Source organism: Rhinoraja longicauda, unplaced genomic scaffold (assembly GCF_053455715.1).
Source record: "Rhinoraja longicauda isolate Sanriku21f unplaced genomic scaffold, sRhiLon1.1 Scf000183, whole genome shotgun sequence".
Lineage (NCBI taxonomy): Eukaryota > Metazoa > Chordata > Chondrichthyes > Rajiformes > Arhynchobatidae > Rhinoraja > Rhinoraja longicauda.
The window spans coordinates 133,020-194,286 of record NW_027601401.1 but is presented as its reverse complement, the minus strand read 5'-3'; the positions used below and the strand labels follow the sequence as shown (position 1 = coordinate 194,286).

At 46.2% G+C, this 61,267-nt stretch overlaps 1 protein-coding gene, 1 long non-coding RNA gene and 1 other non-coding gene across 3 annotated transcripts; 2 read left to right on the top strand and 1 right to left on the bottom strand.

The window, feature by feature from the left end:
- The first annotated feature begins 662 nt into the window (after window positions 1-662).
- On the top strand, window positions 663-21,158 carry LOC144590428 (uncharacterized). Its single transcript, XM_078395044.1, has 3 exons — window positions 663-762; window positions 17,444-17,914; window positions 20,751-21,158. The coding sequence occupies exons 1-3, from the start codon at window positions 663-665 to the stop codon at window positions 20,804-20,806; spliced, it is 627 nt and encodes a 208-aa protein (XP_078251170.1). The 3' UTR covers window positions 20,807-21,158.
- On the top strand, window positions 19,649-19,812 carry LOC144590429 (U1 spliceosomal RNA). Its single transcript, XR_013546370.1, has one exon. It is a non-coding gene; the product is annotated as a U1 spliceosomal RNA (small nuclear RNA).
- Window positions 21,159-27,417: 6,259 nt separating the features above from the next.
- On the bottom strand, window positions 27,418-40,219 carry LOC144590426 (uncharacterized). Its single transcript, XR_013546369.1, has 5 exons — window positions 40,132-40,219; window positions 38,094-38,127; window positions 34,561-34,605; window positions 29,250-29,282; window positions 27,418-27,911 (listed from the first exon to the last, which is right to left on the bottom strand). It is a non-coding gene; the product is annotated as an uncharacterized LOC144590426 (long non-coding RNA).
- Between the last annotated feature and the right edge of the window lie 21,048 nt (window positions 40,220-61,267).

The window sequence follows — 61,267 nt, the reverse complement described above, 5'->3', positions numbered from 1 at the left end:
TTGTGGGAGTATGGGGAATGGGAGATAGCCAGCTTGTGGGAGTATGGGGAATGGGAGATAGCCAGCTTGTGGGAGTATGGAGAATGGGAGATAGCCAGCTTGTGGGAGTATGGGGAATGGGAGGTAGCCAGCTTGTGGGAGTATGGGGAATGGGAGGTAGCCAGCTTGTGGGAGTATGGAGAATGGGAGATAGCCAGCTTGTGGGAGTATGGGGAATGGGAGGTAGCCAGCTTGTGGGAGTATGGAGAATGGGAGATAGCCAGCTTGTGGGAGTATGGAGAATGGGAGATAGCCAGCTTGTGGGAGTATGGGGAATGGGAGATAGCCAGCTTGTGGGAGTATGGAGAATGGGAGGTAGCATGCATGGGGGAGTATGGGGAATGGGAGGTAGCCAGCTTGTGGGAGTATGGAGAATGGGAGGTAGCATGCATGGGGGAGTATGGGGAATGGGAGGTAGCCAGCTTGTGGGAGTATGGAGAATGGGAGGTAGCATGCATGGGGGAGTAATGGTTAGGACTTAGCCAGCTTGGGAGAGCTTGGGATGGGAGGAAGCCAGCTGGGGAGAGTAAGGGGAATGGGATGTTGAGGGTTGAAGGTGAATGGGTGGAATCCGGCTTGGGGAAGTAAGGGATGGGGGGAAGCCAGCTTCGGGGAGTTCGCGGATGGGAGTCGCCAGGTTAGGAAACAAGGAAATGGGAGGTAGCCAGATTGGGGAGTACGGGAATGTGAGGATGCCAGCTGGAGGAAGTTTTGGGACTGGAAGTAAGGCAGCTTAGGCGAATTTGGCATTTGGAGACAGCTCAGACATGGTGCCCAAAATTGCTGAATATATTCTATCTGCCACCTTACCAGCGCCTTATAGATCCTGAACATTACTTCGCTGTTTTTGTATACAAGCCCTCGAAATAAATACGAGCATTGAGTTTGCTTTCTTTATCACCGATTCGACCTGCAGATTTACTTTTTGGGAGTCCTGCACCAGCACTCCCAAATCCCTTTGTATCTCTGATTCCTGGATTCTCACCCCATTTAGAAAATAGTCAATGCCTTCATTCCGTGACTCCACACTTTGCAAACTATATTCCTTCTGTCACTTCCCTGCCCTCACTCCATACTAGGATTGCCTTCCTGAAATTACACCAAAACTGCACACGAAACTCCGGCTGATTGCGGCAAAACGGTAAACCGTAGCGCCACAATTTTTGCACCGCCTTAATCACCACGCTGAACGCTGCTGGAAAATGATGTTTTTGTTTGATTCGGACGTGTATTTTTTAAGTTACAGAGGTTTTAGTAAAAAAATAAATAAATCAGCCGTTTTTTCCATTGCCTTCAGCGTGTGACGTCATAATGCCCATGTGACAAGAGTTCGTGCAACCCCCCTCCTACTGATTTATTGAAGGCTTTCAGCGTGACGCTGCTGTGCGTCTGTGCGTATGGGCTCCCCTCTCCTCTCTCCCCTTGCTTCTCTCCTCTCTCCCACACCCGGGAGACCATCACCCCGCTGTCCCCCCCCCCCCCCCCCCCCCCCCCGGACCATTCACTAATGCGCTCCCCGCCCCCCCCCCCCCCCCCCCCCCCCCCCCCCCCCCCCCCCCCCCCCCGGACCATTCACTAATGCGCTCCCCGCCCCCCCCCCCCCGGATTGAGGGGGGGGGGTGAGAGGATGCCAGCTTGGGCGAGTAAGGGTGATGGGATGTTGGGGGTGTATTGGGAATGAGAAGAAGACAGCTTGGGGGAGTAAGGGATGGGAAACAGCCAGCTTCGGGGTGTAAGCGGAATGGGAGGCAGCCAGGTTGGGAAAAAAAAGGAATGGGAGTTAGCCAGATTGGGCGAGTAAGGGATGGGAGGTAGCCAGCTAGGGGGAACTGTAACTGTAACATTCTCTCTCCAGAACGGAGACGTGACCTTTGTTCTGTGCCGTGTCTCCGTTCCCGTTGCAGCCTACCACCGGCCATGCACCTGGGACCACCTGGGTCTCTGGTTCGCAGAGCCCACGGCCCGGACTCACCACCTGCGGCGCTGGCTGCCTGCGGATGCTGCGGGAGCGGCTGCGACTCGTCTCCGGAGGCTCCGGCGCGGGCCGCGTGGACGTCGGTAGCCCGCAGGCCCCTGGGTGGGGGCCGACATCGGGAGCTCCGGCAGCGGCAGAGGCAACGTGTTCGCCCGCCCCGAATCGCGGGGCTTGGGTCGGCCCCCCGCGGACCTTTCACCGCCCGGCGGGGGCTTCAATATCGGGAGCCCCGACCGCCCCGACGTGGCAACTCCAACAGCCTGACCTCGGGAGAAGACGGCAGGGAAGAGAAAAGACATTCTGGCCTTCCATCACAGTGAGGAGGGACTGGAGGAGACTCACTGTGATGGATGTTTCTTTTTGTTTGGTGTTAGTTGTGATTGTATGTGTTATTGCATTTTTATTGATTAATCTTATTGGTCTTATTGTTCAACTGCGGGTAATGTTTCATTTTACTACACATTTATGTGTATGTAACAAATAAACCACTATTGACTATTGAGTTGGGGGAATGGAATGTAGCCAGGGTGGGTAAAAAGGGAATGGGAGGTAGCCAGTTTATGGGGGTAAGGGATGTCAGGATGTCAGCTTTGGGGACTATTGGGACTGGATGGAAGCCATCTTAGGGGAATTAGGGATTGGGACGCTGCCAGCTTGGAGTAAGGGAAATGTGAGGTACCATCTTGGGTGAGAAAGACTTGGGTGGTAGCCAGCTTGGGGACATAGCGGATGGGAGATTAATGTTGAGCTGTACTGTGGGAGGGGCAGTACTGATGGAGCGCCGCACTGTGGGAGGGGCAGTACTAAGGGAGCGCCACACTGTGGGAGGGGCAGTACTAAGGGAGTGCCACACTGTGGGAGGGGCAGTACTAGGAGCGCCACACTGTGGGAGGGGCAGTACTAAGGGAGCGCCGTACTGTGGGAGGGGCAGTACTAAGGGAGCGCCACACTGTGGGAGGGGCAGTACTAAGGGAGCGCCGTACTGTGGGAGGGGCAGTACTAGGAGCACCACACTGTGGGAGGGGCAGTACTAAGGGAGCGCCACACTGTGGGAGGGGCAGTACTAAGGGAGCGCCACACTGTGGGAGGGGCAGTACTAGGAGCACCACACTGTGGGAGGGGCAGTACTAGGAGCGCCACACTGTGGGAGGGGCAGTACTAGGAGCACCACACTGTGGGAGGGGCAGTACTAAGGGAGCAGTGTGGGCGACACATATCCTTCTGAACCGTTCTTATCCATGTACCTGCCCAAATGTTCTTTGCCAATGTCGTTATAGTCCCGACCTGAACTAACCACTCTGACAGTCGCCCAATATACCGACCACCCTCTGTGTACAAACATTGTCCGTACGGTTCGTAATCATTTGTCTTTTTGCACAATTACCAACTGCTCCCTTGTTCTAGATACCATTACTCAAAAAAATACACAAAAAAATACTCTGTCCATCTAACTTATCTATTTCTCTCCTGATTTTGTACACCAGCTGTCATCCTCCTGCGCTCTATGCAATACAACCCGCGCCGTCGAAAACGTTCCCTTTAAGTCCTACCTCTTGGCATGATATTAAAAAGAGATAGGTATTGATCAGGTGAGGGGAGGGCGGATAAAGTTGATGGAGGGGGGAAGGAGTGTGTGACTGGGTTCTTTAAAACAACCTTAACTCAATTTCAGTTAATGTAGGGGGGTTTTGGGGAGCTTTTAAGTGGGGGTTATCTTTAACAGCTCAGCAGCAAATAAAATCTTATACAAAAACTCTTGTTTGTTTGTTCCGGGACTACAGCCAAAACGGTAAACGTTAGCACGACAATTTTAAGCCCACCTTACCATCGTCCGGTGGTCTTATTGGAAGACGTTTCATCGAAATAGGTGTTATTTTTTTTAAGTTATTCACATTTTAAAGTTTAAATCTGTCTCCTTGGGAGGAGGGGGGAGGGAGGAAAGGAGAGGGGGGGAGAGAGGAGAGGGGGAAAGAGGAGAGGGGGCGAGGGAGGAGAGGGGGAGAGGGGGGAGGGAGGAAAGGAGAGGGGGGGAGAGAGGAGAGGGGGAAGAGAGGAGAGGGGGAGAGAGGAGAGGGGGGAGAGAGGAGAGGGGGAGGGAGGAGAGTGGTGTGAGGGAGGAGTGGGGGTCAAGGAGAGGAGGGGGAGAGCAGGGGGGGAGGAGAGAGAGAGGAGAGGGGGGAGAAGAGGGGGGAGAGGAGAGGGGGAGAGGAGAGAGGGTGGGAGAGAGAGGGGGAGAGGAGAGAGGGCGGGAGAGAGAGGGGGAGAGGAGAGGGGAGAGGAGAGGAGGAGAGGGGGAGAGGAGAGAGGGTGGGAGAGAGAGGGAGAGAGGGTGGGAGAGAGAGGGGGGAGAGGAGAGGGGGAGAGGAGAGGGGAGAGGAGAGAGGGCGGGAGAGAGAGGGGGGAGAGGAGAGGGGAGAGGAGAGGGTGGGAGAGGAGGGGGGAGTAGAGGGGGGCAGAGGAGAGGGGGGAAAGGAGAGGGGGAGAGGGGAGGTGGGGGGAAAGGAGGGGGGGGGGAAGAGGTGATCGGGCGCTGCACGAATGCGGGAGGAGTTTGGGCCCAGTTGGTCCGCTTGGTCTAATCAGTCTGATAGGTGGGCCTAAAAATGTTGTGCTATCTAGTACAGTTTTGGCTGAAGTTCAGTCACAAATAAACAAACAAACAAGAGTTTTTGTATATAGATAGATGACTGTATGGTAACTCAAATTTCACTGTACATGTGACAATAAATTGGATCTTGAATCTTGAATCCTGAATCTAGTACCTGCCTCAACTCCGGCAGCTCGTTCCATACACCCACCACCCTCTCTGTGAAAACGTTACTGCTCAGTTTCCTATTAAATCTTTTCCCCTCTCCTTAAACTTATGTTCTCTGGTTTGTGATTCCCCTACTCTGGGCAAGAGACTTTGTGCGACTACCCTATCGTTTCTTCTCATGATTTTGTACACGTCTATATGATCACCCCTCATCCTCCTGCGCTGCAAGGAATAGAGTCCCAGCCTGCTCAACTTCTCCCTGTAGCTCAGGCCCTCGAGTCCTGGCAAAATCCTCATAAATCTTCTGTGCACCCTTTCCATCTTGACATCTTTCCTATGTCATGGTGCCCAGAACTGGACACAACCCTCTCAATGCTGCCTCACCAACGTCTGATGCAACTAAATCATGACCTTCCAACTTTTATACTCAATACTCTGAATGATGAAAGCCAATGTGCCAAAAAGCCGTTTTGACCGCCCGATCTGCCTGTGATGTCACTTTCAACAAACTATGTATCTGCACTCCTAGATTGTCTGCTTTCCAACACTCCCCAGAGCCTTAACATTCACTGTGTAGGTCTTGCCCATGTTTGACTTTCCAAAATGCAACACCTCACATTTCTCAGTGTTAAATTCCATCAAGTATTTCTCAGCCCACATGGCCAACTGATCAAGATCCTGCTGCAATTTGAGTTGTGATGGTGGGTGGGTTTATTGGCTGTTTTGAATTGCCCTCAGGGTGTGCGTGTGCTGGGGGGGTGTTGGTGTGAATGTGGGGAGAGTGAAGTGGGTGAATGTGGGATCAGTGTAGATGGGTGTGTGGGTGGTCACTGCACGGCTGGAGGCACTGCCACTGTGCTGTATGACTGAGAGCATCTCTCCCTCCCACCACCAACATCACAGAATCCAGTCCATTCCCCACTCCGTATCAGTCAGCTACTGCCTTGCTGTGGTTCTCAGCTCTCCCTCAGTGGCAGGCACACCATGGAATCAGAGCCTCCACCTTACCATCCACGGTAATGATACAGCCCTGCAATCTCTTGAACCCCGCTCGACCACCCTCTGATACAGAGGTATCCACTTGGCATGCAGTCTGCTGCTCTTCCTTGGGTGCTTGCTGTTGGGATCAGCCAGCCACTGAGCCGCTATCATGGCTTTGCCCACGTTGATGGAGTCTCCACCCTTCATCCCCTCATTTATCGAATATTGTGCCGAACCTGATGCCAAATTAAACCAATCCCCCCTGCATGCACATAATCCATATCCCTCCATCCCCTGCATATCCATGAGCCTGTCTAAAGCCTTTTAAATCCCACTATCATATCTGCCTCTACCATCACTCCCAACAGCACATTCCAGGCACTCCCCACTTTATGTTGTAAAAACTAAATTTTCCCCTTATATTCAACCTCCCAAAATGCAATTCCGCATATTTGCCCGGGTAAACACTGCCTGCCATTTCTCCGCTCACATCTGTAACTAAGTTATATATACATTTGAGTCTTTTTTTCACTGTCCCTGAGCACCAATTTGTGCATCATCTGCACATTTACTGGCCAACTAATTTTCATCGCTATCATTAATATATATACTGTTAAAATAGGTGCCAGCACTAATCCCTGTGGAACTCCACTGGTTATGGGCCTCCAGTCAGAACAACATCCTTTCGCCACAGCCCTGTGTCTTCCCTGGGTGAGCCAGTCTGAATCAAACTATCACTGGTCATCTATTCTATATATTGTACGTGTTTATAGTATGATGTTCATAATGCATAGGAGCAGAATGAGGCTATTCAGCCCATAGAGTCTACTCTGCCATTCAATCCTGGCTGATCTATCTTTCCTCTCAACCCCATTCTCCTGCCTTCTCCCCATAACCTTTGTCGGAGCCATGTGTATTTGCTAGCTGTCTTAGCATATTATATTCTTTTGTATCCTATTTTTGGGGGTTGTCGTCAGATGAATACTAGGCTTACATACATGGGCATATGTGCATATATGGACTGGGAGGAGCCAGGGGAGGGGCCAGAATTATAATTGGGAAGACAGCGATGTTATGCGATAGACACGAGAGGAGCTGTGGTGGGATACAATTCTTACCAAGTCAATGACTAGAGATATACTAATCTGTTTGTATAACTACTTCAATAAACGACTAATTAAACTGAAACGTCATGAAGATTTCTGTCGTTGTTTGCGTCAAGAATGTTCACTCCACTCCTTTCGTAAAAGTGGTAAGCTTAAGGACTTTATTGGGAAGGACTAAGTTGCTGCTACAACCTTTGACGCCCGGACTAATCAAGAATCTTGATTAGGTTGAAGGAGCCGAGAGAGGGAAGAAGGTCCAGAAGAGGCTCATGAGAGTTATCCGGGGGGTGATTGGGTTAACCCGTGATGTGTGTTTGAAAGCTGTTTGTCAGAGGGTGGTGAACCTGTGGAATTCTTTGCTGGCTGTGGAGGCTAAGTTATTGGGTATTAGAGAAGAGAGTCTAAAACTAAAGGGCATACGTTGACGCAGAGAGGGAAAAGATTTAAAAGGGATACAAGGGGCAACTGCTTCCCCATACGGAGGGCTGTGTACATATGGAGCTGTCAGATGCGATGGTAGAAGCAGCTACAATTATGAAATTTGAAAGCCACTGACAGCTACATAGAAGGGGGTGTTTGAAGGGATAGACACAGAGTGCTGGAGTAACTCAGCATCTGCAGTTCCTTGATAGACACAAAAAGTTGGAGTAACTCAGCGGGACAGGCAGCATCTTTGGAGAGAAGGAATGGGTGACGTTTCAGGTCGAGTCCCTTCTTCAGACTGGTTAGGGATAATGGAAACGAGAGATATAGATAGCGATGTGGAGAGATACAGAAGAATGAATGAATGATTGAATGAAACAATGAATGCAAAAAAGATATGCAGTTCCTTGTTTCTATCAAGGGTTGAGGGGATATGGGCCTGGTACAGGCAAGCTGTGGCTGGATAGTATGCAAAATAAAATATTTCATTGCATCTCGGTACACGTGACAGCAATAACAGAACTAAACTAAACCAATTGTCTCGATCAGGCTGCCATGAGGAACTTTATCAGGATGCATCTCTGCTTGGCTTGGGAACAACTCCATCCAAGACCACGAATTGTGGACGCAACCCAGACCATCACACAAACCAACCTCCCTTGTATTGACTCTATTTATATCTCATGCTGCCTCGGCAAGGCCAGCAGCATAATCAAGGACATCACACCTTAGCCACTACCTCTTCTTTCCTCAGGCAAAAGGTATTAAATGTGAAAACGCACACCTGCCGATTCAGGGACAGTTTCTTCACAGCTGTTATCTGGAAAGTGAACTATCCTATTGTTAAATCAAATTCTTTACCTTCAGTCTGAATAATCACACGTGATACTGGATTAGCACATCAGATTTATTCCACCATGGGGTTCTTCCCGAGAAGATCTCCAGACACAACACTAGTGTCTGAAGAGACCTCAACTCAGGGGAGGGGAAGAACAACTTCTCCACCATTGTTTACTTTTTTATACAGAAAAAGAGAGGTGTGACAAAAAGAAATCAAGGACCAATTACACATCTAATACAATGACCAATTACACATCTAATACAATTCCCATGGTTACAGAGAAGACAAAATCATTGATACAGGTCACATGCTCAGAAACCAAACCATTAATATAAGTCACATGTTTTTAGAGAAACGCATCAATTTACCTAGAGTGGATTCAAAACTTTTCCTACTTTCACACGCACACAAATAAGGAGTTGTTACTAAGAAAGAAACTTTCTTATCTATATAGACGAGCAATCTCGTAGCTGCATGACCTTGCTTTACTGTTTCAATACACAGCACTCGCAGTCAGACAGAGTAGTGGGAGAGGACAATAGCCCATCTCTTCTGTACACTCCTTATCACTCGTAAAGGGACAAACACATTCTGTTCCCAAGGATAACATTTCTGCCACAAGCATCCATCTTACTGCTTTCCACTAAAATAAGCATCCATTTTATATTAGCTAAAACAACAAAAGAAACCATCTTTACTACAACAAAATATAATATCTCTAATTGACTATACCAGCTAATAGCATAGATTCTCATTCCCTCCTTTTATCATTCTATGATAACTATCAAAGCTTAAAACAATAAATCACCTTAAACACTTCAAGAGTAAAACAACGCCTTCATATTACCTCAGGTGGATAGAAAACAAACTAAGTACAACCAACCCTCTAAATATAATCAAATCAAACTTCTAATCAAATCAAACTTCTAAATATAATCAAATCAAACTTCTAATCAAATCAAACTTCTAAATATAATCAAATCAAACTTCAAAATATAATCAAATCAAACTTCAAACTTCAACTTCTAATCAAATCGAACTTCAACTTCTAATCAAATCAAACTTCAAACTTCAAACTTCTAATCAAATCAACTTCAAACTTCAACTTCTAATCAAATCAAACTTCAAACTTCAACTTCTAATCAAATCAAACTTCAACTTCTAATCAAATCAAACTTCAAACTTCAACTTCTAATCAAATCAAACTTCAACTTCTAATCAAATCGAACTTCAACTTCTAATCAAATCAAACTTCAAACTTCAACTTCTAATCAAATCAAACTTCAACTTCTAATCAAATCGAACTTCAACTTCTAATCAAATCAAACTTCAAACTTCAAACTTCTAATCAAATCAACTTCAAACTTCAACTTCTAATCAAATCAAACTTCAAACTTCAACTTCTAATCAAATCAAACTTCAAACTTCAACTTCTAATCAAATCAAACTTCAAACTTCAACTTCTAATCAAATCAAACTTCAAACTTCAACTTCTAATCAAATCAAACTTCAAACTTCAACTTCTAATCAAATCGAACTTCAACTTCTAATCAAATCAAACTTCAAACTTCTAATCAAATCAACTTCAAACTTCAACTTCTAATCAAATCAAACTTCAAACTTCAACTTCTAATCAAATCGAACTTCAACTTCTAATCAAATCAAACTTCAAACTTCAACTTCTAATCAAATCAAACTTTAACTTCTAATCAAATCAAACTTCAAACTTCAACTTCTAATCAAATCAAACTTCAAACTTCAACTTCTAATCAAATCAAACTTCAACTTCTAATCAAATCAAACTTCAAACTTCTAATCAAATCAAACTTCAACTTCTAATCAAATCGAACTTCAACTTCTAATCAAATCAAACTTCAAATTCTAATCAAATCAAACTTCAACTTCTAATCAAATCAAACTTCAAACTTCTAATCAAATCAACTTCAACATCTAATCAAATCGAACTTCAACTTCTAATCAAATCAAACTTCAAACTTCAACTTCTAATCAAATCAAACTTCAACTTCTAATCAAATCAAACTTCAAACTTCAAACTTCTAATCAAATCAACTTCAAACTTCAACTTCTAATCAAATCAAACTTCAAACTTCAACTTCTAATCAAATCAAACTTCAAACTTCAACTTCTAATCAAATCAAACTTCAAACTTCAACTTCTAATCAAATCAAACTTCAAACTTCAACTTCTAATCAAATCAAACTTCAAACTTCAACTTCTAATCAAATCGAACTTCAACTTCTAATCAAATCAAACTTCAAACTTCTAATCAAATCAACTTCAAACTTCAACTTCTAATCAAATCAAACTTCAAACTTCAACTTCTAATCAAATCGAACTTCAACTTCTAATCAAATCAAACTTCAAACTTCAACTTCTAATCAAATCAAACTTTAACTTCTAATCAAATCAAACTTCAAACTTCAACTTCTAATCAAATCAAACTTCAAACTTCAACTTCTAATCAAATCAAACTTCAACTTCTAATCAAATCAAACTTCAAACTTCTAATCAAATCAAACTTCAACTTCTAATCAAATCGAACTTCAACTTCTAATCAAATCAAACTTCAAATTCTAATCAAATCAAACTTCAACTTCTAATCAAATCAAACTTCAAACTTCTAATCAAATCAACTTCAACATCTAATCAAATCGAACTTCAACTTCTAATCAAATCAAACTTCAAACTTCAACTTCTAATCAAATCAAACTTCAACTTCTAATCAAATCAAACTTCAAACTTCTAATCAAATCAACTTCAACTTCTAATCAAATCGAACTTCAACTTCTAATCAAATCAAACTTCAAATTCTAATCAAATCAAACTTCAACTTCTAATCAAATCAAACTTCAAACTTCTAATCAAATCAACTTCAACTTCTAATCAAATCGAACTTCAACTTCTAATCAAATCAAACTTCAAACTTCAACTTCTAATCAAATCAAACTTCAACTTCTAATCAAATCAAACTTCAAACTTCTAATCAAATCAACTTCAACTTCTAATCAAATCGAACTTCAACTTCTAATCAAATCAAACTTCAACTTCTAATCAAATCAAACTTCAAACTTCAACTTCTAATCAAATCAAACTTCAACTTCTAATCAAATCAAACTTCAAACTTCAACTTCTAATCAAATCAAATCAAACTTCTAAATATAATCAAATCAAACTTCAAACTTCAACTTCTAATCAAATCAAACTTCAACTTCTAATCAAATCAAACTTCAAACTTCTAATCAAATCAACTTCAACTTCTAATCAAATCGAACTTCAACTTCTAATCAAATCAAACTTCAACTTCTAATCAAATCGAACTTCAACTTCTAATCAAATCAAACTTCAAACTTCTAATCAAATCAACTTCAAACTTCAACTTCTAATCAAATCAAACTTCAAACTTCAACTTCTAATCAAATCAAATCAAACTTCTAAATATAATCAAATCAAATCAAACTTCTAAATATAATCAAATCAAACTTCAAACTTCAACTTCTAATCAAATCGAACTTCAACTTCTAATCAAATCAAACTTCAAACTTCAACTTCTAATCAAATCAAACTTCAAACTTCAACTTCTAATCAAATCGAACTTCAACTAATCAAATCAAACTTCAAACTTCTAATCAAATCAACTTCAAACTTCAACTTCTAATCAAATCAAACTTCAAACTTCAACTTCTAATCAAATCAAATCAAACTTCTAAATATAATCAAATCAAATCAAACTTCTAAATATAATCAAATCAAACTTCAAACTTCAACTTCTAATCAAATCGAACTTCAACTTCTAATCAAATCAAACTTCAAACTTCTAATCAAATCAACTTCAACTTCTAATCAAATCGAACTTCAACTTCTAATCAAATCAAACTTCAACTTCTAATCAAATCAAACTTCAAACTTCAACTTCTAATCAAATCAAACTTCAACTTCTAATCAAATCAAACTTCAAACTTCAACTTCTAATCAAATCAAATCAAACTTCTAAATATAATCAAATCAAACTTCAAACTTCAACTTCTAATCAAATCAAACTTCAACTTCTAATCAAATCAAACTTCAAACTTCTAATCAAATCAACTTCAACTTCTAATCAAATCGAACTTCAACTTCTAATCAAATCAAACTTCAACTTCTAATCAAATCGAACTTCAACTTCTAATCAAATCAAACTTCAAACTTCTAATCAAATCAACTTCAAACTTCAACTTCTAATCAAATCAAACTTCAAACTTCAACTTCTAATCAAATCAAATCAAACTTCTAAATATAATCAAATCAAATCAAACTTCTAAATATAATCAAATCAAACTTCAAACTTCAACTTCTAATCAAATCGAACTTCAACTTCTAATCAAATCAAACTTCAAACTTCAACTTCTAATCAAATCAAACTTCAAACTTCAACTTCTAATCAAATCGAACTTCAACTAATCAAATCAAACTTCAAACTTCTAATCAAATCAACTTCAAACTTCAACTTCTAATCAAATCAAACTTCAAACTTCAACTTCTAATCAAATCAAATCAAACTTCTAAATATAATCAAATCAACTTCAACTTCTAATCAAATCGAACTTCAACTTCTAATCAAATCAAACTTCAAATTCTAATCAAATCAAACTTCAACTTCTAATCAAATCAAACTTCAAACTTCTAATCAAATCAACTTCAACATCTAATCAAATCGAACTTCAACTTCTAATCAAATCAAACTTCAACTTCTAATCAAATCAAACTTCAAACTTCAACTTCTAATCAAATCAAACTTCAACTTCTAATCAAATCAAACTTCAAACTTCAACTTCTAATCAAATCGAACTTCAACTTCTAATCAAATCAAACTTCAAACTTCAACTTCTAATCAAATCAAACTTCAAACTTCAACTTCTAATCAAATTGAACTTCAACTTCTAATCAAATCAAACTTCAAACTTCAACTTCTAATCAAATCAAACTTCAACTTCTAATCAAATCAAACTTCAACTTCTAATCAAATCGAACTTCAACTTCTAATCAAATCAAACTTCAAACTTCAACTTCTAATCAAATCAAACTTCAACTTCTAATCAAATCAAACTTCAAACTTCAACTTCTAATCAAATCAAACTTCAACTTCTAATCAAATCAAACTTCAACTTCTAATCAAATCAAACTAAAAAGGAAACTACATCAATACTTGACCACCATTAACACTTCTAAACAATGACCCCTGACACCAGAAAACTGCTCCCTGCTACAATATCTCTTACATGAACTGCTTCTTGCCTACATCACCTTAACCCTTTTAGTTTCAAAACTCCACACATGCATCATTCTTCTGGTATAGCCCTCCAAAGGGCACATATCCTATTACACCTATTCTATTATGTTGCTCATCCTCAAAACCACTTCATCTTCCCCTTCACTCTTACCTCCTAATCTAATAATCTTCCTAGTCGTTCAAAACTCTTCCTTCACACTATCAACATCCTCAACCTCCTTATCATATAATTCAGTTTGTCTTACCACTAACATTCTTGAAGTACCAATACACTCTAACACCATCTCCATTCTTCTCAATACGCATTTCAGAATAGCCAACCTGACAAAAATACAAACAATTAAAATTCCCATATGCAATGCTATATTAATCAACTTGTCCGACCAGCCCCCAAAATCCTAATCACCCCAACTATTCGACTCCTTCATGTTATCCATTTACTCTCTTATCTTTGTAATAAAACTAGTAATATTCTCTGTCTGATCCCTAACTCCCATCATACAACTACCTTTTACTATAGCACAGACACATCCTTCCAGAGCCAACAAATAATCTAGGGCATATCTGTTCTGCATAGTAAAGAGCCTAAGTTCAGTAAGTCCCTGGGTAATCATGTCGAGGGCCCCCGTGGTTGCATTACCCAAGATAGTGAGACCACAAATGAGGTAATTGCGATTATTGGCAGCCAAATAACCTCCAGTGAAGCCTAGACTAAAGAAGCTCGCCCATCCCTATCCCACAGTGCTCCCATGTGTTCCTAGAGATGTGGGATCTTTCCACTTTGAACAAAATTCTTCTGAAACAGTTTTAGTCACCAACCTTTGACGAGAGACCCACTGGGAGGGACAGGTTATTGTCATAGGAATCAGGGTTCCTATTGCCACCTCGGGACTGGTGGATTCAGGACATTAGTGGCTGTACCATTAAAGAAAAAGAAAAGGTTTGTATCCGTTAAAAACAAAGTGCCATGACATATCGAATACATGTTTAACTCACCTCCCTCTATCAAGATCCTAAACTGCTCAGATAACCATTGTGCATCTCTGCCACCTCTTTCTTTCATCATCTGGGTAAAAGTTGGGTGTGAATTTGCACGGTTTGGCGATATCCGCGACCAAACATACGTCCTGTGAATGTGAATTATCCTTTGGTAACGGAAGACCAACAGCAGGCGGGGCAGTAAAGGGTTCATAAATAAGGTGGGTTTAGACGCCTTTATTTTTGCTTTCTCCCTCCAATTATCACATATAAGGTACTTTAGGGGGTCCCATTCTGGTCATGCTGAATAATGCCTGTACTGAGGTTATGGGTGGGTAGCAAACAACTGACTGTGGGGAGTACATAGCTGAGTGATCTCGGAGAAATAAGTTACGTCTTGGGACTTCTCCGAGGAACTTGAGATCATGTTTACATCTCTGTAGTGGAGAGACCAGACATAGTTCTGTGAGAATCCAACCTACCGCACTTCGACATACATCATCAAATTTTACATTTAGTCCAATAACAAGGTAACATTTTATGATGACAGTCCTTCAACAGTCACGAAAAGTGAAGATGCCTCAAAAGTCCAATACAGGCCTTCAGTCGGCTGACGTTCCATTTTCCAAATCCCTCCGGGTTATCATCATCGCATTAGAGTACATCTCCTTGGCACAGGTGGTGATCGTGGTTAGGTTGGTTCGGCCTGCACTTCTTTCCTCCATCATACCTGGAATCTGCAAGGCTTTAAGACAGATGATCACCAGGGGCATTTTCATTATACGTTAACCTCGTGTACTCTGAGGAGAGATTTCAGCACGTAGTCTCCTGGTATTATGGACTCGTCCCCTTATGTAACTGGTAGTGGCTTCGGTGCCTCTTGTACCTGGGAATGCAGGACTGGTAAAGCAGGGGTTAATTGCTGTGCATAAATAATTAATTCATCGCTGAGGGCGTGTGGGTCAGAATAACTTACACATACTTAATCATAATGTGCCCCTGACAACTCTATAAGATCTATTTATATACACTCAAAGGGTCAATAGACAATAGGTGCAGGAGTAGGCCACTCGGCCCTTCAAGCCAGCACCGCCATTCAATGTGATCATGGCTGATCATTCAAAATCAGTACCCCGTTCCTGCCTCTAACGTGTTCAATCCCTTAATAATCCTATGTTTCAATAAGATCCCCTCTCATTCTTCTAAATTCCAGCGTATACAAGCCCAGTCGCTCCAGTCTTTCAACATACAACAGTCCCGCCATTCCGGGAATTAACCTCGTAAACTTACGCTGCACGCCCTCAATAGCAAGAATATCCTTCCTCAAATTCGGAGACCAAAACTGCACACAATACTCCAGGTGTGGTCTCACTCCAGGTGCAGTTCTCCAACTGCAGAAGGACCTCTTTGCTCCTATACTCAACTCCTCTTGTTATGATGGCCAACATTCCATTGACTTTCTTCACTGCCTGCTGTACCTGCATACTTCCTTTCAGTGACGGATGGTCAGTCCAATATGAGTGTCATTCCCTTTGTCTTTCCGGGATTATTTCATCTGCAAATTTCAAAATCTGAGGCTTGTTTTAACGCCTCCTGGTGAATTTTCGGATGCAACCAGATTTCCTTTGCCATCCTGACCATACCCTTCTTACTAGCATGCGTAAGGAAGTGTATAAAGTTGAAAGGAACGGGCAGAAAAACATCAGGTACACAAATTTGCCCAAGAGGGGTAAGCCAGAGCCCAGTCAAGGAGTCAATGGCACAATCCTCTCATTTCCAAGATCACGTTGCCCAGCAGAGGCATCCCCCTGCATTAACCCTACATCACCCATGTCTGGCAAGGCCGTTCTGCCCATTAGAATCTTTGGTTCTGTGGGGACCATAGTGCAGGATTCGCAAGCTACGGTGCGGGCAGTGATGTCAGCAAAGGGCATTTCCCTGGCAATTTTAGTCACAGCCACCCGGATGGGCATTGCACTTGATAATGGCCAGTTGTGTTGGGAGAGCTGGGGCTTGCAATAGGTTGATCACATAAAGCTGAAAATGGGCAATCTTATAAGGAACATCCAATGTCTGGTGCAGTGACTAGCACTGTTTTATTTCGGAGTCACGTGAGTGACTACGTGAAGACCCCGTCCAGCACGCGTGCGCGACATTAGCGTTCATGCAGTGCACCGCGACGAACGGGAGTTCAAGGTGCTCCCGCTACAAACTAAAAAGTCGGGCCGACAGGTAAGTTCTACCGTGGCCGTAAGTATTTTCTCTCTGGTCTGCTTTAGGTCCCAAGATGACCAAGACCAGAGGAAAGAAATTTGCAGTCGCCCCCGTTCGTCTTCCGTTGAGGAACGTTCTTTGGAGGGGGGGCAAGAGGCGGCACAACTACCGAGCCGAGCCCAGCACCGCTAGTGCAGCCTGAGCAGCGGGCTGGAGGTACCTGCAGCCAGAACCGGGCGGTAGTGTCTGGACGATTCAGACGAAGATGCTACACCGCTACACAGCGGCACTGGCAGCCGCCTAAGCCTAAAACGGCTTATGGAGCAATGCTCCAGCGAGATCTGCTGAGAGCAGCAGCAGACTCGCCAAGGGAGGGCCCAGATCGCCCAGGCACTCCCGCAGTGCCCTTTAGGGGCACTGGCCATTGCCTCACCTTCGTTTGAAGGCAGCATTGGCGACCAGGTCTGGGCTGGTCAAGAAGAGGGGTTGTTGGCTGAAGATGTCCGGAGTACGCAGAGTGTACAGGATCAGGAAGAGCTGCTGGGTGTGGTCAACCGCTACGTGGACATTCCACGAGGGGGTCGGCCTTTAGAGCCGAAACTTGCAGCCAGCATTGACCACCTGTCCTCAAAAACCCTACAAGAACGGGTGGTCAATGAGGCTCTTGAGCTATACACAGCCCCAGAAAATTGTACATCATTAAATGTACCAGCTGTAAACAGCCAAATTTGGGGACATTTGGGGCAGGAACCTGGAGTTGAAGCTCCAGAAAATCCTTAAACTGACTGCAGCGATAACATCATATGCTCGGTCCATTGATGGTGTGGACATTTCGACAAATCAGCAAGATACACTAGCTCTGCTGTGCACCACTCAATACCAAATAAATGGTTTACGGAAATTATCAAGCCTGCCCTCAACCCTAAGTTTGCGGGACTCTGCAAAACACCGGGTTCAGAACCTCCAATTCTGCTTTTTGGAAAGGATCTCCCAAAAAAGGTGAAAGACCTAGAGGAAGAATCCAAGACCTTTGGTCTCGTGAGGGCAGGCTTGGGACCGAGCAGACCTAACAAACCCAGGCGGCAGTACCTCACGGCGTCCACCAGTCATAAACCACCATATGGGACTGGTGAAAGCTCGGGGTCCGCAACCATTCCCCGTAAGCCTTTTAGGCCAGGGCCCAGAGCGGACCCCATGGAAAATGCGCCACCCCCCAACAACAACATCAACGTCAACAGCAGCCCTCTACAGCCCAGCAGACACCTCATCGTCCAGCGAAGAGGCAGAAGAAGAATTAACACCAATCACCATGGAGGTAGGTGGGTCTGGTACCTTTCGGCATATGAGCAGTAGGGACTCTATACTAACAGGGAGGAGATTGCACTTGTTTTTTGCATGCATGGGAAACCATCACTAATGACAAATACATACTAACCTGCATTCATGGCTATAAAATTGACTTTGTTCATGAAAACATTCCGCCAGTTCAGCACATACCCCAAAGGGTATTCACCCTCTCAGTCAAAGACAAACAAGAGGGTCAAGCTGAACTTGTGAGGCTACTAGCAAAAGGTGTCATTGAAAGAACAAAACATGAACCTTTGGAATTTGTGTCTACAGGGTACTTTCTAGCAGGCATTGATTTAAAAGATGCCTACTACTCAGTACCCATACACAAGGAGCACCGTAAATAATTAAAAATTTATCTGGATGAAACAGCTATGTCAATTTAAAGCCTTACCAAATGGACTAACCTCCGCTCCAAGGTTTCACTAGAAGCTTAAAACCCGCCTTGGCATTATTGACAAAACAAAAGCATATAGTCATGGCGTACTTAGATAGGGAAACCTTGGAGACAGCTATTTTGGCAGTAGCAGCCACCAAACGTTTGTTTGAAACTTTGGGGTTTGTCATACATCCAGATAAATCCAATTTTACACCGTCCACTACCATGGACTATCTTGGATTTACGATTGATACTGTTCGCATGGTTGTAACTCTGCCAAAGTGGAAAGCATCACAATTGGCACTATCATGCCACGAACTAATGCATAAACGTCAGCCAACCATACGGCAGGTAGCTAGAGCTATTGGTAAAATGGTAGCAGCTTTTCCAGCTGTACAATTTGGGCCTTTGCACTACCAAAATTTACAAAGAACAAAAGTGCACGAACTAAAGCAAAACTCAGGTCACTTTGACCGAGCATGTATTTAACTGCTGAATCCATTACAGAGTTACAATGGTGGACAAGGAACATTAGCCTCAGTTCCAGTCCCATAATCATCTCCAACCCAGTATTAACCATTCAAACGGATGCCAGTGCCTTGGGCTGGGGAGCAACTAACATGCTATCCAGCACAGGGGGCAGATGGACTAATTCTGAATCATCTTGCCTACAGACACGGGGTATCAACTATGTAGAAATGTTGGGTGCGTTTTATGGTTTAAAAGCATATGCATCTAATACGCATCATGCACATGTCCGGTTGCAATTAGATAATACCACGGTGGTGGCTTATATCAACCACATGTGTGGTATAAAGTCAATATCGTGTGATAAATTGGTCAAAAATACAGTGGCAGACACCAGGTCACGCAAATTTAACGATAACATCAAATGGATGTTAAATCCCAAAATATTTGCCGAAATTACAAAGCAAAATGGCACACCAGATATCGATCTATTTGCATCCAGGCTGAATCACCAGGTACCAACGTATGTCGCTTGGGAACCAGACCCTGAGGCAGCAGCAGTTGATGCATTCACGCTGTATTGGGGGAAAAATGTTCTTTTATGCTTTTCCTCCCTTCTGCCTCATCAGTCGGGTATTACGGAAGATTCAATTGGATTCCGTCCCCAGCAGTCCGGAATTATTAATCCACCCAGTGTCAGGCATTAGTCACCCGTGCCATGACAGAGTCAATCTCCTGGCTTGCAGATTCTAAAAAGACCTCTACTGGGCCTGGGACTGTCTGAGGACGCCATCAACATGATGACCGCATCCCACCGGGAGTCCACCAGGAGACAATACCTGACCAATATAAGGAATACTTACCTGGCAGGGGAGATACCTTGATCACTCAGGAGGTTTTCCCAGGACAAGGCTATCCCATTGCACTTCGGGTGTGCTGACGCCTGCGATGTCCCCAAATGCGGGATACTCGACTGCAAAATTTGTGGTAGTGGGGGACTGCGTTCGCTCTCTCCCCTGTTAAAATGGGAACGGTATTGCTCCAAAACAGGAACTACCTACACTACAGCGACACCCACCAGTGTTGTGCAATTCCTGGTTGGATTACATCAGGAAGGACTCAGCTACAGCGCCATAAATACAGCCAGGAGTGCGTTGTCAGCTTATTTGGTTCCAGCAGCAGGACAACTGGCTTTGGGGTCCCATCCACTAGGAATCAAAATCATGAGGGGCATTTTTAATACTAACTCCTCCAGACCAAGGTACACTCAGATCTGGGATGTCAGCATTGTGCTGACGTACCTTAGGGGATGGCCACCGCCCAGGGCACTCACGCTGGAACAACTTACACTGAAATCAGTCATGCTCATGGCACTAGTGTCAGCTTAAAGGGTACAATCCCTCCACCTTCTGAGGCTCGACAGCATGACAGAGTCATTGGACTGTTTCACATTCCATATTCAGGGACTGGTCAAACAAACTAGACCAGGTACCACGCCTCCAGTCATGGAGTTCTGGGCATATTCATCTGAACCACGGCTGTGTGCCAAGACCACCTCGCCAATTACATAGACACAACATACAACTTAAGAGGGAGAGAAAAAGCCTTATGGATAAGCCACAAGAAGCCTCATGGTCAGGTGACGAGCCAAACCATTTCAAGGTGGCTCAAGCAGGTGCTTAAGTCCGCGGGAGTCAATACGAATGTTTACAAATCTCACTCCACCAGGGCTGCATCTACGTCGGCGGCTAGTCAAATGGACGTGCCAATTGACCATACTCTGGCCAGAGCAGGATGGTCCTCGGAAAGAACTTTCCAAAGGTTTTATAATAAACCGCTGGCGCAACCTGCTACATTTGCAGACAGAATTTTAGAGTCTGCAGATAATATTTAATTTGAGCCCTGGGGAGCTCTCTGTTTTTGTTGTCATTAATAAACCTTTTTTGTTCACAAACAGGTTTCTTGATCGCGATAACATACTTCCTCCCTCTAAGGTCTTCAGACAGTGAGTGAAGCATGAGCTGGTACACGGTTCGGAATCACAGAAGCTTTGAAGTCTTCACGTAGTCACTCACGTGACTCCGAAATAAAATAGTAAGATTAAATGAGAACTTACCAGTTCGAAGTTTGATCTGTATTTTATGAGGAGTTACGATGAGGGACTACGTGCCCTCCGCTCCCACCCTTTTTTATACAGATCAACTGGTAATCAAGTTCTTATTTTTTCTTTACTATATTTATTTCAATCGTTGTGTTTTTTCTGTGAATCCACACCGCTGCTTTGAAGAATGTCGCGCACGCGTGCTGGACGGGGTCTTCACGTAGTCCCTCATCGTAACTCCTCATAAAATACAGATCAAACTTCGAACTGGTAAGTTCTCATTTAATCTTACTATTTTAGATTGCGGCATGCTTCTTCTTGTTGGGGTGAGAGAGTGAATTGCTGCGGTGCCTTGGCGGAGGCAAGGGTGACAGTAATTTAATGTACACTGCCACGTTGGGGATCCACTCCGGCAGAAATTCACCAAGCCCAGAAAAACCCCTCATCCGTCTAGGGGTGGTCGGGCTGGTATGGTTCCCAAAGGGTTCTCCATCGTACCCCCTCGGTTGGATTCAGGATAGCGGACGTTAGGGTGAACACATCTCTTGCGACTGTTTCATACATGGTTAATGTTGATCTTATACAATTCACAAATCCAAACACAGTCTGGACCATTCCTAGAAATGTTCATCATTTCCTGCAACTTCCATGGGGTGTATACATGCATCACAGCCTGCGCCCCATTCTGTCCTGCTAATGGATTTGGCATTGCTCTCAGTAGCATTATCTTTTTAGTCTTTTTAATTTCCTGCTGGTTCTCAGCCTCGCGTTTCCTTTGCTCTTCGTTGCACTCTCTCACTGATGAATTCAATTACTGCTGCTCCTTCCTCTTCTGCCTCAGCCCTTCCCCTCCTTTCATCCTCCTTTTCAGTTTCCTGGTCGCTATCGGTATCATCTTCCTCTGGGGATGCCCTTCCCTGTGGGGGTGCCGATGCCCCCCCCGATGGGATCTTAGTGGGGCAGTTCCTGCTCTTGGGGACAGGTGGCTAGGGGCATATGGGGGAGGTGTTCTACACCATTCCCGACTTTCCCAATTTACTCCTCATCCTCCTCTTCTATAAACAGGGTCGCCATGCCAGACAAGGAGTCCTCGGGGTTATTTCGCTTAAGTTTCCATTTTTGCATTACCAATTGTTTACAATCCTGTTGGCCAACTGCATTTTTCCTCCTGATCATCATGCCATTGGCACTCTGCCAATAATACATCCCAACCTTTCAATATGCCTTCCTTCGTATGTAACCCTATCCCTCTACAACTTAGATTATCCATCCAATATGCTGAAACTCCTCCCACACCTCTTTCTTCATATTTCCATTCCTCAATCTATTTCTTCCATTTCTTGCCTCTCTCTCTCTCTCTCTCTTTCTCTCTCTCGCTCTCTCTCTCTCTCTCTCTCTCTCTCTCTCTCTCTCTCTCTCTCTCTCTCTCATAGCACCTACTCCGCCTGCTTACTGACTTCAGTCAGTCTACTATATCCTTAAGAATATCTCAAGGGTTAAAGGACTTATGGCTCAGCAGGATAGCTGCAGCGGTTTCAGAAGCAGCCACTCAAGTTTCACTAAGGCCAAGAAAGTGAATCACATCATTCCAGTTCTGAGGTCTCACACTCGCATCCAATCTATCAAAGAATTAATTTCAAAATACTACTGTTGATTCATAAAGCACTGAATGGTTTAGGGCTAAAATACATTTCTGATCTTCTGCTACACTATAAACCATCCAGACCTCCCAGGCCTTCTGGGACAGATCTGCTCTCTGTCCCAGAGTCAGAAATAAACCTGGAGAAGCAGCGTTTAATTTTTTATGCACCACATATATGAAACAAACTCCCAGAAAACGGCAGGTTCGCTGCAACACTCAGTTCCTTTAAATCGAGGCTGAAGACTTCTGTTTGACGCTGCCTCTTATTAAATCAAATAATTATTCATTCTAACATTGCACTGTAACCTTTATTCGGGTATTTTATACCTGTCTTATTCTATTTCAGCTTCCTGCTCTTTAATGTTTTATGTAAAACACTTTAAATTGCCTTGTTGCTGGAATGTGCCATATATATAAACTTGCTTTGCCTTCGGCTTTTACATTCCATGCTTCCCCCACGCTGACCATCCTTCGTCTCCTAATCTCTTGGTTACAAGCTGATAACTGTGTGCAGTATGTACGTTTTCCAGGGTCTAAGTAACACATATCCCCCCTTCCTTTCCAGGAGGGAAACTCGGTTAACACACTGACCAATTTATAAAGTATTTCTACAGACCCCATCTTCCCTGGGACGGGTTACTCAATTTAAAGTCTCCAATTCATAAAACTTTCTTACTGGCTTATTGGCTTCTATGTGACCACTGTGTTCCCAGGAACCTTTTTCAGGAGTCCAGACACAAAGGATCTGATAGTGCACTTTTACTCCCTTCAAGGTCCAGGTCAGATTGTTGGATATAATTTCAGCAGGACTCAGCCGTGCTTCCCCAGCCGGGGTGATACGTATCTGGAACAGGGCTACATGAAGTAATTTGACCCATGTAATTCCCATTTCACCCTGTAGTTGGCCAATTTACTTTTAAGGTCTGATTAACCCTTTCAACTAGTCCGGCAGTCTGAGGTCTGTAGGCACAATGCAACTATTACTGGATGCCCATCTGGGTACAGAATTCCTTGTTTATTTGACCCATGAAATAAGAGCCTGAACTTAATCGGTTTGGAATTCCATACCTGGGAATAATCTCATTAACACTTCACAACAGTAGAGGCTTTGTTATCCTTTGTCAGGTGAGCCTCAATCCATTTACTAAACTCATCTACAATAACTAATACATATTTATAGCACTGACATCTCTCCAGCTCACTGTAGTCCATCTGGAGGGTCTCAAAGGGATCCACGGACAATGGTGTTTTACCCATCTCATAAGGTACACCCTTTCCAGGATTATGTTGCTGACAAATCAGGCAACAATTGCTAATACCTTGAGCCAGAGATTGTAACCGTGAATGCCAGCATGTGGCTAGGAGCATATCACTGGTTGCTTTACCACCACAATGAGTTGCAAAGTGTATATATTCAATAACCCACATTGCTAAATCATCTGACATACAAGCCTGTCCAGCAGGGGTGATCCACAGTTTAGATTCACAATCAACTGTGCACCCGAGCTGTTTCCACATTACCTTATCCCGGTCAGGAGCGTCCTCCTGTAATTTAATGACGTCTTGGATGGTTGGCATTCCTTTCCGAGGGAGACTTGCTTTTATTTGAGCTTTCAGTCTGGCCCAACCGGTTCCCTACATCCACCGGTGTTTGACCTGTTGTGTGGGCAGATCATTTCATAACGGAAATCTGCTCTGTTGTATTAGGACAACTAGTTCAGCTGGCTGAGCAGAATGCTCAAAGCTGCTGACTCCAGTTTGCCATCCTGACAACATATGGGGGATTTAGGGACTTCAGGCAATTCTGTGATTCCATTCATCCAAATCAGGAAACAAACAGTCTCCCTTCGTTCGGGGAAAGCCAGCCATTGGACTACGTAATCCCTTACATCCATATCCCCAGACCCCATCAGGGTCTTACCAGACTTCTGTCTCAAACGTTTCTCATGAGCACATTCCTTCTTTAACACTCCGGCTGATTTAGCCACTCCCCCTCCTGTAATTCCTATTCCCAATTTCAAAGCATTATCCTGCCAACTTGCCAACACTGAAGCTTCCCTTAATTCTTGACAATACTGTTTCCACAGGGCAATAAGTTCCTTTGCCAGAGTACCCCTATTACTCTTCCAAATTATCTCCTGAACCTTCTTAACATCATCCAGAGCCTTTATTCCTTCTAATGGCCAAAAGTCATCCCCTAATTTCTTGTTTAACTCCCCCGACAATTGTCTGAATTGCTCCGATTTGTCAGGATACCGTTCACATAAGATTTGCAAAGCACTGTTTGATTCAGTTGTAGTATCCAAACGATTACCCATCTTGCTGACTGATAATTCAACACAGTGCGTTGCAAATGACACAAATTACACAGTCGCATTCCAAACGTCACACATCTTAATACCCCCCACAACACTTCACACAAGTTCACACACCTCACAACACTTTCATACACACAATCGGACCCAATCTTACAGCGACTGTAACCCACGCTTTCAGGACTGAAACCTGAACAACGTCCGCACTTTCAGGACTGAAACCTGACCTGTGCCCCACTCTCTCAGGACTGAAACCTGACCCAGTGGTATTGATATCGATATCATTTAATTATAGTCAACTCCCAGTGATACCAATCACTGACCAAAATATCTGCCGCTTCCAGTATTCACCAGACTGACCTGATTTCGTCAAGATATCACACAAGAGTTAGCGAATGGCCAATTCATCATCAGACGACAGATCAGAGGAAACCGATGCAGTAAAACAAACCACTTGCATTGGGGGCCCAATTCCTCTCTCTGCCTCCGAGACTTCTCAGCTCCTTGGCCGCGAACTCGTGGTAATTGTCTTTTGAAATCCCACCGCTGCCACCAAATGTTAAATCAAATTCTTTACCTTCAGTCTGAATAATCACACGTGATACTGGATTAGCACATCAGATTTATTCCACCATGGGGTTCTTCCCGAGAAGATCTCCAGACACAACACTAGTGTCTGAAGAGACCTCAACTCAGGGGAGGGGAAGAACAACTTCTCCACCATTGTTTACTTTTTTATACAGAAAAAGAGAGGTGTGACAAAAAGAAATCAAGGACCAATTACACATCTAATACAATGACCAATTACACATCTAATACAATTCCCATGGTTACAGAGAAGACAAAATCATTGATACAGGTCACATGCTCAGAAACCAAACCATTAATATAAGTCACATGTTTTTAGAGAAACGCATCAATTTACCTAGAGTGGATTCAAAACTTTTCCTACTTTCACACGCACACAAATAAGGAGTTGTTACTAAGAAAGAAACTTTCTTATCTATATAGACGAGCAATCTCGTAGCTGCATGACCTTGCTTTACTGTTTCAATACACAGCACTCGCAGTCAGACAGAGTAGTGGGAGAGGACAATAGCCCATCTCTTCTGTACACACCTTATCACTCGTAAAGGGACAAACACATTCTGTTCCCAAGGATAACATTTCTGCCACAAGCATCCATCTTACTGCTTTCCACTAAAATAAGCATCCATTTTATATTAGCTAAAACAACAAAAGAAACCATCTTTACTACAACAAAATATAATATCTCTAATTGACTATACCAGCTAATAGCATAGATTCTCACTATCACAGCCAGAGAGCAGTTCTGAACTACTCTCTATCTGTTATGGTAACCCCCAGATTTCACTGACACTAATGTCCATGAAGCCGGAATTAAGAACAGAGTTAGGCCATTTGGCCCATCGAGTCGACTCTGCCATTTATTCATGACCGATCTATCTTTCCCTCACAACCCATTCTTCAGCCTTCTCTCTGTAACCTTTGACCCCCTTACTGACCAGGTCAGCAGCAACATTCACTGACACTCTTGTCCATGAATCCAGAATTACGAGCAGAGTTCGGCCATTTGGCCCATCGAGTCTACTGTGCCATTCAATCATGACCGATCTATCTTTCCCTCTCAACCCATTCTCCTGCCTTCTCTCTGTAACCTTTGACCCCCTTACTAATCAAGAACCAGTCAACCTCTGCTTTGAAAATACCCAATGACGGCCTGCACAGCTGTCTATGGTGATGAATTCCACAGATTCACCACCGTCTGGCGAAAGATATTTCACCTCATCTCCATTCTTATGGTCCGTCCTTTCATTCTGAGGCTGTGCCCTCTGGTCCCAGACTCTGCCACTAGTGGAAACATTCTCTCCACATGCACTCTATGTAAGCCATGTCTACTGGTCACTGCAAACCTCCCATGGCCTCTGCATTGTCCTCCACTACCTCCCCCCCCCCCCCCCCCTCACCCCAACCACACACACTGAACTACAAACAATTAACCCCTTCAAAACCTTTACACATTTCTGGATTTCTTTATGAGGAAAGCCCTTTCAGTCCTTCCAGTCTGTGCAATCGTATTGGCCCACAAAGTTTACCTGTGGCCCAGGATGGGCTATCAGAGTGACCGATCACCCCGTGGGGCAGGGGATGTGGGAGGAGTGCCAGGGGAACCCACGGACACAGGAAGAGCATATAAACTGCACACGGATTAGAGCTGGCAGACAGCAGCACTTACTGCTGCTCCACTGTACCCTCTACTTGGTTTTCTTTCTTCCAGCCTGTTTCATCTGCTTTGCAGACTCATTTACTGAAGGCACCCAGCGGTCCTGAATCATTGTGGGTTTCCCTTCACCCTGCCAATCCAGCTCTGAGCCTGACCATTCAGTTTGGCTGCCCTGCCCCAGGAATCCAAGTCCTTCCTCTTGTATCAGTTGTGGGTCACACATTCACCTGCACCCCCTCCTGTCTCCATCCATGGCACCAGGAGAGGTCCAGACATACATAACCAATACAAGACAAGTTTTGAAATGATTTTTTATTGCTTAAAAGCCACAAAGCAAAGCATAGCTCGCATTTGCTGAACCCCTGGAGTTTCAATCTGTCTATCACACCACTTCTTTGCCTGTTTGTGTGGTGTCCTTCCTTTGCTTGTACATATGTTTCCTCTAGGTCTCTCCCCATAATAATTTTGAGAACATTGAAAGGTGCATGTCCATGTAGTGACGATGTGTGATGTGAGCACAGGTCACAGCTGAGTCTCCAATAAAGAATATTACCTTCAGGTGATAACTGCAGTGAGAATTTAGCAGCTCGACAGGACTAACACATGAACACCTCCAACTTTCTCTCTTTCCCTCTTTCAACCTGCCTCTTTTTCCTGTTTATCCATCCACCAGAGTGTCTCTGGCAGTCTCTGTTCTTCCATCCCTTTCCATCCCCTGTCCCGCTGAGCATTTGCAGAATCGTAGCGTGCTGTGCAGTTGATTGGCTGTGAGCTCTGTACGGTTACTTGAGATACAATAGTGCTTCAGTAATAATCTGCGGGCAAAAGAAAGTGGTGAAAACCTTTCTGGGAAAGGAGCTGGAGTGAGGGTGACCAACAGTCGGTGAAGGGTCACCCCTCACTCACTCACTGTGCAAACCCCCCATTAACTCAGACTATCACCCCAACCCACTGGCAGGCCCTTGTCCTTGTCAACCCAAACCCTACTACCTCTCCCCCCCCCCCCTCCCCCCCCATTCACTGACGACCACCGCCCCATCCACCCATTCATCCTCTGGGGCTCTGTCACTCCAGGTCTGTCCCTGCCCAAGAATAGATGGGAAAACCATGCTGCTAGGGGAAGTGAGCAGGTTAGGCAGCATCTGTGGAGGGAAGGCACAGTGGACAGGACTAAATAATCTAGAAATAATTTACCAGAATTTTTCATGGCTTGATGGCCTGAGTTAGAGAGAGTGATGTGTTTTGGGTGTTTAAAATCATGAGGAGAGTGAATAGAGTCTTTTATCCAGGATAGACAATCAAAAGTCAGAGGTCCTAGATTTAAGGAGAAAGGGGCAAGATGTAATAGGAACCTGAAGACCACTTTTTTCAATCAGAGGATGTTGGGTCATGGAATTAGGTGCCAGTGGAGATCATTCTTGCAGGAACTATAACAGCATTTAAAAGACTCTTGAACAGGCACATGGATATGAAAGACATTGAGGGATATGGGCCAAACACAGGCAAATGGAACTTGCTTATCTGAGGCATTTTGGTCGGTGTGGACAGGTTAGGCCGAAGCAGCTGTATCCATGCTGTAAGAGATAGATTGTAGGAAATGTTTCCCAATGGTACATGTGTCTAGGGACAGAGGGTGTTGGTCTAAGGAGGATCCGAGGAAGACCTTTATCCATTCAGAGGGTGATTGGAATCTGGAATGATCTCCTTGAAGGGATGGTGGAGGCAGAAATTTTCAGTGTTGAAGAAACATTTGCATGAGCTCCTGAATTACCAAGACTGAGTAGGGTGCGGACCAAGTGGTTGGAGTTGGATACCTGATGGTCAGCATGGACACAATGGACTGAGGGTTCTGTGTTGCATGATGTGGCCATAACCCTTGCATTTCTCTTTGCCACTCTTTCTTCTCTTCTCTATTTCCCTCTCCTTCCTCCCGGTCTACCTATCTGCCTCCCTCACACTCTCCCCCCAAACTATCTCTCCCCTGTACCCCTCTCACCTCACTCTGCCTTCCAGTTCTCTGTTTCACTTCTCTCACTCACTTCCTGTTCCACCCATTGTCCTGTCACCAACATCACTTCTCCCCACTAGCGCTTAGTTGCAGACACCTTCTCTGGATCGAGTGTTCGCTTTTATACTCAGGACTTGATACTCACTTTGTTTCCATTTACGTTTCCCCAGATTATTTGCTGTGAACAGAGAGCGGAAAGATAAGGTTACCAGGTACGGACGGATCTAAGTTAGGACATCAGGAGCAGAAATAAGGAGAGATTATCAACTACTGAACCGTGGAGAGGGAGAGCCAGGCACAGGGTGGGAACAAGTCCCACATCCCCTCCCCCTCTGGAATTCCAGATTGGATTTGAGAATCGGTGAATGACAGGAGTCCACTCAGCCCATCAGGCTTGTTCCAGCTTGATGGTGGAGCTCCTTGCTGAGTCTCACTCCCCATTCCTCCCCACAGTCCAGACTTTCTCCAGTTCCCTTTACCCAATGCTGTGAATCTACTGAGCTCCATTCAGGCAGCACATCCCAGATCACTGGAGTTCCTCGCCTGAAACATCTCTGCTGTTGTCAATCCCCTTCCCCCCCCCCCCCCCCCCGTATCTTCTGCTCTCCCTCTCTCCTGCCATCCTCCATCTATTCAATCTCTGAGAGGGCTTTCAGGGGTTTGATGAAGTCCTACCCTCAAGGCTGTGTGAAACTGGGCCAGAGGGGGTTAAAGATTGGGTAGCAGCATGGACCGGCAGCTGAGAGTGGGGGATAATTGTATTTCAGACTGTAGGCAATGGAAACATCAAATTCATATCAAATCCAGTAAAAATTTGTGTTTCAATGAGATCACCTCTCATTCTTGGAACTAGAGTTTAGACCAAGTTTGTTCGTTCTCTCTACAGAGGAGCAGCCAGACCCCATCCCAACCCACCATTCAACCTGGTAAAGCAATGCGGCTCACCCTCCATTGAGGGTAATCTTTCCTCAGGCAGGTACAGCAGATCTGTACATATTCCAGATCCTGTCTCACCAGTGCCCCATATAATTGGAGCAATTCTCTTAAAATAAAGCTCAACACACAACAAATAGCTCACTACCCTACATGTGAACTTTCAGTGGTTGGTGTGCAAGAACCCCATACTTGGACCTCTCCCAACACCAACACCGTTCAATTTCCCACCATTTAAAATTCTCCACCTTTCTCCACATTATTTTCCATCCGCCATGTTCTGCCCGATGTCTCTGCATAATCCTGGCTTGGGATCGTCAGCTACCTTGGATACATCATGTAGTGAGCTGGTGCAGGATCCTGACCCCAAACAGGCACCATCCCTCTGCCTCCACTGATGCTGAGTTCCTCCAGCAGTTTGTGTTTTGCTTGGACATATCCAACCTGATCTTCTAATACAATTCAGGGATATCAATTGTGAGCAGCTGGGCCCAGCATTAATCCAGCATCATTCCTGGTCACAGCCACCCAGTCCAAAAAATGACCCATTTTATCCCACTCCATCTTCTCTCAGTTGACCAAGTCCTGGCTCGTATATTATCCTCATGGCCGAGCATGTAAATTTTGTTTAATAACCTCCTATACTCCACTTTATTAAAGGCCTCTGAGTCCAAATACATAACAACTGGGTCCTCTTTTTCATTCCTGCCTGTTGCAACTTCGAAAGACATTAAGATTTCAGGTTGGGACACTTCTTTGGACTGATTTTGGGGGTGGGTGGGGTGGGAAGGAAGTTGGATGAGAGGAGGGGCAGGACAAAGCCTATGAGTCACGGGTGGACACAGACAAAGGTTTTTTGATCAGCGAATGGTTGAACAAATTCCAGAGGGTGAGTTGAAAATTGTGAAGCTAGAGGAAGGAATGTAGTTGGAAGGAAATGGGTGAGAGAGAAATGGTTATGAGTCCAGGTGTAGCACAGGGAAGAGAGATGGACTGGGGGGAAGGAAGGGGGGAAGAAGGTGGGGGAGTTTGGTAAGTTACCCAAATTGGAGAATTAAATGTCCATATTATTAGGTTGTAAGCGACCCGTGGAATTTGAGGCACTGTTCCTCTAGTTTGTGTCTGGCCTCACTCTGGCAATGGAGGAAGCACAGGACAGAAAAGTCAGTGTTGGAATGGGAAGGGGGTTTAATGTGGTTAGTAACTGGGAAATCCAGTCATCTTTGGTGGGTCGAGCTCAAGTGTCCGGCAAAACAGTCGCTGAATCTATGCTTTGTGTCACCGATAGAATGAAGGCCACATCCGGAACACCTGGAACATCTGGAAGGTTAGATCGCATGTGATCTAAGGAGAGATAGCTGGATGGATAGAAAATTGGCTTCATGAAAGGAAGCAGAGGCTGATGGTGGAAGGTTTCTTTTCACAGACTCGAGGCCTGTGACTGGTGGTGTACCTCAGGGTTTGGTGGTGGGCCCATTGCTGTTTGTCATCTATATCATTGATTTGGATGGGAATGTACATGATTAGCAAGTTTGCAGATAACACGAAAGTGGGTGGTATTTTAGATAGTTAAGATGGAGCTTAACTACAGCGCCTTCGAGAGCGAGTTGGCAAGCTCGCACCTGTGCCGACGTCCCGCCATGGTACATTCCGCCTGTTCATGCCATCGGCCCTCCGGGACTGCACCCATGTGTTCCTGCGCCGTGACACCCACCGGACGCCACTCCAGAGGCCTTATGAGGGCCCGTACCGGGTGCTGGAGCACGGACAGACAACCTTTGTCTTGGACATGGGGGGCCGGACGGAGGCCATGTCAATTGACCACTTGAAGCCGGCCCACTTGGACATCGACCAACCGGTGCGGGTTGCCCAGCCTCGGTCACGAGGTTGCCCCTCTTTGCAGGTCCCACCACCTGTCCCTCCAACTGTGCCTCCGCCGGCCCCTCTGTTGGCCGATTTTCGTACGCAGTCCGGTCGGGTAGTGCGACCACCAGTGCGTTTCGTGCCTCCGGTTCTGGGGGGCGGTGTCCTGTGGCGGCTCCCAAGGGTCGGGCCATACCACTACCGACCCCTCGGCACGGGAATGGACCGGTTCAGGGGGGCGGCCCTTTGCTACGGTTATAAAGGACAAGGTTTTGGGCACGATTTCACTCTGACAGACTTGACCGGTCTAGCAAACGTAATAAAATCAAACCTCCCGAAATACCCGGCTCCTTGCCTTTATTTCGGGCCTTTCTCGATACGTTGCCACAGTTGTCAAAAATTGCAGCAGGATCTTGATCGGTTGGCCAGGAGGGCTGAGGAATGGTTGATGGAATTCAATCAGAGAAATGTGAGGTGTTGCATTTTGGGAAGACTAAAATGGGCAGAATCTACAGTGAACGGTAAGTCTCTGGGGAGAGTTGTAGAGAAGGAAGATCTAGGAGCGCAGGTACATAGTTTGTTGAAAGTGGCAACACAAGTAGATAAGGTGGTCAAAAAGGTTTTTGGCACACTGGCCTTCATCTGTCAGAGTATTAAGTATAGAAGTTGGGAAGTCCTGTTGCATTTATATCAGACATTGATTAGGCATTAGGCAAGATGGTGTCAAGCTGGAAAGGGTGCAGAGAAGATTTACAAGAATCTTGCCAGGATTCAAGGGCCTGAGATTTATGAGTCGTAATTATATGGAGGTTGAGCAAGCAGGACTCTATTCCTTGGAGCGCAGGAGGATGAGGGGTGATCTTATAGAGGTGTACAAAATCATGAGAGGAATAGATTGGGTAGACATACTGAGCCTCTTGCCCAGTGTAGGGGAATCAAGAACCAGAGGACATAGTTTTAAGGTGAGGGGGGGGAAAGTTAATAGGAACCTAGGGGTAACTTTCACACAGGTTGTGGATGTATGGAATGAGCTGCCGGAGGTAGTAGAGGCAGGTAGTATCACAATGTTTAAGAAACATTTGGACAGGTGCATGGATAGGACAGGTTTAGAGAGATATGGGCCAAACATAGGCAGGTGGGGCCAGTGTAGATGGGACATGTTGGTTGGTGTGGGCAAGTTGGGCCGAAGGGCGTGTTTCCGCGCAGTATGACTATCCTCCTGTCGCCTTCAGTTCTCTCTCCAACGCCATTCTTGCGAAGTACATTAATGACTTGGATGAAGGGATTAAAAGTACCATTAGCAAATTTGCAGATGATACAAAGCTGGGTGGCAGTGTGAACTGTGAGGAAGATGCTATGAGGATGCAGGGTGATTTGGACAGGTTGTGTGAGTGGGCAGATGCATGGCAGATGCAGTTTAAGGTGGATAAATGTGAGGTTATCCACTTTGGTGGAAAGAACAGGAAGGCAGATTATTGTCTGAATGGTGTCAAGTTAGGAAATGGGGAAGTACAAAGAGATCTGGGTGTCCTTGGTCATCAGTCACTTAAAGTTAGCATGCAGGTACAGCAGGCAGTGAATAAAGCTAATGGCATGTTGGCCTTTATGACAAGAGGAGTTGAGTATAGGAGCAAAGAGGTCCTTCTGCAGTTGTACAGGGCCCTAGTGAGACCACACCTGGAGTTCTGTGTGGAATTTTGGTCTCTAAATTTGAGGAAGGACATTCTTGCTATTGAGGGCGTGCAGCATGGATTCACTAGGTAAATTCCCAAAACGGTGGGACTGTCGTATGTTGAAAGACTGGAGCGACTAGGCCTGTATACGGTGGAATTTAGGATGAGAGGCGGTATTCAAACATATATTATTAAGGGATTAGGCACATTAGAGGCAGAAAACATGTTCCCAATGTTGGGGGAGTCCAGAACCAGGGGCCACAGTTTAAGAATAAGGGGTAAGCCATTTAGAACGGATATGAGGAAATACTTTTTCATTCAGAGAGTTGTAAATCTGTGGAATTCTCTGCCTCGGAAGGCAGTGGAGGCCAATTCTCTGGATGCTTTCAAGAGAGAGCTAGATAGAGCTCTTAAAGATAGCAGAGTCAGGGGGTATGAGAAGAAGGCAGGAACGGGGTACTGATTGTGAATGATCAACCATGATCACATTGAATGGTGGTGCTGGCTCAAAGGGCCGAATGGCCTACTCCTGCACCTATTGTCTATTGTCAAAATCTGTTGTAATTTTAAGGGGTTGCAGCTCAGGGTGAACTTGTTGTGGTACATTTGGACCAGAGTGATTTTATCCTGAGGAGAGATTAAGCAGAATGGGCCTGTCCTCTCGAGTGGAAAATAATGAGTAATAACCTCTTGATGATTTGCATATCCATTATAGGCTTTGGGAGGGGATTTATTGCAATGTTGGTTCCTCTAGTTGAGAAGTGTAGAAGTAGGGGGTTGTTGGGATTGCAAGTTGGGACAGGCTGTTGAGTACTGAGATAAGAAAAAAATCCCCATCCTCATAGGTGGCGATTCTTTAGATTTCATCACACAGGGAGCTCAGCCACTGAGGGCATTCACAACAGAGATTACTAGATTTCTGGATATCAAGGGGAACATGGATTATGGGCTGGTTGTGAGCTTTTTCCATCAGGACCTGATACTTACACATCTCTTCACAGATGGTAGATTTGTGAAGCATGCTTTGGCTTTCTGTGAACAAAGGAAAGTGGAGGTTACCAGGAGTGGACTGACCAGCTATGATCCTTCAGACAGAAAAGACGATGACAAACTAATGAAACGCAGAGAGGGAAGTGCTCCGAGCACATTACATCAGCACGTATTACTGGATGACGGATTGGCTGGAAATCTAAATAAAATAGAAAACAATAAATAACCTCAGCAAGTCAGGTAACGTTTATAGGGAAAGAAACAGATTTAACATTTCAGGTTCAAGATCCCACTACAGTATCGGCAAAGGAAAGCACAAAAGGTAATTGAAGTTGCAGAAACGTCCTGAAAAGGTCAGGAAAAAGGAGGCTTGGATCAGGTCCAGGTGGCTGGGACAAAGCGTATCCCTGGAGAATGTAGTGGACTGCAGGGCATATTTATAGTAATGGAATCACACAGCACAGAAACAGGCCCATAGGCACAACCTGCCCATGCTGACCAATATGCCCCATCTACAATAGACAATAGACAATAGGTGCAGGAGTAGGCCATTCGGCCCTTTGAGCCAGCACCACCATTCAATGTGATCATGGCTGATCATTCTCAATCAGTACCCCGTTACTGCCTTCTCCCCATACCCCCTGACTCCGCTATCCTTAAGAGCTCTATCTAGCTGTCTCTTGAATGCATTCAGAGAATTGGCCTCCACTGCCTTCTGAGGCAGAGAATTCCACAGATTCACAACTCTCTGACTGAAAAAGTTTTTCCTCATTTTTTTTCTTCTTTTTTTTTCTTTCATATTTCAGATACAGCACGGAAACAGTCCTTTTTGGCCCACCAAGTCCGCGCCGCCCAGCGATCCCCGCACACTAACACTATCCTACACACACTAGGGACAATTTTTACATTTACCCAGTCATTTAAACTACATACCTATCCATATCATCTCCGATCTAAATGGCCTACCCCTTATTCTTAAACTGTGGCCCCTGGTTCTGGACTCCACCAACATTGGGAACATGTTTCCTGCCTCTAACGTGTCCAACCCCTTAATAACCTTATACATTTCGATAAGATCTCCTCTCCTCCTTCTAAATTCCAGTGTATACAAGCCTAGTCAATCCAGTCTTTCAACATATGACAGTCCCGCAATTCCAGGAATTAACCTAGTAAACCTACGCTGCACGCCCACAATAGCAAGAATATCCTCCCTCAAATTTGGAGACCAAATCTGCGAATTTGCTAATGGTACTTTTAATCTCTTCATCCAAGTCATTGATGTATACTGTAATTAGCTGCGGTCCCAGCTCCGAGCCTTGCGGTACCCCACTAGTCACTGCCTGCCATTCTGAAAGGGACCCATTTATCCCCACTCTTTGCTTTCTGTCTGTCAACCAATTTTCTATCCATGTCAGTACCCTACCTCCAATACCATGTGCTCTAATTTTGTCCACCAATCTCCTATGTGGGACCTTGTCGAAGGCTTTCTGAAAGTCGAGGTACACCACATCCACTGGCTCTCGCCTGTCAATTTTCCTAGTTACATCCTCAGAAAATTCCAGTAGATTAGTCAAGCATGATTTCCCCTTTCGATAAGATCCCCTCTCATCCTTCTGAATTCCAGTGTATACAAGCCTAGCCACTCTAGTCTTCCAACATATGACAGTCCCGCCATTCCATGAATTAACCTAGTATACCTACGCTGCACGCCCTCAATAGCAAAAATATCCTTCCTCAAATTTGGAGACCAAAACTGCACACAGTACTCCAGGTGCGGTCTCACTAGGCCCCTGTACAACTGCAGAAGGACCTCTTTGCTCCTATACTCAACTCCTCTTGTTATGAAGGCCAATATTCCATTGGCTTTCACTGCCTGCTGCACCTGGAGCTTCCTTTCAGTGAATGATGCACTAGGACACCCAGATCTCGTTGTACGTCCCCTTTTCCTAACTTGACACCATTCAGATAATAATCTGCATTCCTATTCTTACCACCAAAGTGGATAACCTCACACTTATACACATTAAACTGCATCTGCCATGCATCCGCCCACTCACACAACCTGTCCAAGTCACCCTGCAACCTTATACCATCTTCCTCACAGTTCACACTACTACCCAGATTTGTATGATCTGCAAATTTGCTAATGGTACTTTTAATCCCTTCATCCAAGTCTTTAATGTATATATTAAATAGCTGCGGTCCCAGCACCGAGCCTTGCGGTACCCCACTAGTCACTGCCTGCCTTTCTGAAAGGGACCCATTTATCCCCACTCTTTGCTTTCTGTCTGCCAACCAATTTTCTATCCATGTCAGTACCCTACCCCCAAACCCATGTGCTCTAATTTTGCCCACTAATCTCCTTTGTGGGACCTTGTTGAATGCTTTCTGAAATTCGAGGTACACCACATCCACCGGCTCTCCGCTGTCAATTTTCCTAGTCACATCCTCAAAAAATTCCAGAAGATTAGTCAAGCATGATTTCCCCTTCGTAAATCCATGCTGACTCGGAACAATCCTGTTACTGCTATCCAAATGCTCCGCAATTTCATCTTTTATAATTGACTCCAGCATCTTCCCCACCACTGATGTCAGACTAACTGGTCTATAATTTCCCGTTTTCTCTCTCCCTCCTTTCTTAAAAGTGGGATAACATTAGCTACCCTCCAATCCACAAGAACTGATCCTGAATCTATAGAACATTGGAAAAGGATCACCAATGCGTCCACAATTTCTAGAGCCACCTCTTTAAGTACCCTGGGATGCAGACCATCAGGCCCTGGGGATTTATCAGCTTTCAGTCCCATCAGTCTACCCAACACCATTTCCTGCCTAATGTTCCTTCAGTTCCTCCGTTACCCTAGGATCTCTGGCCACTAGAACATCTAGGAGATTGTTTGATTGTTATACTAGTCCCACCTACTTGCACTTGGCCCATATCCCTCCTTCATTATCCATGTACCCATCCATATACCCAACATTCCATTTACCCACCACCCTCTGTGTGAAAAAGTTGCCCCTTGGGTTCCTATTAAATCTTTCCCCTATCACCCTAATCCTATGGCTTCTGATTCTTGATTCCCCTACTCTGGGTAAAAGACTGTGCATCTTATACATCATGATCTTATACTCACTCCTGTGTAAGTTCATTCCTCATCCTCCTGCATTCCAGGGAATAAAGTCCTAGACTGCCCAATCACTCCCTGTAGCTCAGGCCCTGGCAACATCCTTGTAAAGGATGTTCGTAAAGGAAAACTAAAGGGCAAAAAAAGAAGGCCTGGCAGACCTCTGGCAGATAAGATGCAAGAGACTCCAATGAGTTTTTGTAACATTTTATGCGTGGGTGGGGGGTGGGAGACACGACATGGGGGGGGGGAGATATGACACGGGGGGGGGGGGGATATGACACGGGGGGGGGGGGGAATACGGAAGAGACGGCGCCGAGGACTCCTGTACATTGGTAACATTAGGTCCCTGTCTCAGAACATAAACACCTTGTAACAAAGAACCATTAATTGAGCATTACATACCTTTGGGTCTTGGTCTACACAACCTTTCACACGTCTGCAACAAAACAAAGAAGTTTTGTTTCCGCTGCACATCAACATTCATCGCTCATAAGTAAATACAAATTCTTGTATCCCTTCCTCCCCCTCACCAACATACCGTCCCCACATTCCTCACCCTCTCTGCTTAATCCCCATTAACCCATGTGCTCCCTCTTAGTATTCCCACCTCTCCACACACTCTCCCTCTCTGGCACACAATCACATTGGAGAGTAGCAACGATTTGTGAACAAAAACTGATCTGTGTTTCCTGTTGCATTGTGCAGCTCTCTGCCCATCTACACAGGTTCACAGCCCAATGGTATGAACATTGAATTCACCAATATCAAGTAATACCCCCATGCCCTCTCTCGTTTCCGTTCCCCCCTCCTACACCCGGTGCAGCCCATTTATTTCACTATCTCCCATCTGCCCCTTCACACCCCACCATTTTCCTTCCTCAGTGTGCTCATCTCCCATCCCCAGATCCCTCATTTCTCTTTTATTCCCCCCTCTTCCCCCCCCCACACAATACTGCACACAATACTCCAAATGTGCCCTGACCATAGTTTATAAAGCTGCAACATGATCACCTGATTCTAAAACCCACATCTGACTAATGAAGGTAAGCAAGCTGTCTGCCTTCTTTACCTCCCTATCCATGTTGTGCTTCCACTTTCAGTGAACTATGGACTTGCTCCTCAAGATTCCTCTGCAGATAATGCTACGGAGGGTTTAATTTATAAGGACCAGATTCAAAGAGCAGAGGGCAAAGCTTTAAAGTGAGAGGGGCAAAGTTTAAAGGAGAGTGGTGGGTGCCTGGAACACACTGCTGAGGGTAGTGGTGGAGGCAGATACAATAGTGACATTTGAGGCCTTTAAATAAGTACATGGATATGCAGGGAATGGAGGGATGTGGATCATGTGCAGGTGGAGGAGATTAGTTTATCTTGGCATCATGAACAGCACTGACATTGTGGGCCAAAGGGCCTGTTCCTGTGCTGCATTGTACTGATAGGCCTGGAACAATGCAGGGTGTAACACAGGGAACTTTGATCATGTGGATGATCACAGTCTTTTCCCAAGGGCGGGAAAGTGTAAAACTAGATTTTCGATGAGAGGGGAAAGATTTAAAAGGGATCTGAGGGTGGTGGGAGTATGAAATGAGCTGCCAGAAGAGGTAGGAGGAGCGAGTACAATAACAATATTTCAAAGTTATACGGACAGGTACATGGATTGGAAAGGTTTAGAGGAGTATGGGCCAAACGCAACCTAATGGGTGTGGCTCGAGGTGAACACTTTGGTTAGCATGGAAGAGGTGCTGAAGGCCCTGTTTCCATGCTGCGTAGCTCTCTGTCTATATGATCTATATTCTGCCTCTCCCTCTACCCATCCATCTCTTTCTCCCTGCCTGTATAGCTCTCCATCTCTTCACATCTGTCCTCCTCCCCTCTTTTCACACATCTATCTGTAACTATCTATCTATCTTCCTGTGTCTTCCTCTGTTTCCCACATCTGTTTGTTTTGTCAGGCATCTGTGCATCTCCCCCTTCTCTCTCTCCCTCGCTGCATCCTTTATCTCCCACTCTCTCTCTGCCACTCATACACTGTTGCTCTCTCCTTCCACTCTCCATCTTTTCCCATCTCTTTGTGCTCTGTCCTCAATCTCCCCTCTCCTTCTCATTGTCTCCCCCTCTGTCACTCTTACTCTCTCCATCACTTCTCCCTCAGACTCTCTCTCTGTCCGTCCTCCTCCTCTCCCTCCTTCCATCTCTCTCTCTCTCTCTCTCTCTCTCTCTCTCTCTCTCTCTCTCTCTCTCTCTCTCTCTCTCTCTCTCTCTCTCTCTCTCTCTCTCTCTCTCTCTCTCTCTCTCTCTCTCTCTCTCTCCATCTCCCTGCCTCTGTCTATCTTCTTCCATATATTTGTGTCTCTGCCACCCTTCCTCATTTTGTCTCTCTCTCCTCCTGTGGATGGTGGTAGTGGGGCTGTATGTCAGTGAGATACACACATCAGGTCCTCACCTGTAGTAGTTCAGACCTTTCTCAAAGTACCGATGCACTGTTAATGTCTGAGTAGCAGGCTTCCCGTGTGCATACCACTGTTGGGGCCTGTGGAAAGAGATTAGGAACAGCAATGTTTCAATATGAAGAGTTTTCAAGAGTGCAGAGCTGAAAGATGGATTGAAGGAGAAACAGAAACTGTCTTTGAATGATATTGGTGGTGAGACCACACTTGGACTATTGTGCAGAGTTCCAGTCACCCAACTACAGGAATTATTCCAACTAAATATATAGGAATAATTTCAACTATGGGAACCCCGTCATTAAGTTGGAAAGGGTACAGAAGAGATTGATGAGGATGTAACAGGGACAGGAGGGATTGAATGATATGGAGGGACTGGACAGGCTGGGGCTGTTTTCTGGAGCGAAGAAGGCAATAAAGTGACTGCTTTCCCAGGGTTGGGGTGTCTAAAACATGAGGGCATAGGTTTAAGGTGAGAGGGGAAAGAATTAAAGGGGACATAAGGGGCAATCTTTTCCACACAGACGGTGCTACATTTATGGAATAAGCTGACAGAGGTCATGTAGAGATGGATTTAAAAGACATTTGGACAGGCATTTGGATAGAAATGTTTAGAGGAAATTAAAAACAAGTTGGTGGAGACCAGACAGTATCTGCAGGGAGAAAATGCACAGATGACCATTTTTTCCAGTCTGAAGATCAGGAACCAAAACATTATTTGTCCAGTTGGAAGGGGAGGGGAGGGGAGGGGGTGGGGAGAGTGGGTGATGAAGGAGAGTGTCCATGGTGGGGGTGGGGGTGGGGAGAGTGGGTGATGAAGGAGAATGTCCATGGGAGGGGAGCGATGATGGGGGAGAATGTCCATAGGAGGGGTGGGGGCAGGGAGGGTGGGTGATGAGGGAGAGTGTCCGTGGGTGGGGAGGGGGTGGAGAGAGTGAGTGGTGGGGGAGAGTGTTCAGAGGAGGGGTGGGGGCAGGGAGAGTGGGTGATGAGGGAGAGTGTCCATGGGAGGGGAGGGGTGATGGGGGAGAATGTCCACAGGAGGGGTGGGGTTGGGGAGAGTGGGTAATGAGGCACAGTGTCCATGGGTGGGGAGAGTGGGTGATGGGAGAGAGTGTCCGTGGTAGGGGTGTAGAGTGGGTGATGAAAGTGTCCGTGGGAGGGGTGTAGAGAGTGGGTGGTGCGAGTGTCCGTTGAAGGGTGGGAAGGGGGTGGGGAGAGTGGGTGATGGGGGAGAGTGTCCATAGGAGGGGTGGGGATGGGGAGAGTGGGTGATGAGAGTGTCCATGGGAGGGATGGGGATGGGGAGAGTGGGTGATGGGGGAGAGTGGGTGATGGGGCAGAGTGGGTGATGGGGGAGAGTGGGTGATGGGGGAGAGTGGGTGATGGGGGAGAGTGGGTGATGGGGCAGAGTGGGTGGGGAGAGTGGGTGATGGGGCAGAATGGTGGAGAGAGTGTCCGTGGGAGGGGATCCAGTGGGTTGGAGATTTGACTGATATGAAGGTACAGCACAGCAGTCAGTTATTTGGCTTATTGAGTCTGCACAGACCACCAAGCACCCATTTTATGATCAATTGCCCCATAGATTCTCCCCCTTCATTTATAGCAGCCAATTAACGTAGCCCTCACACATCTTTTGAATATGGGAAGAATCCAGAGCACCCTTGGGAAGCCCACAGAATAACAGGGAGAATGTACAAACACAGGCAGCAGCAGATATCAGGATTGAACCAGGGGTTACTGGAGCCGTGTGGTGGTAGCTTTACTAGTTGTACCACTGTGCCACCTAAACCATTGAACAGACAAACTTTGGTGTTCAAACCCAAGGATTGCAGGTGTGCAGTACACAAGGTTGCCAGCACAGGTGTGCACAATATTTCCCTTCATTTGTCAGGCACTAAATAAGAACAGTGTTACAACTTTATCTATTGGTCAGGCCACACCTGGAGTACTGTATAATTCTGATCTAGGATTAGGCACCTGAATTATGAGGAACGACTGGATAGACAGCGTTAGCTTTCCCGGGAGTTGAGGAGGCTGAAGGGGACCCGGTGGACATGCACAAAGGTATGAGAGTAAGAGACAGAGCAGATAGTAGGAAACTAGATGGCTCACTTTTAGGAGAAGTGGGAAAAGATTTAGAGATCTGAAAATAACTTTTTCAAGAGAGGGTAGTTGGAATCTGAAACACACTGCTCGAGGCAGTGGAAGCAGTGACTCTCACAACATTTAGAAGTTAGAAGAGGATTGATGAGGGCAGTGTGGCCTGCTAAATTCAGCAAGGCCTTTGACAAGGTATCGCATTGTAAGCTCGGCTGGAAGGTTAGATCACATGGGATCCACGGCAAACTAGCCAATTGGTGAGAAAATTGGTTTGATGGCAAGAGCCAGAGGGTATAGTAAAGAGTTGTTATTCAGATTGGAGATCAGAAACCAGTGGTGTGCCACAGGGATCGATGCTGGGTCACTATTGTGGAATGACCGAATGGCCTAATTCTGCTCCAATCACTTATGACCTTGTCATGGCCCAGCTAATGTCCACATAGACAACGATCTTTAACCTCAATCAATCCTCTTGGTCACCTCTTTAAAAAACTGTCTGCTTTGTGAGATATGATTTCCTATGATTATCCCTGATCAGTCTTTATCTATCAACTGCTGGTAAATGATGTCCCTCAGAATCACCTGCAGTTACGTACCCACTACTGATGCAGGCTCACTCACCAGTGGTGCCCTGGCTTGTCCTTGGTGCCCATAAATAACTGTACATTAGCCACCCTCCAGTCTACTGGAACTTCACCTGTGCCTAAAGATGATGGTAATATCTGTGCAAGGGCTCCACAATTTCTACCCTAGCTTTTCACAAGGTCAACTATACATTTGGTCAACCCCTGGGGATTTATCCACCTTAGGTACAAACCATTACCAAAGAGTTCTATTGCCAGCCAGATCGGGCCAAAACCCATTCAAACGTGGCAGTAAACCCTGAAAATAAACAAATTAACAGTTTGTGTCAGGACAAGAGTGAAATAAAAACTGAAAATACAAGAAAGAGAACATCACATACCCTACACAGCGATAGCAGCTGGATTACAATCAAGTTGGTCAACGATATGAAAACAGATGCAGGTATCTGGGAATAGGGTGGGATCTAATCCAGGGATTTGGGGGTTTGTAAATAAACAGATACTCAGGAATTACAGGTTGGAATCCAAGTGAGGATTTCTACATCATCTAACAGAAACCCAAAAGTTATGTGTAGACTTGAATATTGAGTCGTAGATTTATAGTTATAGAGTCATAGAGTGGTACAGTGTGGAAACAGGCTCTTCGGCCCAACTCGCCCATACCGGCCAACAGTGGCCCAGCTACCCTAGTCCCACTTGCTTGGTCCATAATACTCCAAACCTGTCCTATCCATGTACTTGTCCAACTGTTTCTTAAACGATGGGATAGTCCCAGCCTCAACTACCTCCTCTGGCAGCTTGTTCCATATACCCATATACCCACCACCACAAAGTGCGAGGTGATGCACTTTGGCAGAAATAACTTGGAGAGGGCGTACACCATGAATGGAAGGACCCTAGGGAAGACAGGGGTACAGAGGGACCTTGGAGTACAGGTACACAAGTCCTTGAAGGCAGCAGGACAGGTGGACAGGGTGGTCAAAAAGGCATATGGGTTACTGGCCTTCATTAGCCGGGGCATCGAATATAAAAGTAGGGGGGTAATAATGGAATTGTACAGAACACTGGTGAGGCCACAGCTGGAGTATTGTGTACAGTTCTGGTCACCACATTATAGAAAGGATGTGATAGCTTTGGAGAGGGTGCAGAGGAGATTCACCAGGATGCTGCCTGGGATGAAGGGCCTCGGCTATGAGGAGAGACTGAGCAGACTGGGGTTGTTTTCCCTGGAGCAGAGAAGGCTGAGAGGGCACATGATCGAGGTGTACAAGATCATGAGGGGCATAGATAAGGTAGATGGCGGGGAACTTCTTCCACTGGTGGAAGGTTCAACAACGAGGGGACATAGATACAGGGTAAGGGGAGGGAGGTTTCAGGGGGATGTGAGAAAGAACTTTTTCACCCAGAGGGTAGTTGGAGTCTGGAACTCACTGCCTGGGGTGGTGGTGGAGGCGGGAACACTCACAACGTTTAAGAGGCATTTGGATGGGCACTTGAAATGCTACAACATTCAGGGCTACGGTCCAAATGCGGGAATATGGGATTAAAATTAGACTGTGTTGGTAACGGGCGGCGCGGACACGATGGGCCGAAGGGCCTCTTTCTGTGCTGTAGGACTCTATGACTCTATGACACCCTCTGTGTGAAAAGGTTACCAATCGGATTCCGATTAAATCTTTTCCCCTTCACCTTGAACCTATGTCCTCTGGTCCTTGATTCCCCTACTCTGGGTAAAGGACTCTGTGCATCTACCCGATCTATTCCTCTCATGATTTTGTATACCTCTATAAGATCTCCCCTCATCCTCCTACGCTCCATGGAATAGAGACCCAGCCTAGTCAACCTCTCCCTATAGCTCACACTCTCAGGTCGTGGCAACATCCTTGTAAATCTTTTCTAAACCCTTTCAAGCTTGACAATATCTTTCCTAACATGGTGACCAGAACTGAACACAATATTCTAAATGCGGTCTCACCAACGTCTTATAAAACTGTAACATGACCTTCCAACTTCTACACTCAATACTCTGACTGATGAAGGCCAAAGTGCCGAAAGCCTTTTTGATTACCTTATCTACCTGCGACGTGACCTTCAAGGAACCATGCACTTGTACTCCTAGATCCCTCTGCTCTGCAACACTACACAGAGGCCTACCAGTTACTTTGTAGGTTCTACCCTTGTTCGACGTGCCAAAATACAACACCTCACACTTCTCTGCATTAAATTCCATCAACCACTCCTCCGCCCACCTTGCCAATCGATCCAGATCCTGCTGCAATTGTTCACAACCATCTTCACTATCTGCAAAACCACTAACTTTGGTATCATCATCAAATTTGATAATCTTGCCCTGTATGTTCTCATCCATTGATGTAGATGGCAAACAGTAATGGGCCCAGCACCAAACCCTGAGGCACACCACTAGTCACAGGCCTCCATTCTGAGAAGCCACCTTCCATCATCACCCTCTGCTCCCTTCCATGGAGCCAATTAGCTATCCTTTCAGCTATCTCTCCTTGGATCCCATGAGATCTAATCTTCCAGAGCAGCCTACCATGTGGAACCTTGTCGAATACCGTACTGAAGTCCATTAACACAACTTCTGCAGCTCTGCCCTCATTAACATTTTTGCTCACGTCTTCAAAAAAATCTATCAGAATTCTGAGACATGACCTCCCCACGTACAAAACCATGCTGACTATTCCTAATTAGCCCTTGCCCATCCAAATGCCTGTATATTCAATCCCTCAAAATACTCTCCAGTTACAAACTACAGATGTTAAGCTCACCGGCCTATAGTTCCCAGCATTTTCCCTGCAGCCTTTCTTGAAAAGAGGCACAACATTTGCCACCCTCCAATCTGGCACCTCTCCTGTATTTAAGGATGACTCATAAATTTCAACCAGGGCTCCCGCAAATTCCTCTCTAGTTTCCCGGAATGTCGTCGGATATATCTGATCAGGCCCCGGAGATTTGTCTACCTTCATACACGACAGTACCTTCAGTACTTCCTTGACGGTAACAATGACTCTCATGACACTTCCAGTGACTGCTCCAATTTCCTCTGTCCTACTGTCTTTCTCCTCAGTAAATACAAAGGAGAAATACTCATTTGAGGACCTTGCCCATCTCCTGTGGCTCCACACAGAGGTGACAGTTTTTATTCCTGAGATGTCCCACTCTCTCTCTAGTTACCCTTTTCTCCCTTAATTATTTATAAAATCTTTTGGAATTGTTCTTGAGGCTACCCGCCAGAGCTATCTCCTGGCCTCTTTTTTGCCCTTCTGTTCTCCTTTTTTTAGTTGCTCCTTAGTTCCCAAAACTCCTCCAGGGGTGCACTTGATCCCAGCTGCCTATACCTGTCCCATGTATCCTTCTTGTTTTTGACTAACATCTCAATTTCCCTCATCAGCCAAGCTGCCTTCTTTGCCTGCTATGCCTTTCACTCTAACGGGGACGTACACATCCTGAGCTCTCTTTAGTACACTTTTAAAAACATCCCACTTGGCCGATGTTCCTTTCCCCATCAAATAACCTGCTCCAGTCAACTTGAAGGGTCTCTCATACCCTCAAAGTTGGCCTTACCACAGTTGAGCATTTTAACACATGGACCCTCTCCATCCCGATCCATAGCTTTCTTAAACCTCATCTGAACCCTTCATGCTATGATTTTCCCAGTCTATATTAGGAAAGTTAAAATCCCCTACTACAACAACCTTATTTGACCTGCAGCTGTCTGCAATCTCCTGGCACATTTGCTCTTCTAATTCCCGTTGATTATTTGGGCGTTTGTAGTACACCCCTTTCCTGATCATCCCTTTCTTGTTCCTCAGCTCCACCTATATAGCTTCACTAGACGAACCGTCCGTAATGTTACCTCTGAACTTAACCTCTGAACCTAGCCGTGCCATCCTCCTTAATCAACAATGCAACTCCCCCTCTGCTTTTTTCCTCACCCATGTCTCTCCTGAAGCTCCTGTACCCCGGATCATTGAGCTGCCAGTCCTGCCCCTCCCTTATCCAGGTTTCAGTCATGGCTACAACGTCCCAGTCGTTCGAACCTAACCACATCCTAAGCTCATATGCCTTACCCATCAAGCCCTTGCATTAAAATACATGCAGTTTAAACCATCCCTCCTTCCTCGCTCTCCGGCTTTTTCCCTCTTCTGTCCATCAACCTTTCCTACACCACCCTCCATTCTAACCTCTCCTGTGCCTCTGTCCTGCACGAGATCCCACCCCACTGCCAATCTAGTTTAAACCCTCCCATGTAGCATTAGCAAACCTTCCCGCTAGGATGCTGGTCCCCCTCCAGTTTAGGTGCAACCCGTCCCTTTTATACAGGTCACCCCTGCCCCGGAAAAGATCCCAAAGATCCTGAAATCCGAATCCCTGCCCCCTGCACAAACTCTTCACGGAGTTGGACAAAAACAATTCACCAGGATGTTGCCTGAAAAGGAGGTTGATAAAGGATAATAAGATCATGAGGGGCATAGACAGCATAGATAGTTGGAGTCCTTTCCCCAGGGTAGGAGTGTCCAGAAACATGGGTAGGAAAGGAATAGAGAGATGAGATCCCAATGTGGTCAAATGGGGTCATGCAGATGAGGATCATGATCAGCATAGACAAGGTTACCTGAAGGAAACGTTTCTGTGCTGCACTACTCTACAACTCTATAAGCATCGAATTGAGCTCTTTGGCATACTGGGTTCATGCAATTTACCCAACTACACTAATCCCATTTGCCCACATTAAGACTGTATCCCTCTCTGCCATGTCCTATTTAAGCATTTGACTCAAAGCTTTTTAAACATAAGATTCAGATTAACATTTAGTGCGGAAACGGGCCCTTTGGCCCAAGTCCTCGCCAACCAGCGACCCTCGCACTATCCTACACACACGAGAGATGTTTTTTTAAAACATTTTCCAAGCTTACAACCCAAGAGTATGAACATTGAATCCTCTAATTTTAGGTGACCTCTAACAACCCCCCCTCCCCCCCCCGCCTTACCTGGCTCACGCCTATTTCTCCCTTCCCCCTCCTTTTACATCTCTTCCTATGGCTTCACAATTTGTAATCCCCCTCCTCTCTTCCAGCTTTCTTTCCCCCCACCCTTACAATCAGTCTGAAGAAGTATCCTGACTTGAAACGTCTCCAATCCACATTCCTCAGAGATGTTGCCAGACCCACTGAGTTACTCCAGCACTTTGTTTCTTTGTTTAACACAGACCAGACTTAGACCCAACCAGTGACCCAACCAACACAATCACTGACTTGTCAGACCCTGGTCATCCTTCTCCCTGTTCCCTTCCAGCAGAAGGTACAGAAGCTTGAAAGCGTGCAACACTAGACTCCAGAACAGCGTCTTCCCCTCTGTTATCAAGCTTCTGAACGGTTCTTCCATTAACTAGGGTACTAAACCAATTCACCTCTACTGCATTGCAGACATTGGACTTTGTTTCTGGAACTAATGCACTACAAAGCTGAGAAACATATTCTCAGTTACTCCAGCACTCTGTATCTTCCCCTTTGTTCTATCTATTGCGCTCGAGTTTGGCTTGATTGTATTTATGTATAGTATTTTCTGATCTGATTGGAAAGCATGCAAAAGAAAGCTGTATCTCGGCACATGTGACAACAATAAACTTAAGCCGAACCTAAACCTAATATTGTGTAGGAAAGAACTGCAGATGCTGGTTTAAATCGACGGTAGACACAAAATGCCGGAGTAACTCAGTGGGACAGGCAGCATCTCTGGAGAAAAGGAATGGATAACATTTCGGATAAGACTTCTTCAGACTGAAGGGTCTCGACCTGAAATGTCACCCAGTCCTTCTCTCCAGAGATGCCTACACCTAATATTCACAGGTAAAATACTACAAGATTGGAAGGCTTGAGTTATTAGGTGACATTGGATCAGCTGTGGACACAAGAAACTGCAGGCGCTGGAATCTTTAGCAAAAACAATGGTGGAGTAAGATGCTGGATTCAGGCAGCATCTGCAGAGGGAATGGACAGGAAACCTTTTGGGTTGGGAACCTTCTTCAGATTGATCAGACTGAACAGACTGGGACTGTTTTCCCTGGAGTGAAGGAGGACGAAGGATGATCTTATGGAGGTTTATGAAATCATGGGAAGCATAGAGAAGGCGCATGGTCACAGCCTATACTCCAGCATAGGGGAGTCTAAAACTAGAGGGCGCAGCTTTAATGTGAGAGGGGAGAGACTTATTCCCACATAGGGTGCTGGGTATAAGGAAGAAGCTGCCACAGAAATTGGTAGAGATGGGTAGAATTATAACGTTTAAAAGACATTTGTACAGGTTTATGCATAGGAAGGGTTTAGAGAGATATGAGCCAAACAGGCAAAGCTCACTAGCTTTGGTAGACATCTTGATTGGCATGGATAAGCTGACAGGTCTCTTTGCATGCTGCATGATTCTAATATCAGATATCTGTGGGGGAGTAACATGCTTGGATCTATGGCAGGAGTTCAGATAGTTTATGTATGGAAATAACAGATACCAGAGTTACAGAGTGGGAAGTCATTCATTGTCTGTAGGAAGTCATTTACATGTTGAATAACAGATACTAGGAGTGGGTTACAAACTGAAGGTTTTCAATGGGTTTGTGTGTTAATGTACACAATCTCAAATACTGCAGCTGAGGCCAATGTAAAATGCCCAGAGAACAGACCTGAGGACACCTCCTGCTGCTGTGTGATTTGAAAAGCCCACCCACCCTCTAGAGAAATTGACCAAAGGCCTGTGTGCCAGCGTGTCACCCCAGACCCAAAACCCACGATGGTCTTGAACCGTAAGTACTACTGACCTTTATTACATTGTAGTCAAACGGATCCGTATTCACAATGCCACCCTGGGGGGGCCTGGAAGATAAATGGATGGGGTGAGTTACTACCTCCAAGCTGAAGAGTTCCTGCACTTTGCTGACAACTTCTTCACAGGGACAACACTTCCTGTTCTGTCTCAGTGCCAGAGACCAGGGGCTCCGTGGTAACTCCAGCGTTGCAGAATCGGTGCTCCCACACTGCAGCTTGGAGCAATGACAGCAAATATACCCCGTCCCGGGTTTGCCGGGTGTGAAGTGTAATAGTGAGGAGGTGTGGGAATTGTGGGAAGAACTGAACTGCTCTCTGTCTTGTTATGAGCACTTCGTACCGTGGAAATAGAACTTTATTTTAGTGAAGTGTCTCATAGGTTGAACATGTCTGACCTTGTACTTTTGATCTTTAATGTTAAGGCTGATAAGGGAAAGAGGAGAATTCTGGATCACAATAGTTAACCATGTTAACAAATATACGTGACCCACTCCACATTTCTTGCTATTAAATATGATATTAAAAGGGTGCATGCTCTGAGTCAGCAGAGCAGTCTCTGGCTTGACACGTTATTGTGAACAAAGAAGTGAATTGTCACTCACGTCTTGAATATATTATTCCAACAGAGGTCTGGCTTTGTCTCTGCAGACCTTTAGTGACATCACAACAGATTCTTGGTCCCTTTATTTAAAGAGAGGTATAGCTGCCATGGAAGCAGTTGGGTGAATGGTGAAAGGTTGAGTCCTGGGATGGGGTGCTGTATGAGAGATTGAGCAGGTTGGGCCGAAGCTCACTGGAGATTTTGGAATGAGAGGTGATCTTCATGAATTGTCTAAATTGTAAGGGGAACTGACAGGGTTGTGTCAGATTCAGGGGCGGCCATTTGAGGTGGAGCTGAAGACCTTTGCTCAGAATGCAGCCGTGCAGCTGCAGAACCAGCTGTTGTTCTGGTGCTGGTGTCCAGTTCCTGGGCTCAGTGGAGACCACAGACCAGCACCACAGCCCGACACTACCACTGGAGACCCCCCTGTCAGCTCTCCCTGACAACTCCCATCTCTCACTAGAACCCATCTGAGTAACGAGACTTACCACCAGCCATGGATGGTCCACCATTTAAATTCACATCCATTGCCGGTCCAGTGATTCACCTGGAGAAAGAACAAAGAAAACCCATCACTGAAACAAAATGGATGAAAAAGGTTAAAAAAAAGATAGATCATTGGGGTCATTGTCAGGCAGAGAGTGGGCAGGCAATGGGAGGGTTTGGCAAAAGGACAGAGGGGTGAGTGAACAAAGGGAGGGGTGGAAGAGACAGGTGGATGGGTCAAAGTGACTGTGGGATTGGTTGCTTCTCTCCAGGTGGATGTTTCTCTGCTTCTCAGGATATGAGTGAGAGGGTGCAGAGGAAAGTGGGACCCAGAACAAGCGATACACATTGGTACCAATGTGGAGAAGGCAGCAATGGAAGTCTGTCAATGTTGCCAGAGGTGGACAGGTGGCAATCTCTGGGCTGCTGGCACGGCCAGGCTTCAGGGAGAACAGAATATGAAGAGAAGGTGGTAGACTGGTAACATCCATGGTGCATGCAGGTACATTCAGATTCAGAGGCAGATGAAACCTGCATGAGATGGACGGGTCACAAGTTAATAGGATTGGGACAATGCCCAAGTCATGACAGTTGAATCAAGATCAGCAGGGTATGGGCATACCAGGCAATAACAGCAAAAATAAATAAGGGGAACAGAGGGTGTGAGTGTTGGATGATGACAGAGAAGGAATTGTTGGATAGGAGCAAATTGAGAGACACAATCTGGTGTCCACAATATACACAGAATGTGATGAGTAAGATTGGTGAGCTGCAGGTACAAAGAGCCATGTGTGATTATGATGTGCTGCTGATCACATGGCTCATTCTCGGCAGAACAGACCTCTTAATATTCAAAGATATGGTGGACAGAAAAGGCAAGGATGGAAAACAGGAGATGGGGGGCAGAGGAAAATGGTATTATAGACTATTGATTAAACATTCCCTTCTCCAAACAAGACAGCATCAAAGCTTCACCGTCGCCTCTCGCCGATGGACGGATGCCAACTACTATAGACTGAAGAGAGGGGATGTCCTTGAGGCCATGCACAAACTCGCTTGGGCTGGAATTCACTTTGCAGAAATTCCTCTTCTTCCCGACGTCGTTCATGCCCACGTGCACAACCACTTCTGGCTGTTCACCCTTCCTCTTGAGGATGTTCTGAAGTCGGTCTGTGACATCTTTAACCCTGGCACCAGGGAGGTAACAGACCATCCTGAAGTCCCGCCTGCCGCTACAGAATCTCCTGCCCACACTTCGGACAATGGAGTCACCCACTACTATGGCTCTGCCTGACGTCGGTCTCCCCAGTCGAGTCTCCTTGCCAGGATTGGAGCCACCGACCTGTTCACCGCTTGGACTGGAAGCGTCTTCTGCTCCGACAACTCCTAAGGGGGCATACCTGTTTTCATTCGGCACAGCCACCGGGGTCGCCTGCTCTCCACGTTTACTCCCTTTTCTCCCAGTCACCCACCTGCTCTCCTCCTGAATCACTGGCGTAACAACCTCACTTGTCCAGGAAACTCTCATTTTCCAGGATGGCCCTAAAGTCATCCAGCTGCTTCTCCAGTTCCCCAACACGTTCACTCAGGAGCTGCACCTGGACACAATTCCTGCAGGTGTAGTCTCCAGAAGCTCCATAGGCATCCTTGACCGCCCATAACCTGCAGGAAATACACTGCACCAACCCGCCTGCCATTTCTTCAGTGGACAAAAAATCACAATTTTCAAAGATCTGGGATACCAAAGAAAATTAGAGATTGCCAAATTTTATTTGGAGAAAAAAATAAATGGACAGAATACTTTTCAACTCTTGTTTCCTTACGCAAGCATAGATAATGTGCTTTGTGTTAGTAGATAGCGATATGGACCGCTCTCCCCAGTCCTCATGTATCACCAGTGTTGATGTTGTGGCAGCTGGCACTGTCACTGAAGAATGGGAGATGTTTTATGTACAGACGAGGAGTATTCCCACACCAGGGAAAAGTAAAGGAACTCTGGTGCTCCCTGGATCACCCAGGAGGGAGTGAAGGAAGGAGTGAGAATGAGGAAGGTGAGACTTCAATGGAAACCCACCTGAATGTGGTGAGATGGGAGAGGCAGTGAGTACAAAAGGAGAGAGGCTTTTCAAGGGAAAGTGGAACAGAGCCTTCCAAAGGCCTGTAAATGGGATGAGCGGAGTGAGGAGATCAGGGTTTAACGGAGTGATCTGCATCAAGGTAGAGGCACAGCTGGAACATGGCTGAGGGCATTGTATCACCCGTTATCAGGAAATGGGAGCTGCCAGAAGCGGAGGGATGCAGATCTGGGAGAGGGGGTGGGGGTAACTGATGAGGAGGAGGAGGTAACACTAACAAGTCACTTGCACTGGAAGGGATAATCCCAGGTTGTTAAAGGAGGCAAGGGTCGTGGAGCAGGTGGCTGTAACCTATGTTGCCACCACCTTCTGTGTGAAGAAATTGACCCTCAGGTTCCAATCAAATCTTGCCCCACTCACCTTTAACCTAAGTCTTCTTGTTCTTGATTCCCCCACGTTCGGTAAAATACCCTATCTATTCCCCTCAAGACCTTATACTCCTTTATAAGATCATTGCTCATCTTCCTGCACTCCAAAGAATAACGTTCTCACCTACACAACCTCTCTCTGTAGCACAGGCTCACAAGTCCTGGCAACATCCTCTTCTAGCTTCTCTGTGCTCTTTACAGCTTAATGACATCCTTCCTATTGCAGAGTGACCAAAACTGAACACAATACTCCAAATGCAGCCTCAAAGTCTTGTGCAACTGTAACACAATATTGCAACTTCTTTACTCAACACCCTGATTAATGAAGGTACCAAAAGCCTTTACTACCCATTCCTCAAACCTCCCTGAGAGGATGTTAGTCCTTTTCCAGTTTTGATGCACCCTGTCCCTCTTGTACAGGTCACACCTGCCCAGAAGTTATCCCAGTGATCTCATCAGCTAAAGGCCTGCCTTCTGCACCAGTTCTTCAGCCATGCGTTCATCTATTCTATTGTTACCATCATTGGCATATGGCACTGAGAGGAATTTTGAGATTACACTCTGGAAGTTCTGCTTTGTAAACTTCTACCAAACTCTCTAAGTTCACCCTGTCGGATCTCACCTCTCGTTCTGCCTAGGTTGTCAGTACCATTGTGTACAACAATCTCAGCTGTTTTCTCTCCCCTTTCACAATGTCCCGGATCCAATCCAAGACATCCCTGTCCTTGACACGTGAGAGGCAACAAACCATCCTGGGATCTCGCTCTGAGCCAAGGGGAAGTCCATCTCTTCCCCACACCACAGCTCACTGAGATGTTTCCTTGCCCTGCTGTGCATCACAGCCAACTGTGGTGCCACACCTTGGCTACTGCTGCAACTTTCCTCTGAGAGACCTACTCTGTCTGCAAGGGGAATGACCACAGGGCACTCACTCCTGCACGACCTGCCTGCACTTACTGCTCCTCCTGGTCATCCACCTCCTTCCTTTCTCTACCTGCAGTGTGACTAATTGCTAAATTCAGTCAACAAAGTTCTCCGTAAATCAAATTCTCCACAGCACTACACAGTGGGAAGCTGCAGCTGGACACAGCCTCCTGCAGGTGTAGTCAGACACACCAGAAATGTTCCCAAACTCCCACAGGAAGAGCAGACCACTGGCCTAACCTCCATAACCTTTCCTCTTATTCTACCTTTATTAGACCTTTGATGTATATGGTCTCACTTCCACCTGGCATTGCTTTGCCCATCTTATTAGATCAATATCACCATGTAACCAATCACTCTTCAGACAGAAATCCAGATACACACATTCTGTCCCAAATAAACCTCCTCACCATGGGTGGCACATTGGCGCAGTAGTACAGCTGCTGCCTCCCAATGCCAGAGACCCGGGTTTGATCCTGACTACGGGTGCTGTCTATATGGAGTTTGCACGTTCTTGCTGTGACTGCGTGTGTTTCCTCTGGATGCTCTGGTTTCCTCCCACATCCCAAAGACGTGTGGGTTTGTAGGTTAATTGTCCCTAGTGTGTAGGATAGAACTAGTGTACTGGTGATTGCTGTTCAGCACGGACTCAATGGGCCTGTTCCACTCTGTATCTCTGAAACTAAAAACATGTACACGTTACTGAAGGAATCACTGATCAGAGGAGCAGGACATGTCACAAGAGGGTCTGATGTCAGAATGCAGCTGTTTTATGGATCGCTGACTGAGGGCAAACGATTAGGTGGTGACAGAACAAGTTTCAGAGATGCTCGTACAGTATTCTTGAAGCCTTTCAACATCGACACACTCCATTGGTAACAATGAACAGTGGATTGTCTTATTTGGCATACCTGCATAAAGTGTGTGCTCGGTCGTAAAGAGTTATCATGGAAACAGCCCCATTGATCAAACTCGTCCATGCCGACCAAGGTACCTCACCTAAGCTAGTCCCATTTCCTTAGGTATAGCCCATATCCCACTAAACCTTTCCTGTCCATGTGCCTGCCCAAATGTCTTTTAAATGCTATTATTGTACGTGCCTCAACGATCTCCTCTGGCAGTTCATTTTCCATAACTACCACCCTTTGTGTGAAGAAATTCTTATTAATTCTTTCCCCTCTCACCTTAGGCCTATGCTCTCAGGTTCTTAATTCCACTATCCTGGGTAAAAAACTGTACATTCACCATATCCATTCCCTATGACTGATGAAAGCCAATACACTAAAACTCCTCTTTAATACCCAAACCACCCGTGATGCCACTTTCAGGGAACTACACTTTACACTAGCACTTTCACTGCTTAGTTTTTAGTTTAGTTTAGAGATACAACGTGGAAACAGGCCCCTCGGCCCACTGAGTGCACAGATGAGCAATCCCCACACATTAACACTAATCTATACACACTAGGGACAAATTACAATTATACCCCGCCAATTATCCAACAAACCTGTATGTCTTTGGGGTGTGGAAGGAAACCGGAGATCCTAGAGAAAACCCACACAGGTCACGGGGAGAACTTACAAACTCTGTACTGACAAGTACGTAGTCAGGATCAAACGTGGGTCTCTGGCGCTGTAAGGCAGCAACTCTACTCCCGCACCACCGCCCGATCCCTCTGCTCTACAACACTCCACAGGCCCCTGCCATTCACTGCGAAGGTTCTACTTTGGTTTGACTTTACAAAATTTAACATCTTGCACTTATCTGCATAAAACTCCATTTGCCTCTCCTCGGCCCACTTGCCCAGCAGATCAAGACCCTGCTGTAATTTTTGATAACCCTCTTTGCAATCTGCGATACCACCTACTTTATTGTCATCTACAAACTTACTAATCAAGCCTTGTACACTCTCATCCAAATCAGTTGTAACCTGAGACAAGCCTCTTCATTGTCCACTATACCACCAATCTTCTCTCAACCTTATTGTTCCAAACGTGCGTTTCAAGGTAGATAAGGAAAGGTACAAGGATTAGAAATTAAGGATCTGAAGTGGGGAAGGATGATATGAATGTCATGAAACAGGACCTGGCAAAAGTTGACTGGGAGCAGGTACATCCATAAACCTACCAGTCATGCCATCCAGATTCTAATTATTAGTACGGCAATATGATCTCTAAAGCAGCTTCTGTGATAATGACACTATTTGCATGCTCTCACAATCAAAGCACTCAGACTGGCACACAAATAATTCCATTTACCTTACAGACATTTTTCACCACTTAAGTGCCAGAACATTAACGGTAGGATCTCCCAAGTTAGATTTGCTATAAAACAAAAGTGTTTTCATTAACGGATCTGTGAACTGGCCACACGAGGAAGTGCTGATAGAGCAAATAGTAATTGGCGGTACAGCCCCCATTCACCTACTGCATATAAACCACCACAACACGCACTCACCTGGTAACTCCAGAGATGGGGGTAGAGATGTCAAAGGGAGGGAAAGAGTCAGAGTGGTCTAGGTGGGAGCAGAGTCAAAGTGGCAGCAGGGGTCATGAAATGTTTACATTCCATCTGAGTACACCAATCCAGTCATCTAGGTAGACAGAGCTCGGTTCAGTTTAGTTTATTGTCACATGTATCGAGGTACAGTGAAAAGCAGTGAAAAGTGACCAAAGGCAGCAGATCAAAACACCATCCACATTCCCCTCAGCCCCACACTTTCTGAACTTGGACGTTTCCTCACTTGCTTCCAATCCACTCACCACCCTCCCATTCATCTAGGCTGAATCAATGTAAATGCTGCATTCTCCAAGTTTATAATGTGAAGGTGTTTCTGGGGCTACTTGGATTATGAATCCAAATCAGGTCTTACATTGTTCAATCCATGGTCTATAAAGAATATCAAGACAATAATGAATACTCTCCACATTCCTAGATGCGTGCACTTCCAATGACACTCGGAATGCTTGACTCATGTCTAGATGACCAAGGCGAATAACGCATTTAATGAGCACCCAGTCTATTCACACCCTCCACAGTGATACACCATGGCTGCAGTGTGTCCAGATTAAACTCCATCAGTCGTTTCTCTGCACATATTTTCAACCTATCTATATCCTGCTGAATCATTCGACAAGCCTCCTCACTATCCATAACTGCACCAATTAGGCAGCATCTCTGGAGAAAAGGAATAGATGATATTTCAGGCTGAGTGAGAGTGTCAGTCCAAAGAAGGATTTCGACCCGATACGTCACCTAGACGTTTCTCCGGAGATGCTGCCAGACCAGCTCAGTCTTTGCATATGCATGGGCGCAATCCCTTGTTAGGACAGGACGAGGCACTGGCACCTCAGGCTTGCCCCGGCCACTTGGCCTTAGTCTCAGTGGAAGTGCTGGCTGTCTCGGATTTTTTCCTGACAGCCCAGTCTTGACCACACAATGGTACTGGCAGTCTCAGTTTTGTCCCAGTAACTCAGTCTTCCTCGGACGTGTGACAGGAGAACACAGCCAACAGGCAGCCCTGCGCCTTGCGCCTTGTGCCTTGCCCCTTGCCCCTTGCCCCTTGCCCCTTGCCCCTTGCCCCTTGCCCCTTGCCCCTTGCCCCTTGCCCCTTGCCTTTCCCGTTCCCACACTCTCCTTTTCACTAGAATGCCTAGGTTTATAGGGAACAGGCTGAAAAGGTTCTGGTGACCAAACCAATATAAGCTAATTGCCCCCCGCTGTTACCAATGATGCTGAGAATTGCCTCTCCTGGCCTGTCAGCCAATGAGAGGGACAGGAGCGGCATCTGAAGGAGGGGTCCCTCTCACATTGTGCACATCAACTTTGAATTCAATCTATCAAGTCTCTGTGGATCTCATGTACTTTAGCCTTTACATCAGCCTACCATGAAGGCCTGTGTTGAAAACTTTACTAAAATCCATTTATTCAACACCCATTGCCCTACGTTCAATCATCTTTGTCACCTCCTCAAAAAACTCAACCAATTTTTTAAGATATCATCTCCCCCTCCCAAAGTCATGATGACTATCCCTTAAAAGACTTATTATGGATAGATTAGGATTCTATCCCTAAAAATCTTCTCCACCAATTTTTCTACCACAGCCTCACCATCCTATGAATGACCTGTTTTGTCTCTATTTCCTGCCTCAAATGAAGGAATTGCAATGGGGTACCTGCAGAACTTTGGGATCTTGCATGTGGCTAAAGAGGATACAAAGATCTTTGTCAAGGCCCCAGCAGTCTCCACTCTTGTATTTTCAATGATCTGGGATAGATCCCATTAGGCGCAGGGGAGTTATCCACTATATTATTCTTCTAGAAAACAATACCTGTGCCACAGTGGCCCAAGGGCGACACAGTGACACAGCTGGTAGAGCTGCTGCCTCACAGTGCCCAGGACCAAAGTTTGATCCTGACCTTGGATGCTGCCAGTGACACAACTATACCTCGCGCTCCCGCATCTCGTGCCTCGTTAGCCCAACCGAGGGTTCGAGACCCCCCCGCTAATCCGTATGTCCCTACATGACCCCCCCCCCCCCCCCCCCAGAACCCTCGAAACCGTACCTCACGGGTGCCCGGACCTCCCTCCTGGAACGCGTACGGAGGGGGGAACCCGATACCGCCAATGTGACGGGAGGCGGTGAGGTCGCCGCCGCCGGAGGTGATGGAGGGGCCACGGAAGTGGAGGGCGTAGGCGACGGAGAGCGCTTGATCGGGAACGGGGGCCCGGGCCCAACCATAGGCGGCGGGGGGCTGAGGGGTGGCAACCAAGGCACCGCTGGCGGCAGCAGGGGGGCGGCCATAGGCCGGCCCCGGCGCGGAGGTTGAGCCACCGACACCGGGAGGTCCTGGTCCAAATGGGCCGGCTTGAGCCGGGATACGGAAACGAGTTCCTGGCGATTACCCACCTGTAAGGTAAAAGTGACAGCCCCTCTCTTCAGTACCTGAAACGGGCCCTGATAAACCGGCTGAAGAGGGGGGCGGTGGGAATCTTTCCGCAGGAACACGAAATCACAGTCCCGCAAGTCCGACGGGACGTGGACCGCCATGCTTCCGTGCCAGGAGGTCGGAACTGGAGCCAGAGAACCTACCCGTGCCCGGAGGGAACCCAACACCGACGTAACGGGTGGTGGCAAAGCGGGGGCTGGAAGGGAGGATGTCACCTCATACCCGCAGGGGCGAACCGTAGACGAGCTCGGCCGAGGATGTGCCTAGCTCAGCCTTCGGGGCCGTACGAATGCCGAGGAGGACCCAAGGCAGCTGGTCAGCCCAATCTTGGCCGGTCAGTCGGGCACAGAGGGACGCCTTCAGCTGCCGATGGAAGCGCTCAACCATCCCGTTGGATTGGGGATGGTAGGCGGTGGTCTGCTGTAAGCGAGACCCATACAACTGTGCCAGCGCGGCCCAGAGGGAGGAGGTGAACTGGGCTCCCCGATCTGTGGTGATGATAGCCGGGACGCCGAAACGGGCCACCCAATGCAACGCCAGGGCCCGTGCACAGGAGGCCGCCGAGGTGTCCGTCAATAGGAGCGCCTCCGGCCAACGTGTAAACCGATCCACCACCGTCAGCAGATGAGGATAACCCCGGGAATAAGGCAATGGACCCACCAAATCCACGTGGATGTGGAAAAAACGGACTGGGGGAACCTCGAAACTCTGGTATGGGGGCTGGACATGGCGATGAACTTTGGAGGTTTGGCACGGAATACAGGCACATGCCCAGGCTGCCACCTGCTTCCGCAGGCTGTGCCAGACAAACCGGGCGGCCACCATGGCCGAAGTCGCCCTGATGGACGGATGTGCCAGGCCGTGAATGACCTCAAAAACCTTACGCCGCAGGGCGGCAGGCACCACCAGGCGAGGGCGTGGAAGGGAAACGTCACACCACAACTTGGTACCTGTTGGGCCACACGCCACATGCTCCAGACGCAGTCCCGAGGCTGTGGAGGCGTACACCGCGGCAGTTCCTTCCAGGCGCTGAGCCTCCGCTAGCTCCTGGAAATCCACCTGTCCACCTACCGCGGCTACGGAGGGAATGGCCGGCTGGGACAGGGCATCAGCAACAGTATTAAGCCTACCCGCAATATGAGGGACATCGGTGGTAAACTCCGAAATCAGGGTGAGGTGCCGCTGCTGGCGAGCCGACCACGGGTCAGAAACCTTAGCAAAAGCGAATGTTAGAGGTTTGTGATGCGTGTAGGCCACAAAAGAACGGCCTTCCAAAAAATAACGGAAGTGGCGGACTGCTAAATAGAGGGCCAGGAGCTCCCTATCAAACGCACTATATTTGAGATCGGCTCGCGAGAGCTGCCGGCTGAAAAACACCAGGGGCTGCCATTGACCTTCGACCTGCTGCTCCAAAACCCCACCCACCGCCACGTCCGAGGCGTCCACCGTCAGCGCCGTGGGGGCGGAGGAGCGCGGGTGCACCAGCATGGTGGCGTTGGCGAAGGCCTGTTTGACCGCGACAAAAGCCGTCTCTGCAGATGCGGACCATACCAACTCTGCGGGGTTACCCGCGAGGCATAGAAAAAGGGGGCGCATGACCCGAGCTGCTGCAGGCACGAACCGGTGGTAAAAGTTCACCATGCCTACGAATTCCTGCAAACCCTTGATGGTAGTAGGGCGTGGAAAAGAGCGGACCGCCTCCACCTTAGCTGGCAAAGGGGTGGCTCCGGCCGATGTAACCCGGTGACCCAAAAAATCTACCACCGACAGGCCGAATTGGCATTTGGACGGATGGAGAATCAGGCCGTGGTCCTGCAGCCTCTGGAATATAGTGCGGAGGTGGACTAAGTGCTCCTGGACCGAACGGCTGGCAATAAAAATGTCATCGAGATAAATAAACACGAACGGCAAACCTCGACCCACACGGTCCATCAGACGCTGGAATGCCTGAGCTGCGTTTTTAAGGCCGAAAGGCATGCGCAACCACTCAAACAATCCGAACGGAGTAATGGTAGCCGTCTTTGGAATGTCCGGCGGGTGGACCGGGATCTGATGATATCCTCGCACCAAATCAATCTTAGAAAAAATTGTAGCCCCCTCCAGGCTAGCTGAGAAGTCCTGTATGTGCGAACTTTCCCCTGACAC

What these genes read in the sequence shown, in the direction of transcription:
- LOC144590428 (XM_078395044.1), top strand. Translation starts at nt 663, where the DNA reads ATGGGAGTCGCCAGGTTAGGAAACAAGGAAATGGGAGGTAGCCAGATT. An exon ending in AGGAAGTTTTGGGACTGGAA is followed by an intron (nt 763 to 17,443) that starts GTAAGGCAGCTT and finishes TCGACAAATCAG; the next exon opens with CAAGATACACTAGCTCTGCT. An exon ending in TAACACCAATCACCATGGAG is followed by an intron (nt 17,915 to 20,750) that starts GTAGGTGGGTCT and finishes GTTCACAAACAG; the next exon opens with GTTTCTTGATCGCGATAACA.